The sequence below is a fragment of the Urocitellus parryii genome, chromosome 3, assembly GCF_045843805.1.
Source record: "Urocitellus parryii isolate mUroPar1 chromosome 3, mUroPar1.hap1, whole genome shotgun sequence".
In the NCBI taxonomy this organism is placed as follows: Eukaryota; Metazoa; Chordata; class Mammalia; order Rodentia; family Sciuridae; genus Urocitellus; species Urocitellus parryii.
The window spans coordinates 132,026,781-132,098,869 of NC_135533.1; the positions used below are offsets into that span (position 1 = coordinate 132,026,781).

Sequence of the window (72,089 nt, forward strand, 5' to 3'; positions counted from 1 at the left end):
GTGCTTGTAAACATAGCATAAATGCATATCTCTTCTCCATTTTTAACTTCTTTAAAAATCAATTGTATAAAGCCACATGAGTGTTCTGCACCTGAACCAGTTACATATTTAAACGCAGCAGACCTGACAAAGATGACACATTGTCAGCAGCAGGGACCCATGTGACCTCCAATGCCAAGCAGAGTGCTCAAGGGCAGTTCAGGACCCCAGGGACACTCACCTGCACATTACCCTTGCTCCAAAGTGGCACCAAACTTCTTGAAGATGTTACCTTCTTAAGTTTTTTCACCTCTACAAAGGAGAGCTGGGCCCAGAGCATGCGCATGCTGGCCAGCCCTTCTCGGTGCTGGAAGTTACTATCCTTGGCACGACGACACAGGTGTTCGGTAAATTCCTCTCTAACAGTAGAGTACTGCTCATCACGATGCTGTTGACAAGTGCTGTAGAACCTGCGAGCATCACAGTGAGCCGGGGAACATGGGCAGAGCTCATGCTCATGCCACAGCTGCCTGACATCAACCTTACCCTGCTGTGGAGGGTATTTCTAAAGCTGAATGAATTCTCACATGGTTAGTCCTCTCTACAGACTCCAGCTCAGGCAACAGACATTGGAACCAACTGCCAATTCAGGTCAGGAGTGTGGGACAGCAGGGTGCCTTCCCTGGCTACATGTGTGGACCTGGAGGCACGATGTATAGGAGTATTTTAGTTGTTCCGAGTTAAATGCAATTGGCGCCTGCGTGAGTTTTCCTGTGTCTCCAGTTTTATACATAGAACTAACAGCCCCTGTCTGGCAGGGACACATTTGAATAAAGTTTTTTCTCTCATTAAAATTCAACTTTGTAAGCTTTATGGAAATAGGGACTTTTCTTGGCCTTCTCCAAGAATTGAATTTGCCTGTCTTAGCTATAGACACTCAGGGCCACTTGGGAATGTCAGTGATGAGCAAGACTTGGACTCAACAAGTTCCTGAGACTTTCCCTGGAGCTCAAGGGCAGCCTGTTTCTCCTGGAATCTTTCTCTCAGACTTAAATAAGTCATTATTTTCTCTAACTCTTAGGGTCTCAGACAATAGATGTCCATGACAATGACAGCTATGACAATGTAGTTATGGCCACCTCTATGTACAAGTTGAGGATTTCTCAGTATCTTCCTTGGAATGTCTTTTTGAAGAGATCCTTTCCTGAAACATACCAATTAATTGTCTTACTATAAAAAGAAATCATCCAACATGTTTTATTTCTTCTTTTTAAAATGTTTGGAAGTGCCTTTACAGGTATGGTGAGGTACACTGTGGAACATACACAACAGGTTGTACTGAAAGCCATGGGCATTGAAATGGATAAATACATTACACAACTGAGAGTCAGAGAAGCACAGGGTGATAACAGCATGCTCTGTTCATAATATCTGGCATGAAGAATCCAATTTCAGAAAAGCGAAAAGTAAGGGATAACACCCTTTTCTTCCAAATGCCAGATAAAAATTATTTCTTCTATTTGCTGCCTGGAAACCACCCAGAATGTACAGTTGACTGGGCCCAGTGTGTCTGGCCACTCACTATGGTCTACAGCCAAGGGTCCACCTGTACAAGAGGCATCTGAGGCTGGGCCTGACAAGGGGGCCACAGGTTTAAATCTCTAGGTAACATCATGCTCTCTAGACATCCATCACAGAGAAGCAGCACTGTAAAAATGATTGGCCACAGAAGACATGTGGCTGCCCCCTGCGAGCATGGCCCTGCAGGGTGGTGCTCAGCATGTGGGTGTGCTGCTTCTCACTGGGTCTCACGTCTTTTCCTCTGAGCTGAAGTATTTCTTTCCTTAGTTCTCCACTCTTAGATCCTGCCTTTCAGTTTTGATGTTTGCTAAAACCAACAACGATGTGTGGAAAAGGCCTAGAATATCTCGTAATGGAGCCCTGGACAACGGGTTTGTTCTCAGAATCCACTCTGAATTCTGAATTGTCACCCTTGCTGTAAGTCCAAAGCAAGCTCCAGAGAAGGACAACTAAGGAAGGAAGCCACTGGATCTGTGCTAAGAGGAGGGACATCTGCCAGTCCTGGCATCTTCTGGTGTCTGAACTGGTGGCTGTGGAACACTTCACTGCACAGGAGAACTGGGATGGTGGAAGGTCTACTGCACATTTCCAGATGTGTCCTGTGTAGATTGGCAATATGGATGCTGAGTGCAGGAGTGATGTGCTTCCTGTCAGCCCACGATGTTCATGGAATGGAAATGCTTGTACCATTTAGGAATATACACAGGAAAAATGGAGACCCTAAGTGATTGTGATCAGGAGAAAAGACACATTCTCTAAGGAAGCATCTTGGAGTGAAGTGAATACAACATAAGCTATTTCATTCAGTGAGTCAGATTCCTACAGGAGAGGTAAGAGTAAAGTAGTAGGTCTTTCAGCTCCAACCTTAGAATGGAAAGTAGAAAACCCCATGTGCTCTTTTGGTAGAAGGAAGTGAAAAAGAAGTGCCAAGTCAAAAGTGAGTTCTGCCATCCTGAAGAAGTGCAATGGCCCTCCATATCCACAACTTCTACATCCACTTATTCAACCCAGATCAACCCATTCAGAAAAAAATACATCTGTACTAATGCCATCCATTTCCCTCCAAATTCTATGATTTTGTCATTTTTTAATGCAGAGTAATACTCCATTGTGTATAAATGCCACATTTTTTTTTATCCATTCATCTATTGAAGGGCATCTAGGCTGATTCCACAATCTTGCTATCGTGAATTGTGCTGCTATGAACATCGATGTAGCAGTGTCCCTGTAGCATGCTCTTTTTAGGTCTTTTGGTAATAGACCTAGAAGGGGAATAGCTGGGTCAAATGGTGGTTCCATTCCCAGCTTTCCATGCTAAGTGAAGCTAGTCAATCTTTAAAAAAACAAATACCAAATGACTCCTTTGATATAAGGGGAGTAAACAAGGACAGGGTAGGGACAAAGAGCTTGAGAAGAAGATTTACATTAAACAGGGATGAGAGGTGGGAGGGAAAGGGAGAAGGGAAATCGCATGGAAATGGAAGGCGATCCTCAGGGTTATACAAAATGACATATAAGAGGAAAGGAGGGGTAAGACAAGATAATACAAATGGAAGAAATGATTTACAGTAGAAGGGGTAGAGAGAGAAAAGGGGAGGGGAGGGGAGGGGAGGGGGGACAGTAGAGAATAGGACAGACAGCAGAATACATCAGACACGAGAAAGGCAATATGTCAATCAATGGAAGGGTAACTGATGTGATACAGCAATCTGTATACGGGGTAAAATTGGGAGTTCATAACCCACTTGAATCATCTGTGAAATATGATGTATTAAGAACTATGTAATGTTTTGAACGACCAACAATAAAAAAAAAAGAAAAAAAATACATCTGTACTAAACATGAATACTTATTTGTGGTAATTATTCCCTAAACAGTACAGTATAACAACTATTTACATAGCATTGACATTGTGTTAGGAATCATAAGTAATCTAGAAATCATTTCAACTCTACAGGACGGTTGTATAGGTTCTAGGCAAATCCTACTATACCTTTTTTACATAAAGAACTTGAGCATCCTCAGATTTTTGTAACTTTGCGGGGACCTGGAATCAAGTACTACAGATATGAAAAAGGGACCATAATATTTTCAAACAGGTAAAAAAATTCAGCATCACACAGACCCCAAATTCCAAAGCAGCATTCAACTCTAAAGTGTATCACTGCAGAGGGCGGTGGAGATGTATGAAAAAACCATTGTCTTCTCAGTTTCTGCAGCATCTTAATGAGATTCAATCTTTAACATACAATGACAATGTTTCATCTGAACAACTGACCAAGAGGAGCAATTAAAGCCAAAGAAATTTTGAAGACGTTTCATAGAACATGAAGATTGTTCAGCGTTGACAACATTATTGCTTCCTTAAACTGGGAAGATAATGTCCCTGAATGAACTTGAATTTCCACCTGGAAAGCATTGGTGTCCTACTTGTTTGAACCATGGAACAGTCTGTGAACACTGTAACCCAGGTTAGATGTCTCTACTTTTATACTTTTAGAAATGTCTAAAAGCAAACAACAAAAACACTCCATTACCTATCCAAATTGTATAAAGACATAATGAAATTAACAAGTATTAAGGACTTTAATATTTTAAAAAAACTGAAATACAGTTTTTGCATTTTGTGCTCATATGCACAAAAAATTAAATATAAAGTGATCCCTGTATTACATATCTCATTTCAAACTTTCTTTTTTGTTCCTTCTCTTTTTGAGATATAAACTGTGAACAGACACACTGAGATCTAGGACAAGATATCTGGGTTCTGTGGCTTAGTCTTCCCATGTTTCAAGGAGAAAGAGGCTTCGAAAGCTGTTAGTGGGTAACAATTACCCAAGTGCTGAAAAGTAATCCTGATGGGGGTGGGTTAGTACACCTAGCAAAGTTTTTTGGCTCATTTGCTGCCAATTTTATAAATAAGCAAGAAAGCCTGCTATCTCACAGCCTAGATTTCACAAGCCAGCTACCTCACAGCCTACATTTCACAAGCCTGCATTTACAGGGGTCTGAAGGGTCTGATGAGAAACCAGGTGTGGCATGAAACATTTACGACATGCCAAGTTATTGCCTGAGACACTCAAATGCACCCTGAGAACAATGGGTAGTATTTGCCAAAGTGCCAAAGATAACACCGGCAGTTTCAAGAAATGCACTTGCAGCCTTAGGTACTTGGCCAACACACCCGCCAGTCCCTCAAATGAACCAGCTACCTCATCTTTGAAGCAGAGGCCCCCACTGTCCTATGTCTCATTTGCATCTCTAGAGCTTCTGTCTGGATCCTCAGCAACCAGGCTCAAGCCCATGCAAAGCTACTGCCCAAATGCATCCACAAAACCAAGTCACTGACCAGGGAAAGCCAGAGGGTGGCCAGTTATCACACTACCAAACACCCACTGCACCTTGCACTTTAGCCCTGATTTCAAGGTGGTCTGACCTTCAACAGAGACATGAGAAATGAGTCCTCTTTGTAAGACATCTGGAAAGTTTCCCCAGCCTGTCAGGAAAACAAATGGGAAAATTTTTAAATCTCAAAATCATCTTTGACTTTTAGGGAATATTTTGTTTTGGTGTCCATTTATTATGTCATCAAGGATGTTACAATCTCTGGCTGAAAAGAAAAATATATGTATCTATAAATATAGCCAATCATATAGAAATTGAAATTAGAAAAGGAACATGTAGGTAAAATAATGAAACAATTGAAGAATGTTTAAATGTTTATTTTCATGTTAAAAACGATGAATTACCCTGTAGTTAGAATATACCATAATGCTGGAAAAGTGAAGTCACTTTATTTCTGAAATACTTCCAGGAAAAGGAAAGATCCAAAAGTAATGAAGAGCAAAATCAAAATATTCCAGCAAGTTTCACTGCCAACATGAGCCACATCCTTTCCAGGCCAGAATTCCTAACTCAATGCATTTCACAATGTCAGGTCCTAATGTTTTTCCCATCATCAGTTGAGATATTTTTGAGTTGGAGGTCTGTACATTTAAATGCTACAGTTTTTCATGCTTTTATTTTAAAATGTGTTTATTCTGATACACCTCTCAGAGTTTCAGTGTAATGTCTATATTACATACAAAAATATCTGATATCCACATTTCAGCATAGCTTTTCCACCATCCAACCTGTCCCTTTACATACAGGTGATGTACGTCACAGAACACATATGTAATTTTAATTGAGAGGAAGGTTACTAAGTTTATAAACCATCTGAGGTGTCATTTACAGAGACCAGAATGGAGAATTAAGATAGTTTTTAAGATGATTAGAGTAGAAAGCCCAATGGTGCCAGTGGCATGAAGGATTCAGATGAAGCCACCCTTAGTGGACTGAATGGATCTTTGCTGACAAAACTTTTACTATGGTCTCAATTTGCCAATATTAGAAAGATCCCTTTCTAAAAAGCTGATCAATTTACACAAAGGTGGACTTCTTAAAACTTAAAAATCAGCAAGTACATATCTCCAGATATGGCAATGGAACAGAAACACCAATCCATGTTTTCACTGCATTCATGTGCATAAATCAAAACTTTCTGTGTAGATATGGAGGATTATTGTAGGCTGGGAATTTACCCTGGCCAGTGTGTGCAACAGCTAGGAAGGTGATGTTCCTTCTCTTGGTACACAGAGTATTCTGGTGTTTGCTGGATCTTTTTCTTCCTCTTCTTGCTCTCTCAAATGCAGCACACCTATGTTTAAAAGCAGGCTTTTTGGTCTGGCAGCTGCTTCTTGGTCCCTGTACTCTGGACTTGAAAGAGGAACCCGGGACCTGGAGACAGTGGCTGCACATCTTCAACTGCTCCAAACCATGCAGTCCTCAGCTCACATCTCAAGCTCCCTGCCTGCGACCAATGTCCACAGCCTGCAGCCCTCTCCAAACACCTGCTGGCTCCTCCCTCAGGAGGAGTCTGAGCATGCCACTCTATGGGGAAAAAGGGGACCTGGCAGCCCTTGACAACCTGGGGCTAGGTTATTCCTCGAGCCCCAGGATCTGAATATCTCAACCATGAAAACCCAGAGAATGAAGACAGGTGAAACATGGTGACTGGAAACTGGAGTTCAAGGTTTAATAGTTTATGTTGTTCCCATTTGGGTTTAGGTATCTTGAGGTGTAGTGCTTAATAGCTGTGGCTGACTAACTGGAAAACAAGGTGATCTAACCCATGGTTTATACTCTGCAGTAAATAGGAGCATAAAATACTTCAGTGAAAGATGTCCACGCCACATCTGAAAACAACTGTCACTCTTGAGTCCCACTAAATGGTCTACATTTGACTCTTCAGCTTCAAGCAACACATGTGTACATATGTTTTTGTGAGTGGATATTATATGGTAAAAGGGACCCTTTCCCATGACCTTTCATTTGACTTCCTCCATGTTGAACTAACTGAACTCTAATGTGAAGGAGCACAGGTGACTATATGGGTGCTGATTCATGCTGGGGGAGTCTGTGTTGTCCACCAGAAGCTTCTTCAGGATCATGGTCAGCTTCCAGCTCCATTTAGGCTGATCTGGCACAACCCAATACTCCCTGTTTGCTCTCTGTCCCTGCCCCATGTTCCCACCTCAGGAAAGGCTCTGATTTGTATGTTCTTTAGTGATGCTCCCCACGACAATGGCAATTCCTCCCAAACTATGCCCCCACCAAAGTCTTGATGTGCCAGTGGTTGGGAGGTGACCTGCTGAGTAAATTCCTCCCCTTCAATTCACACTCCTCACTTTCAGAAAGGACCTCCATTATTTCTTTGATATTGAAGCTCCAAAAGAAGATGGAACTGAAAACGTCTCCTAGAAGGAGCCAGACTTCCTGGATAGCTTGGCTGTGCGTCCATCAGGCATGAACTCTCTTCTGTCCTCACAGTTGTTCTGTGCTACCTTCCCACTAAGCCCTCTGAAAGGCCACTGGCTTACTAGGGAGCTCTTCCTAAAAGGCGCCAGGTGTCCTGCAAACTCCTTTTGCAGTTAAGGCCTAGGTATTCTGCTTCATTCTACAATTAAGTTGAAGCTCTCTGTAGTCCCTGGCTTCAGCTCCTAAGCGCCATTTTATTTTTTTATTTTTTTTTTATTATTTTTTTATTGGTTGTTCACAACATTACAAAGCTCATGACATATCATATTTCATACATTAGATTGAAGTGGGTTATGAACTCCCAATTTTACCCCAAATGCAGATTGCTAAGCGCCATTTTAAATACTTATAAAACCAATCCAATACCAGCCTCTGAGGTCACCGCTATACCACCTGCAATTTCAGCCCTGTCTGTGGCATGCAAGAGATATTGGAGAAATTTCTGGCTGCTGCTTCATGGCTAGAAGAGGCTGAGTTGTCAAGTTCCCATCCATGAGAATCTAAAATAAGAGAGCAATTGAATGAAAACAATTCTCTTTTGAATAGCTCGGTTGTCAGCCACTGGGAGTAAGGGTGACTTGCTGCAGGTGCCTCCTAATTTGGGCCTTTCAAATTCCATTTCTTAGGAATGAAAATGGATCCATTAACTCATAATGAGACAGATTAGTCCAGTGTCTGCTTTTCCACCTATAGCATCTTAATAAAAGTGTCACATTTTGCTAATCTGAAATTCTTGCTTTGATATAATGACTCATGATGATTCTAAATATTTTTATTTAAAAATTATACAAGAATCACTTTTTTCCTCTTAGCACTTTGATTTTTCAATAGTTTGTTCATAATAGCTGCTTGTTGGGCTCTGGAATAGTCATTTATTTTTGTGAATTCTGGGGGGAACCCATTGCTTTTCCCACAAATGCACACCTGTGAAGATAGTTATTGTATGGATGATTTATATGTATTGCTAACTTGAAACATCATTTAATTTTCTTTTTTTCTGGTAAAATGGAAAGTTTAATTGGAAGCTATTTCCTGGGCAATTTCCCTTCAGTGCAGATGTAGATGGATTCCACCTTTAGATTCAGTTTGGATGGTACATTGTGTTGACTACAAAGAACCTGCATAATCACTGCTCACTGGGGGCTTTCTGCCCTCAGCAGTGTACTCCAGAAGCTCCCCAGGATTCTTAGCAAACAGAGGACAAAAATAAATGTGTGTGTTCACAACTTTCCTCCAAGTTGTTTTAAACTTCACATAGAAAAATGTAAAGAGATGACCCTCCCTCACTGGATATCAACATTTTAAGCAAAACCCCTGTCCCAGTCATACACAAGAAAGTTCAACAGCAAAAGGTAGGAAAAAGAAAGTGAGAATAAGCTTCTTAGATGCTGTCATTAAAGAAAGAAGTGCTCAAAACTTGAAAAACCTGACATCCTGTATGGAGACCCAGGAAATGACATGATGCGGCAAATCCCAGGGAATAAAACTCATTTGTAAATCACACAGATCTCAAAGGCTGAAATTTCTTTTCTTCATGTTTCAAAAAAAATTCCAGAGGTCAAAGGAACAGGTGCAGGTGGAAATGTATATAAAAATACTGAGCAGCGCTCCTAACAAATAAGGATAGCTACATTCAGTCACCTCTCATGTGTGTCCAAACCCAGGCCACGGGCTGTACCTGCCCACTGTGCTTTAAAAGGTCTAGGAACAGGAAAAATCACCATCCAAATCTCTCCTCACTACACACAGCCATTCGCCATGAGATGACTAACAATGTCTGTGGGGTCGGGTTTACTCTACCAGCACTGAGCTGGTACCAGGCTGTAGGCAAAACTGTTGTCTTAGAATTCCTCCAGTCCCTACATGTAGCTGTTTTAGAGGCATTTCCTAGTTTAAAACCCAGCTGACGTAACTCCCCAGGCCTCTGAAACATGCTTAGAAAGGGCTCCTTCCAGACCTCCAAGAACTCAGCTTTGTGAAGTCACCCTATTGCTGATCAGACTCACTGCTCCACCGTTCAGAAAACAGAAAGCATAAAGGTGAATACAACATAAGAAAGGAGTTTACATCTGGTCCTGCAGTCTTTCCATATAGTCTCTGAAGTCCTGTGAGTCCCCCAGCCCCATGTCCTGGCAGACCCACTTGATGTTGTCATCACTGTCAAACAGGATGGAGTTGGTGTACGGGCCCCTATCCTCAGGGAGGATGGTGGTGTAGAAAGTAAACTTGACCCTCTTCCTCTTCGGGCCAGAAGAGTTTACAGGTTCATTTTTCATCTCTTTCTCATAGACATAGTCAGAAGGTCTGAGCAGCTGACTGTGGAAGGGCTTCTGGGAACCTCCGTTCAGCAGGAAGTTCCTCTCCTCTAACTGCAGCCCCCTGTCTATCATGGTCGTGCACTCCTCCGAGGGGAGCGTGATGTCCACTGGGTTCTCCAAAAGCTCCACCTCGTTCCCAAGCCAGACCCAGTCGTGGGAGTGGGGGGGTGTTGCCCTGCTTGCTCACTGCAAGCCTTTTGTGTCTGTACTTCCAGGCAAACGCCACGCAGTTGATCAGGAAGACCAGGATGGCCAGGCAGAAGATGCAGACCAGGGCGTACATGCCAATCTCCAAGTCCGTCAAGCCCCTGGAGGCCACTGTAAGATCACTAGGGTTACTGGATTCTGGAAACTTCCCCTGAGTGGGGAAGCTGATGAAGGCGTCTGCACCACCACTCTTGAGCAGCTTCTTGTCCTTCCCCTCCCCAGGCAGTGGCAGGGTTGTGCTCCTGTTGGTCCTGTCCTCTGGGCCAGCAGGGCCCCCACGCTGGAGCCACTCCTGGACTGCTCTCTCCTGGCTCCCTTCCCGCTCTATGGAGTTGCTCAGGTGATCTTTGTATTCTGGTTCACGCCCTCAATGTCATTGGTGCCTCTTCGGTGCTCCTCCTCTGCCTGGTGCAAACCTGACCTTGACACTTCCTTTACCCACAGCAAGAACACTCTTCCTCTTGGTCTTCTGGCAAGGCTCGCTGATCATCATCTCCAACTTTATCAGGGGCCCTTGTCCTTCGACCTCTGCAACCACAACCGGCCACTGGGACTGCAAGTTTGGCTGGACAGACACCACCATTTCATCCAATGATGAGACAGTTATGGAAAAATCCTTGGGATCATAAATGTCTAAAGGTGTCACGGAGCCATCACTGAACAAAATCCAAGAACTGACTATGGCTTCCTGAGGGAAATGAAATCAAAGCATGATCAGCTCCCTTCAAATTTACAACATAAGCAAGATTTCTGATATAAACGCTTTTAAGTATATGTAGAAAAAAATCTTCTGTTTTATAATCTTTACCAGTTCTTGTCATGCCTTGAACTGGCATCAATAATCTGCAGGAGCTCCACTGGTAAGAGAAATAAATAATAAGCTTTCATGAATGCACTAAAGTGTAAATTAATTTACTGCATGCCATATCAAAGAATTTGACTTTGACCTTTCTAAAAACACTTTGAAAGATCAGGCAATTTATCTGAATAAATTTTAGGTGCAACTAATCAGGCTACTGCTAAAGATAATATCGCTTTGAACCTTCTTTATTAGGAAGCCAATGCTGATGAAGCAAAACGTACTCTGGTAAATTTCTTGGTAAACGATGGATTATGAAGATGGACTGCTTGAACGGCCCAGTGCCTCGGTTATCTTTATAAATGATCTGCAACAGCCAGGCACAGTGATGCACACCTGTAATACTAGCCAACCAGGAGGTTGAGGCAGGAGGATCATGAGTTCAGGGCCAGTCTCAGCAACTTAGCAAGATGCAGTATCAAAAATTACCCATTTGGTTTGGCCAAGGTAAAAAAATATGGCCCTCAGCTCACAGTCCAACAGCAGACTGTGCCTATCACAGGTTATCCTGCTGGAGAACAAATGGCAGAGGAAATGAGCCTCCATCTCTACACACTTTCCTAGACCCAATGTGCTGGGGGAGATGCAGGGAGCAGCTCCAAGAACAGCAAGGGGCTTCGAGACCCTGCTGACCCTCTGTGTAGGACAAAACGACCTGGAGAGGAGCTGACCATGGACCAGGGCACAGGCCTCCAGGCTCTCACCTGCTGTGGGGCCTGGAGGGCATCCTGGGCAGCCACTGTGGAGACGATGACCCTTCTGTCCACCCTGTGAGGCTGCAGGGAGAGGGACAAGCCAGCCACCAGCTGAACGCCCAGCTCCACGATGGTGACACAGTCATCCAGGACAATCACTGTCTTCTCAGCCAGGATGGAGTCAGAGAGAGGTGAGAGGACCTGGGGAGTAAGTGAGAAAGCGCGGTCTCTGCCCACGTGACAATTTCAAGTCCTGGAGCTGGCGGGGCCTCGGAGAGTCTGCAGTGCTCTACAGAGCGCACACAGGAAAACAGCTTACGTACGTATCCTGCCATTGTCCGATTAAACTTAGCACTTGCAGGAGTTTTATAAAGGTCACCTTAATCCACTTCCTTTCTTGGGATTCATGCCATGATAACAACAGTGTATTTTCTGAGATAAGCTTGTTTTAAGTTAGAGGCAATAACTCAAATTGCCTGCCTTGGTACTCAGCACTCAAAGAGTAGCGCTTTCCCAACAACCGACATTCAGGCTTTGAAAGCAGTGGCCTGTGGTCAACTCTTTTGAAGGAAATGGTGCTCAGCCCTCTTCTGCTCACATCCCTTCCAATGGGCAGGTTAGATGCCTATCATGGGACAATATGATCACTGTGTGGACCACTGTGGGATAACTGGATGAACAGTTAAAGTGGGGCAAAGAATAGTCATGTCCTAAGGAGCCGTTCCTACCACTTTACTATCTAATGTGCAACCATGGGAGACTGAAACCGGGACAGGAATATGTCAAAGGCACAATTTCTAGAACAGTCCCCCTAAATGTTGATCTTAACCTTCAAACACAATGAGAAAGCACTCTACAATCACACTGTTATATGGCATAGCTGGCTCTAAAACAAGGGTCTCCCGAATTATACAGGAACCCTTAACAGCAGAGTGCATTCCCCAGCTGGTAGCAGGAGAATTCAGACTCTAAGTGTGAGAAGGACTGAATCCAGCCATTACTGATGAGAGAGGGACCATGTGAGAAGGAATGGAGGGGTCCTCTTAGAGGACCATGTGAGAAGGAATGGAGGGGTCCTCTTAGGCAACACCTGGCTGACAGTAAGGAAACTGTGACCTCAGTGCTATAACTATAAGAGAGCTAAGTTCTTCCAAGAAACTGAATGAGATTAAAAGCCAATGAGTTCCCAAAACTCCAAGATTAAGGGCCAAGCCCAGCCAGCACCTGGATCTCAGCCTTAGAAATCCTGAGCATAGAACCAGCCCACCCACCAGGACTGTGTACCCACAGAATATAACTTAATAAATTACTGTTGTCTTGAAATGTTAAATTGGTGGTAATACATTACACAGAAATAGACACAAATATAGAATGTTACATATTTAATTCAACTTTGTTGAAAATTAACTTTGGCAACACCTAAAATAAGACATAATTAACTATGAGCAGTAACATTTTAAATTTGCAAAAATAAAACAAGCTGTGACTTTTTCTTTTTTAATCTTGCCAAAATCAGTTAGAAATTATTTTACTATTAGTATGATGAAAATAGAGAGCTTTGAACTATGGATTCTTTGTGATTTATAGCCAAATACATGCTTTAAAAAAATCTTTGCCTACTGTTAAAGGTATAATATAGCTAAATGGTTAAATGTTAAGGTTGAGGAGAAATTTTCTTTCAGAGATTCTACCACCTCCTAGTACAGATTAAAAAAAAACAGTGTCATATCGGGAAAAGGGTGACTTACACTATGTGTTTCATTTAGCTTTCTCTGGTAAAAACAGATGAGGCATTTTTCTCAATCCTCTCAGAAAATACAAAATGTGTTTAGGTTATTAAAATTGGTGAATACTCTATTGCTTCTCATGATTCTGTTACAGGCAGACTTGGTATCTGCACATTTGCACAATCACCCTCACACATGTGCACACCCCTCCATGGCAGCATTTGCCTGCATCATCAGCAGGTAGTGGTGTTGGAGAGGTGTCAAAACATGAACCCCCTGTACCTGAACAGTGGTGATTCCTGGCTCCCGACCAACCAGGGTCCTGCCATCCTGTAACTGGGCAACTCTGGGCTCCTCCACCTTCATGAACTCTGTCACAAGGTCAGTGATGTCAAACTGCCAGTCTGGGCCCAACATGTAGGTCAACTGACCCAAGTCAGATGACTTGGTCACAAACTGGGTGAAGACGTGCACCAGGGCATGCTGGTACTGCAGGGAGCAGCCTCGCCCCTTCTTCTCCTCATCCTCCTTGTCTTTGCTTTCCCAGGTGGGCCTGAACACAAACAGACCACAACAGAATAAGGGTCCTTGTTGGGAATCAGTGTCATGTGCCCCTGGTTTAGAGTCCAGGTGACGATGCAGAGTGAAATAAAGTGGCTTTTCTCAGACCAAATCTGTTCATCCATAGATTCACTCAACTTTCAGCAGTTAATTCATTCAATACCTTTTCAGCAGTCACCGTGAGCCACACAGGCTGCTTCACACTTAGAAGGTGGACAGCAAGTGCACCTTGGATTCCCTGGTCCACTGCCACAGGAGACTCCAGACCAGACAGGCAGAAATGGAGCCTTTGCTCTTTGGCATCTGGAAACTGGGCATCAAAATACAATTCCCCATGTGGGAATGAAGCAAAACGGTGGCTTCTGAAGCAGAAATGCGAGGTCCTGAGACAGAGGAGCTGTCTGGATTCCTGCTTGCACTCCCTGTTGGGCCTTGAGCCAGGTGCTCTGCTCTCCCATGGGCTCAGGTACCTCATGCTGGAAATGAAAATAAGAATGGATGCCTGTTCCTCCCCTTTGGGAGTATAAAGATCAAGGACCAAGGACATCAAGGTGTGAAGACACTGGGAAAGCCCCTTAGGAACTGCAAAGATAAACCAGGAGCCAGTGGGCTGGGCCTGCTCTCATATCCCACTCCTCACTGGCCTGGGCCAGTGGACTCCACAGAAGCAGCTTCCTCCTGCTTAGGCCCTTGGGGTGCCAGAGCACTCTCCCCTGGCACATCCTGCCCTCATCCACAAGTACTGCTCTGGGAGCAAAGCTGCTCGTGTTACTGGTAAAACTTGTGAGTGGATCTCTCCTTTCGCCCATCCTGGCTTCTGCTTTCCTCCCCCAAGGCTCTGGCCCTTCCTCCAATCCTGGCACATGCTCTCCATCTGTCCACAGCCCACCCTGAGAAATCCTCTGGTTCTGCAATTCCAGAACCTTCCCCTAAAGAAGAACCTCTCCTGTGGCCTCATAGGAGAGTACTTTGATTCATGGCTGTTGCCTAGTCTGCGACCACCAGTGAGGAGGAATACATCAGGGGATGAAATGACAGCAATTCCTATGTACTATTGTTACACCTACTATGGGCCTAGTCTCCCCATGATGACAGCTGACTTTACAACAGCCACACGTTTAACTCATTCATTCCTCACAAAACCTGAAGACTGAAGTTGGACTGCTATCCTGATCATGTGGATAAGAAAGGGGCCACGTAACTGATCATGTGCAGAGGCAGGGCCAAGCCCAATCTGGTTGTCCCTGTGTGCGTCCTCACTGGCTCTACAACTAACCTCATCTTTACTGTGGCTGTGACAAAAGGCTCACAGTGGTTAACATGTGTGTTACAGTTTAGATCTGAGGCATTCCCAAAAGTTCATGTACGGAACGATGAAAGAATGTTCAGAGGTGAAAAAATCAGATTATGAGACCTGTGACCTATTAATCCACTGATATGTATTAACTGGTGGTAACTGTAGGCAGTGGGGTATAGTTGTAGGAGGCAGGTCACTGGGAGTAGGCTTTAGGGGTTTATATTTTGTCCCTGCTGAGTGTGGTGCTCTCTCTGCTTCCTGGTTAGCACGTCCTGAGCTGCTTTCTTCCTCCCTGCCCTTCTGACATGATGGTCTGCCTCACTTCTGGCCCAGAGCTATGGAGTCAGCTGACCATGGACTGAACCTCTTATACCATGAGCTGAAATACACTTGTCATTCTCTATGTTGTTCTTGTCAGGTCTTCTGATCTCAGTGATGCAAACTGACTAAAACATGTGACAACTGCTAACCAGCAGGTTTGCAGCCAGTTCCATTTGATTTCTGAAATATGTGTTATTCACAATAGGTCAATCTGCCTCCTTGAACCAGCACTGTGACCAGCAATTCCAGTTTCCTGAAGCGAGAAGTAAAGATCTTTATGGGTAAGAGAGATGTCTTCAGAAGGAAAGGGACACAGTATTAAAAACATTGTGACATACTGAAAAGTCATTCCCATTCTATTTTTGAGTCCATCAGAATATATCACCAGCACTGTTTCTGTTCAGTGCTACAAAGTCTTTAAACACTGTCCTGATACTTAACAAAGACACACAGAGAGACAGCATCTACTCAGAAATTTAGAACATTGTTTTCTTTGTATTAATTTTTGATACAATTTATTTTATAATAAGTGATACCAGCTGTCTTTTTTGTGCTAGTGATGAGAAGTTCCCCTTAATTAAGTGGATAAAACTGAAAGAAGTGCATTATAAAGTATATTTTACACTTCGTTAAAAGGTGGCGGTATGATAAAAGTTGTCAGTAAATACGTGAACTTTTAGAAGTTCTGAATTATTGAAACAAAACAGTTCTGTTAGGTTAAGATAAACTGTATTCTATTAATTCTTTTAACTTTTAAATAATATTTTTAAATAATCACAAATTCACTGAAAGAAAAAAAAGTATGGAGAGATCCCATACACTCATTACCCAGTACTGCAAAATGACTATCTTTGTATGAGAAGACAATATCAAAACCAAGCAATTGGCCTTGGCACACACAGAGCTCATTCAGATATCACCAACTTTAGAGTCACTTGTGACTGTATGCATGCATGGGTGAGTAATAACCTCCATGCATAACTTATTTTGGCCTGGTAACAAAGTTTGACCACTTGGAAGGCAGGCACCTTAATTCCATTTAGGTTCCTTGGCCTCCCTGCTTTCACAAACAATTGTTTTAAAGACTTCCTCTATGTGCTTTAAGCACCACACTTATGAGGTCCTAAGTTTTTGTTTCAACCAAATATGATTGTCAAATATAACTTAAGAAATTCATGAATTCAGGAAGACTTCTATCCTATTAACTTTTACTGATTCTGTCATTCTTTTTTCATTTTCAAAGTTCCAAATCTTTTTCAGTTATCATTTTCTTTTTCTTTGGAGAAGCTCCGCCAGCCATTCTTTGAGGGTAGGTCTCCTGGAAATAAATTCTGTCTCTCTTCATGTAAGAGTGTCTTTATTTCCCCTTCATTCTTGAAGAATACTTTTTTCAGATATAGATTCAGGACTGACAGTTCTTTTCTTTCACCATTGGAAAAATGTGCCACGTCTTTCTGGCCTCCTTGGTCTCAGGTGAGAAATTCATCCTCATTCAAATTAGTGTAATATCAGGATGTTTTTAAGATTCTTCCTTTGTCTTCTAAGTTTCACAAGCTTAATTATGATTTGCCTTGGCATGGATTTCTTTAGATTTGTCACTTTTGTGATTTCCCAACTTTTCAAATCCATAAGCTGTGTCTTTTGTCAAATTTGGGAAGTTTTCAGTCACTATTTCTCAAATACTGTTTCATCCCTATACCCTTTCCTGTCTCCTAAGATTCTAATTACAGAACTTAAGATCTTTTGTCATTGTTCACAAGTCCCTGAAGCTCTGTTCACTTGTTCCCAACCTACTTCTCTCTTACTCATATTGAGTAAATTCTTTTGTCTGTCTTCCACTGACTTGATCCTCTAACAGCCCCACTGAGAGTTACTCTCTTTTTTAGTCCTATGATTTACATCTTCTTCTTTATGGTGAGTACATGTGCTTGCTGAGATTTTCTAATTTTTTTGTTTTGTTTTGTTTTGGGGCTATTTGTAATTCCTCACTGAGAGCTTTGTTTTTTTCTCCCTGCTTGGTATAACAAGTGATTTTCAATTGTCTTCTGCACATTCTGAATATTATGACAGAAAACTCTGGATCCCACTAACACCTGTTTTAGTAACTTTGTTCTGTTTTAGTGCACAAGTGCTGATGGGCTTTTCTGAGCTTTGGCTCTAATGACAACTTGGGCTTGGAGCTCAGGTGATCTGTTTCGGATACCATGGGGTGCCCACTCCTTCCTTGCTAGTTTTGCCCAAAAGGCAGAATGCAAAGCTCTAGAAGAGGTGGAGGGTGGGCCAAAATCAAGAAGCCACACAGGCAGTCAGCTCTGGGCCTGTCCTTCGGGTTTCAGGGAAGAGTCTTGAGTCCCATCCTCGGCCTCTGCTGAAGGGCCCACTTTTCCAACAGGGAGTCTCGTGTTTTTCCCATAGCTGGCCATCTAGTGATGCTAAAAACTTCAACATCCTCAGGTCCTGTTCCATTCGTAGCAAGAAGACCCCAAGGTGCACACCCATCACCTCCTCAGCCACGGCCAGCCTCACTTGCTTTCCATATACCAGCAGTACCCAGCTCTGCTGAGCACTCTGCGGCCTCCTAGCAAGGATCAGCCTTCCTCAATTCCCTCCAGGTCCTCAGTGGCAGCATTCTGAAATCTAGATTTCTACCAGCCCTGCAGTTGTCTGTGCAGTAAGTGATTTCCCCAGGATGCTCCTCTCACATTCTGAGCACCATCACCACCTTCCCTGTTGCCACTCAGGCCAACCTTGGCCTCTCCTTTCCTGTTTCTGGCCTTGACTCTGATGAGCAGATGTGAGGGAAGAGCCCACCTCTAGGATCTATCTGGTTGTTGCAGGTTATTTGGATCCTTTTGTTGAAGGACTGGGGTCCCCATTTTCTGACTGGTGCACATCCTCAGGCTACTCCCAGCTCCTGAATACTGTCATCCTCTCTCCTTGAAATGTGGCTCAGTCCATCTTCAAAGCCAGCAACACCCTGTCCAAATGTTCACACCTTCAAATCCCTCCCACTTCCCCTATGCATTGGCTATGGAGAATGTTCTGCTCTCAAATGGCTTATCTGATGGGTCTGGCCCACCAGGGTACTCTCCATTGATCAGTTATTTGTAGCTATTTCTGTGAAGTCCCCTCACCACCCTATCAGATCAGTGTTTGATGATGGGAATCTTGGAGAGCGAAGCAGTTCATCTTTAGAATTCTGTCTACTGAAGTACGCATCACATCACTGAATTCTTGGGACAACTTTTCAGTAATATTATTCACAATTCAGATAAAGAAACTGAGGAATGGACAAGGGAAGCCACAAGTTCACAGACCTTTAAGTGGGAAAACCAGGGTTTAAAACTCAGACAGCCTCACTCCAGAGCTCACAGTCTTAATCCCTGCATTGTGTCCATAAGAAATGACCAACATCCACAAGCAGGGAGACTAAGGAAGAGGAACACAAGAATGAACAGGAGTGAGATGGGGATGGAAAACAGCTGAGCCAATGCCAGGCCCCATGCTAGGCACACCTATCATCTCACTGAATCCTCACAACTACTCTAGAAGGTGTTAATACTAAAATGTGAGTGAGTCCCAAGTCAGACTCATCTGAACCCCAAGCACAGACCACTGTAACCCACTGTGGTATGGTCCTCACCTTCTGAGGGAGGCCACTGGGATCCTCCAACCCTTGATCTGGCTTAGCTCTGTGTCTGAGATCTCAATCTGCAAGGGGAGTCGGGGCGCCCAGACTGTGACTTCCACCTGAGAGGTGAAGTGCTGGTGGGTGAAGTTTACTATCGTGTCCACTTTACTCTTCATTTCCTTCCCATTCACGAAAATGGAGTCACAGTTGTTGGAAACCTTTAGGGAAGAGAGAGAACCATGAGATGCACCAGAAAGAAAAACACAAGCAAAACCTAACAACAGCAAAGCACGTGAGCAGCAACAGCTCTGATTTATTAAGACACCACAATGACCTCAAGAACATGACTCCCATAAAAGGGTAATTTGTAGGCACTAATTAGTGACAAATACTGATAAACAGACTCCAGAAAAACCATTTTGTTACAAAACTCTGACAAGTAAACCCGTAAACGTAATTTAATGGAGTTACACAGCCTCTGTTGCTTTTGCGATGTGCCTTTTCTTTATCTTACCTTTCTTCATGAACTCAAACCACCACCAATAAAACACCAGGTGCAATTTGTTTCACTCTGGCACCATATTAGAAGATGCACAAAAGGTTTTTGTTACATAAAAACATACTTAACTCAAGCCATAAAGAGGATCCTCTGAAAAACCAAGAGAGCTTTGTACTAGATTTAAAATCCTGGTAAATCCATGAGGCAAAGCACTCATGAAATGTGCTAGAAACATAGATGCAATTATTTTTGCCCCATTAAACTATAATTTTGCAGAATAGTGGTAAGGATGTAGCATTTTAGCATGGTCTTTTGACTCAGCGTTTGGAGGCTCCCCCTTTAATTGATCCACTCACAGATTCAGAATTAGACAATTTAAGGCTCCATTTCAATTCACATCTTCAGGATAAGCAAATAAAATGTTGCTGCCTTGTTCTCCTGGCCCATCAGGAAAACGTATAGATGAGGGAAGAGGAAGGAGTAGGCATCATGTCATGAAGAGGAGACAGAAAATAAACCATCAATTCACAACAGAATCACAAAACTGCAAAGGGGCCAGAATCTCATTTTACAGATGAAGAAACTGAGGCTACAACATAACTGGCTAGAGGTCTGACAACTTTTTTTAACTTAACAAAATAAGCTTATTATCTTGAAGTTCCAGAAGTCAAAAGTCCAAAAATCAATCTTGGTTAAAATTAGCAGAGCTGGGTCTGGGGATGTGGCTCAATGGTAGCGCACTTGCCTAGCATACATGAGCCACTGGTTTTGATTCTCAGTACCACATAAAAAAATAAATAAATATATTGTGTCCACCTAAAAAAAAAAAAAAAAATTAGCAGAGCTGTTTTCTTAAAAGTCTTTATCCGACTGGGCACTGGCAAGGCTCACAACTCAACCAGTGATGGCACCACACAGCCAGTCTGACAAGCCACCAACTAGAACCTGACACTTCCCTTCCTCCTCTCTTCACCTCGATCTGGAGCTGCAGCTCAGACCTCTGCTCCAGGCCTCAGAACCAGGAGCCCAACTGCCTGCTAAGCATCATCAGGTGATTGGCTCAAGAGTGACATCAGAAATACCAACTTCCACACCCAGGGAAAACCTCCAAGTTATTTGAGACAAATTACCACCCTCCCCTGCAAAATGGTACTAATATAAATGTGCTCCCTGAGGAGAAAGAGGAGGCCTCCAACCACCCACCAATCACGTTTCTGGATGTGGTAGTTCACCATAAATTCAAACCAAATTCTCACCCTTCATCCCAGTCACAGAGAAAGAACCTTGTCATTTCCACTTCACAACATCAGCATCATCTTAGGGAATATATAAGTGTTTTTCACTTAGGCCACTAACTAGAAGATCAGCTGAAATCACAGTGACCCTGAGTAACACTGGTCCACAAAGCAATGCAGAGGTAGCCAGAGAGCAATGGGTCATTTTGGAGTCCCCTTCTGCCCTGTCAGAATGGAGTAGTCCAAAGTCCCCTTCTCTCCAGAATCTGCTCTTCTGAGCAACAAATCTGCCCTGGCATCACAGTGAGTTATTTGTGGAGTACTTTGTGTTGATGTTGTTGTTGCTCATGTGGCTATTCTTATTGAGTATTTTAAGTACCTGTATATTTCACATAGTAACTTTCTGTCACATTAATCGTTTGCAAAACTTTTCCCCCATTCTGCAGGCTGTCTCTTCCCTCTATGGCAAGTTTGTTGCATAGAAGCTTCTCAGTTTGACTAATCCTATTTGTCTATTTTTACTTTTATTCCCTGTATTTTGGGGTCTTATGAAAAATGTCATTGCCTATACCAATGTCACAAGATGTTTACTCTGGTTCCTTCTTGTGGTTTCACAGTTTCAGATCTTACATTTGAGTTTCTTACCCATTCTGTTCTCATTGTCATTTTTTGTGGTTGTTTGTGTTATGGGGGATGAAACCAGGGCCTCCCACATGCCAGGCAAGTGCTTTACCACTGAGCTACAACCCCAGTCCTCAAGTTTATTTTCATACCAAGAAATAGAGGTCAAATTTAAATCTCTTCCTAGTGAATATCCAGTTTTTCCAGCACTATTTATTGAAGACATTCTCCTTTCTCCAACATATGTTTTTGGCACCTTTGTTGAGAATCATTTGCCTGTAAGTACATAGGGTTATTTCTGAATCTATTCTGTTCCACTGATCTGCATGTCTATTTTCAAAGGGATAAATTCAAATGGCCAACAAATTCATGGGAAAAAATCCCTCAACTTAATTAGCCATCAGGTCCATAAGACTCAAAAAATACTATCTCACCAAAGTTAGAGTGGTCATCACCAAAAATAAAACAAAAAACAAATGATGGCAAGGATGTGAATGAGAAGAAATTCTCATACATTATTGATGGGAACACAAACTAATACAGTCATATGGAGAACAGATGGAGGCACTAAAAGTAGATCTACTACATAATCCACTTCTGGGTATATCTCCAAAGGAAATGCTATCAGCATATAAAAGAGATACCTGCCACCCACATTCATGGATGTACTGTTCACAGCAGCTGATATGGAATCAACCCAGATGCCATTAGTGGATGAAAGGATAAAGAAGCTGTGCTATATACACACAGTTGTATATAATGGAATATTATTCAGCCACAAAAGAAAGATATTTCATCATTTACAGCAAAGAAGGTGGAATTAGAGGGTATTACATTAAGAGAAATAAGTCAAACTCCATGTTTTTATGCATGTATGTTTTTAAAAGTTAATCTAAATGTTTAACATTGATTACTAGAGGCTGAGAAGTGTTGAGGGGTTGGTAGTGGGAGATGGGATAATATGTACCAAAAGAGTTAGATAGCAGTAATAAGTTCTGGCGCTCTACAAAAGAGTTGGGGGACAAGTCTTTGCAATGACCTATTATGTTTTATGTCTAACCAGAGAGAAAAGCTCAAAGGCCCCAATTATAAGGTAGTGAGAAGAAAATGGAAATATTATTTGTCCTGATTTGATCAATACCCACTGTATACATGTATTGAAATATCACACTGTGGCCCATAAACATGTACAATTATTGTGTTCATTTAAAGTTTGAAATATTTGAGATGAAAATGTTAACTACCCTGATTTGAACATTATGTTCTCTATGTAAGAATAAATTATCACACAGTACCCATGAATTGATAGAATTAAAATAATACTGTTTTTAAAAGATGATTCAGGCGATAACCAAAAATACAAGCAACAATAAATGTTGGCAAGAATGTGGGGAAAAAGGCACACTCATACATTCCTGATGGGTCTGCAAATTGGTGCAACCACTACAGAAAGCAGTATGGAGATTCCTCAGAAAACTTAGAATGGAACCACCATTTGACCCAGCTATGCCACTCTTTGGTTTATACCCAAAGGACTTAAAATCAGCATACTACAGTGATGCAGTCGCATCAATGTTTATGACAGCACAATTCATAATAGCTAAACTATGGAACCAACCTAGGTACCCTTCAACAGATTAACAGATAAAGAAAGTAGGGCATGGAAACATAATGGAATATTACTAAGCTTAAAGAATAATAAAAGTATGGCCTTTGCTGGTAAATGGATGGAACTGGAGAATATCATGCTAAGAAAAATAAGCCAATCCCAAAAAACCAAAGGTTGAATGTTTTCTCTGATATTCGGATGCTAATTCACAATAAGGGGATGGGGGGGGCTAGGGAAGAATGGAGGTACTTGGATTAGTACAGAGGGGAGTGAAGAGGGTGGAGGGTGTAGGGGCAAGAAGGATAGTAGAATGAATCAAACATTATAACCCTATGTGCATATATGATTACATGACTATATAACTCTACAACATGTTCAACCAGAAGAATGAGAAGATATAAACCATTTATGTATGATGTGTTCTACTATCATGTATAACTAATTAGAACAAATTTTAAAGATTTCTTTAAAAGATGATAGTAGACAGTGGAGCTAACAAGTCTCTTGGCCCCATAATTACAGTTTTAGCTGAAAAGGGCAATTCTTGGATTCTTCAAATTTTAGGAAAAAAGAATACTTTCCCATTTTCTCTGCTTTACTTTTTTAAAGGGGAGAAAATGAAGAGCAAAAAAAAAAAATCAGCTATTTTGGGGGGCATGAATGAAGAACTTAAATCTGCATTATTGTGCCCAGGAAAGGGAACAATCAGAATATGATTTCTGTTTAGAGCAGAAAAATGGAATGGAGAGTCATGCTCTTACTTTAAAAATCCCACAATGCTGACTCAAAGTTAAACCTGGCTGCCATCCATTTAGATACTTAGGAATGGTAACAGAAGTCCTATTACAAAGCAAACCCTCTTCCCATGGGAGCACTACACTGGGGCAAGTGGAGGTTCAGGAAGAACAGTTCCTCTGGAGCAAAAGAATGTAGTCTGCCCATGACTTGCAGACCAATCCATTGGTTCCCTGCCAATCAGAAGGCTGCAGTGCACATATTAGGAGGTTCCCTTCTGCCCTCACCTTCTCCCTGATGCAAGCAGTTGTCACCGATTGCTGGGACTTTCCCAATCCTCCCTTTCAGAGTACAGACCTCAACTCTCCTACATTTATGAAAAATTCTGGTTCTTCTTTGTCAACTGCTTCCCACCCACAACTAATTCCACTTTGGATCACTCTGAACCACATCTCACTGCCAGGAATACTTCATCTTTGGAAACCATGAGAGTTTTTTTCTGTCATTAGAATTGAAATCATAATGCAGTGATTCTGCACCCTTTCAGAGCATGTGCAGATTTAACCCTGCCTTGTATTTCAGGAATCGATGTACAACTGAAATGGACAAAATAATTAATTTTGTAAAAACGTAAAAGAGTAAAAGAATTTAGCAGTTCTGTATGTTATTATCATTTTTCTCTCCAAGGATATAAATACCCTTTAAAAATGTATGTTCTCCATCCTTGTGTGATTCAACTAAAACAGCTCAATTAATATGGCTTATCATATTGGATGCTAACATCTGAATACGTGAAAACATACAGGGGCCATATCAGATATACAAAAAACAGAGTTCCCCACTCCACGGATTCAGCAATTTACAGCTGGCCCTGTTACTTATGGGTTCTGTATCTGTAAATTCACGCTTTCTAAAAATTATTTGTAACCCCCAAAGCAACATTCAGAGGACTTTTGTGGTGACTGGTGGAAACACAGACTGCACTGAAAACTCTTGAGTCACCTGTCCCACGCACACACCCCCAGCTGAATGCTCCCTGTCACTTTACCACAACTTCCAACAGGACCACGGCCTGCGGGGCAACTCGCCTTTGCCCAGGGCATCACTGCTGGCCCTTCCTGCCGCTCCACACAACAAGCCTCACCATTACTCCTTGAGGGGTCCTGATGCTCACTTCATCTGTCCAGAATCCAGGCACGAAAAGGCTGCCATATGCTCAGATTCGTGAGGGGGTTGGGGAGGACCACGCCCAGCGCTGCCCAGGGGCTGAGGCCGCACAGAGGCAGCTGATCCCCTGAGGCGTAGGGCCGCTTCCCCACTCACAGGCAGCGATCTCGCCGGCGTCCTTCCACCGCTTTTCCCCATGTGGACTGTGTCCTCAGAACTGGGGGTCACACAGGCAGGACCCCACTGGCCACTAACCACACAGCAGCCCTCGGCCCGTACCTCCTGGGTTCTAACACCACTGTGGCTTCCTTTCTCTTCAGGAGACCACGGCGCTCCGCCCACCTCAGCCTCGCTGCCCCTCCACTGATTGGCTAGGAAGAGGCACGTGGTACGACCCTGGCCAATGCCGTGTGAGAAGCCCACTAGGGATTCTGGGAAAGGGCTCCTTTACAGAGACACTCAGGAAGTGACGCATCCTTCCACAGGATGTTGTCTCATGGAAATATAGGAGGATTGCCCCAGGCTCCAAGAACCTCCTGGGAGCTGGCCAGGGCCTGGGGCTATGAGCTGGGAAGGATGGAAGGAACCCAGGTGCTGCCTGGGCCCTGACCCGGAGAGGCTGCTGGACCGGCTCTGCTGGAAGGGCAGACTTGGAGACCTTCACCATTGTGAAGACCATGTTCATGGTCACCACTAAGATCATGCCAAAGACCCCAGCTCAAGGGCCACTGCTCAGAGGGCCTCTCTTTAGGCTTGTCCACTCCAAACTTCCTGTACCCTTCTGGTGTCCCTCTCCATCTATGTTACTCCACATTCCTCTAATTTGCTGTGTGTGCCCCTGAGTACACACTATACAATTTCCTTAAGCTTGGTATTGTTGCATGATTTACATTATGTAGATTGCTCTGTTATGCTACATCATTTCCTTCTCAGTAGCTATTCTTGGAATGCTCCTGGTTGATTCTTATCCCTGGACTCCACCTGAAGGTAATCTGCCTGTGGACCTGTCTCCTCTTCACTCCTCTGGCACAGTGCAGGGCGCTTAGAAAGCATTCAATAAGTAGATGCTGAATGTGTGACCAGGTCACAACCGGTTTTTCTGGGACCTGTTCCTCCCAGACATCACAAAAAGCAGTGAGTGTCTTGGTGAAAGGGAAACAGGGGCACTTAAATGAGGTCTCATGCTGATGGCATAAAGAAAAATGAAAGTAATTTCAAAAGTCATTAGAGAAAACACAGTGGGAAGATACAAAGTAGGTAAGAAAACACAAAGCTGTTACGTGTATGACCTTGGAGTCCCAGGGGTCAATTTGGCCTTTTTACTAGGAACTGAGAACCCTATAAATGAAATTACACAGAGTACATGTGTATTGGGGCAGACGAATTTTAGGAGATAAATGATGAGATATTTATGATGAGATAAAAATCAAGAGTCAGATTTCCATCATTTTTCTAAATGATACCTTCAAGGCTGTCTGAGCCCCAAGAGGAACATTGAAAACCAAATGCTATCAATCCTAATATAAGAAGAACTGAGGACAGGATTGGAAACAGACAACTTGTGTCACATTAATCTATAAGCATGTGTAAAATGGCTTGTAAATGTCATCTTAGGAAACTTGCCTTTAGAGGTTAATATTTTTACTGTCAAATTACACTTTTGAAACTACATTAGTCATGAATAAAAGAGACCAAAGGGGACTCTCCAGATGTAAAGATATCTCCTTGGGGATCTTATAAGACATAATTTCCTTCATTTTCTGTTTAGGAAAGCAGCAGGAATTTCATCTGCATTACCAGTCCTCTGTGTTTGCCAAATTGTAGACCCATTGGTTAGAGATGGGAGACTGTGCATTAAACCTCTTCCTTAGGACACCTCTCCCAACCCAAGAACTGTGCCGCTAAGTTAGAAGGAAAGAATACTATAGAATCAGGTAGTATGTTGCTCACAAAATTCACAGAATATATTGAAATTTTACACCAAAACAGACAAAAAGAAAAACCTAGTCAATTGAAATCTGAACCAAACACTTTGTATATACTACTGTTTAGCAAAGTATACTCTAAGGTACAATAGATCCCAAACTATTTAATTTACCTTGAATTTTTGCCAAAAAAATAAAAAGGAATAATAGTAGCTATCATGTATTTTTTATTACATAACAATTATTTTCAAAGATTTACTTAGAATCATACCAATTAGACTTTCCAAATATTTGGTATATGAGGTGTTTTGTCCCTATGTTACAGATGGGAAAACTGAGGCCCAGGTTAGGCTGCTTCTCCAGTGATCACAACGGGCAGATGCAGAGTGTGGGTTCACACTGGAGTCTGTGTCAGAAGCCTCCTAGGTACAGTGTGTTGCTGCCTTGCTGCACCCCACACAAGGAAAATGTGGCCTTGCCTCCAGAGGACCATAGGCTGATGGGAAAAGGCAAGACCTAAATGCACACATGGGGACCTTTAACCAACCTTGTTGAGATATAATTTATAATTAATATGGTGCATGTGTTTAAAGGGTACAGTCCTATGAATTTGATGCTGTATATACCTATGAACCCACCCTCCACTCAGAATATTCCTGTCACCCTGAATGCCTCTTTTCCATCCATCACTCCCTGAGTTCCTGGCTCTGTGTAACTGCTGATGAGCTTTCTGCACTGTAGAATCACATGTGCACTCTGTGCTCTCGAGATGCCCAGGTCTTGCTGGCTGCATTCGGGCCATCCAAACAACAAGAAGGGGCTGCTGCTCACCTTAATTTAAGGTGCCCATGACATCTCCTGCCCAAAGAGACTCTCTGTCCCTCATCCCCCACCACTGGACCACCTCTATAGAGGAAAAAAAAGGAAGAAACAAAAAAGCTACCCAAATTGCATTCAGCAAAGCTTAATTCTACCTTTTTAAACAAGCATGCCAAAATGGTGCCCCTTATCAAGACTATGCCAACAACCAAGGCCCAAGGTTAGGATTTGGTGCAAAGCTTAGCATGTACTTGTCTATGGGATGTCTTCATTTAAGCACATTATCCCTTCACAGGGAATATTTAAAATGCACTGCCAATATAGGTTTATATGAGAGCCCCCTACTTCATATGCATCCCACCGTGCCTGGAAAGACAGTGTCCACCTACAGAGCTCAGCAGCACATGGTGCTGCTAGCATCCTGCACAATTGTGACCAGGGCCCTGGGCTTCTGGGGAGCATCTCTGCAGCATAAATGCCACGTGCCACATGCACAGATGCAGGGGCCACAAGCTTAAGTCTTCAGGGTGGGTATATAGATCAGCCACATAAAAGACAAATACTTTGCAGGATTCTGAATCATAGTCTCAGAAAGAGAGGAATATTGAAGGATAGAATTATTTGTGTTTTTCAAACTTGTTTTGAAACTACTTTTGTGGGGGAGGGATTGAAGATTTAACCCAGGAGTGCTCAACCACTGAGCCACCTCCCTAGCTCGTTTTTTTGTTTTGTTTTGTTTTGTTTTTTGAGATGGGTCTTGCCAAGTTGCCAAGGCTACCCTTGAACTTGTGGTCCTCCTGCTTCTGCCTCCCAAGCCACTGGGATTACAGGTGTGTGCCACAACAACTAACTGAAAGTTGTTTTGTGTTTTTTTTTTTTTTTTTAAGAAAAGAAACGTTTGCAAAAAGAATAGTGTGAACTGTTAACTTGTAAAAATCAGAAGCTAAGAATTTTTATCTCTCAGATTTTAAGAAAAGGGGAAAAGTAGCCTCATACCCCCTACTCCAGGTCATAGGAAGGCCCATGCTAGACACCTGGAAGGGCCAAGAGAAGTCTGGACACCCACGTTCACACTCACATTGAAGATTTCCGGGGAGGTCCAGGAAAACAGACCCCAACCAGGGTCAGAGAGGAAAGCCTGGTGCTCGGACAGGCCGGATGGCCCAGTCAGTCATCAGAATCCACCCCTTAATTGACTCTGAGCCCTTTCTGGCATGGGAAGTGCTGGTTGAATCCTGGCTATAATCCTGGTCTGGCTTGTCTGAGAAGGAGGCCCTGGGTGAAACTACAAGGATTCTTACTGTAAATGACTTGCACGCCTCCTACAAATCCCTGGAGACACAGCTCCAACACCACCTGCTCCCAGAAGTCACTATGGCCTGTCAGCCCTCACTCTCCTGTCCCCATTTCACTTTGCACACACGTTTAAAGGAACATTTCTAAATCGTGACCATTGAGGCTAAGGGTCAGGCCCAAATCATCTATGCAGCTGTAGCACCTGGCAGCACAGTGTGTGTTTGTAAAGTAACAAGATTAAGGGAGACTTAAGTTCCTGTGAGGTTTGAGCCAATGACTTCTCAGGCCAAGTCTCCCAAAGTTCGGTTGTCTGTGTGGTGTGGTCACCCACTCGGCCACGTCTCCACATCATAAACAACTTGATTTCCCACTGGGAAAGACAGCCAGCGAGGCTTTGAAGTGAGAGCAGGAGGAAGTCTGCTGGTGACCCATACCCTCAACCTCCCCATCCCTCCAAGGATCCCAGAAGGAAGTCACTTGCTGTAGGTTCATAACTTTCACAGACACAGCTTGCTCCTGTCTCCCCAGCTCACTCAGTTTGGGAACGACCAGTAATAGTTCAGTTCTGCCCACCCAGTTTGGCCCCCAGCAGGCAGGTGTCTGTGAGGGGTGGGCTCCTTGCACTAAATGCATCATTTCCTGAGGTATTTTAGAAACAATCCGATAGCTATTTGTTTTACGTCCTACCAAGTCTCATGTTCCATACCAGAAGTGGCACATGTGCCAGGCTTGAAGAAACGCTGAAGCAACATCTATAGATGGATTTGCAAGGCCACAATTAGAATTTCAGACAGCTTAGCAGAGACTTCAAGTACTAGACAGCGGAAGAGCACACTGAGCCCACTGTCCTACCAGAAGGCTCTGAGCATGAACAGGGCTGTGCCCTCTGAGGAGCAGCAGGAGCCCCACAAGGGAGGGAAGAGAGGCCCTAATTACAGGTCCTAAATAAACAAGCAAACAACAACAAAGCCTGAATTAGGGCTCCATCAAGTGTATCACCCCAAATAGAAGGTTTTCAGTAACAACAAGAAAAACCACAAGACATGAAAAGAAGCATGTCTTAGCTGAGACTGCCACAAGGAAATATGACCCACTGGAAAACTTCAGCCTCATTGTTTTCTAACTATTCTGGGGGGTGAGAAGCTTGAGACCACAGTGCTGGCACACGTGGGGACTGCAGGGGTGGAAAGAGTATTCCCAGCCTGCCCAGCCCTGCCTCCCACTGTGCTCACACCTTCCTCCCAAGGCTGGGCCTTGGGGCATGCAGAGAGGAGAGGAGGGTCTGTCCTCTTCCTCTGCTGGAGGGAATGAGCCCCATCATGAAGGTACCACCTGTATGACTTCATCTAAACCTAATTATGCCCCAGAGCGCACCTCCAAATATCATCACATTGGAGGTTAGGGCGTCACCAGGTGGATTTGATGGAAGGACTCAAACATACAGTCCACAGTAAACAGAAAACCGTTACCCACCCACAGGGGGGAAGGCAGGTGCCAGAAACTTCCTATGAGAGCTCAGATGTCGATCTTAACTAAGATTTAAAAATACGGAAAATATATATCATATAATATATAAACATATATATTGCATATTATAAATAATACATATAAAATATCATATATTTTTTAAATAATAAAAGGATAGTAATATGACAATGTCATAACAAGTAGAAAATATCAGAAAGCAAAATTATTTTTTGGAAAAAAAAATTCCAGAGATTTAAAAAAAGCACAAAAATTGAAACAAAAAATCTTTTAGAGAAGATCAAAATTAGGATGAGGTGGACAGAAAGAAGGGAACAAGCTGAGAGATTGATAGAGATTATACCCCAAAGAACAAAGGAAAAGACGATGAGGAAAGTGAACACAGCATAAGAGAAACACTGAGCTCACCCACAGACGTGGACCTGGATGCTAGACGAGGGGAAGGAGAGGAGCAGGAAGTGTTGAGGAAATGGTTAAAACCATCCAAACCTGATGAAAACACCACACATCCAAGAACTCGACAACAAGCAGGGTAAACACTGAGACAGTCACATTCAGACACATCTCAGTAAAAATTTTGAAAGACAAAGAGAAAATAATACAAACATCAAAAGAAAAGTTATTCATTATGCACAAAGGAAACTCAAATTAACACCTGACTTATCAGACATAATGGAACCAGAGGCTGAGGAACACCATCCAAAAGGTTCAAAAGGGACTGCCAATCAAGAATCCTATAGGCAGCAAGATTATTTCAAAATGAATGCAAAATAAATACATTCCTGAAAGTTCTTCAAGCTGAGAGCAAGTTAGCTATATGGTACTTTGAATCCACATTAAAAATACTATTGAAAGTAATTGCCTAATTATAAAAGACAGTAAAAATGCGTATTTGTTTTCCTACTTTAAACTGATTTTAAAAGCAGTTATCTCAAGCAGTATGTATATAATTGTACTGTAGGGCCCAAACCATGTAGAAATGTAATATGGTGAACAATAACAGGAAAAAGGAGGTAGGCAGGAGCCAAGCTGCACGGAGTGGGAGTCTGACACCAAAAGCTGGAGCCACAGAAACAAACCAAAGGAGCAAGCCAAGATGGTAAATAAGGGGGTTAATTTTAAAATTATCTAATTATGGACCTGCTCTCCTGCTCTAAGCTTCTATATGAGTCATAAATTGCATGGTAGTAACAATGCACTGGTATGCTTATGACATATTTAATATGCACAATAATAATATCACAAAGAGGGATAAGAGTTATACGGAAGTAATCCTTCTGTATCTCAAAGGAATTATTACTACAAAAATCTCAAGTTGATCTGGTAAGATGTGTACGGAAATCCTGTAGCAACTACTAAGAAATTAACCCTAAAGTAGTTTAAAAAATCATTAAAAGAATTAAAATATCACACTAGAAAGTGTTCAGCTAGTGCAAAAGAAATTGGTGAAAGTGGAAGAGAGAAAAACAATAGGAAAATAATACGCAAAAAGTGTACAGAAGAGGTGATCAAATATATCAATAGAATGTTCCTGTGAGTTGGTTTGAAAGCCCAACAGAGAGATCATCAGACATGATGGAAACAGGAGGTCCCACTATGTGATGGCTGCAGCAGAGGCTCCTATGTCCAGAGATGAACCAGGTGGAGGGGAAAAGGGCAAAGGAAGGAGCTCTGTACACACCACTCTACGAAGCCTACAGCAGCTATCAACGGGAGACAAGTGGATTCTGACAAGAAAGGACATTGTTATTAGTAAAACTATCAAGATATTAGGAAGAAATAGCAATTATAAACATTAGATCTGAATTAGTGAAACTGATCATAGAAAACCATAGAGAAAATACACACAGAAAAGAGTTGGTACATTAAAAATAACAAAATAGACATTAGGTGGGCTGGGGTGGTGGCTCAGTGGTAGAATGCTTGCCTAGCATGCGTGAGGCCCTGGGTTCAATTCTCAGCACCACATATAAATAAATAAAAATAAAGGTCCATTGACAACTAAAAATAAAAAATAGACATTTAGTTAGACTGACAAAGGAAAACGGAAAGAAGACCTAAATAACTAAAACCAGGAGTGAAAGAGAGAACATTATTACGACATTTTAAGAAAGATAAAGGGCTACAGATGGACACTATGAATGGTTGTGTGCTAACAAATCAGAAAACCTAGAGAAAACGGACAAGTTCCTCCAGCTGACTCAGGAGGAACCTAAAACCCGAACAGTCCTGCAACAAGCACAGGTGGTACTGGTGATCACAGGAAGAAAAGCCCACGCCCAGGTGGCATCCCAGCGAATTCACCAAATGTTTACACAACCGACACCAACCTTTGACAAACTCTTTCAAACAAGTGCAAGGAGAAGTGAGGGAAGCAATTACCAGAAAGAAAGGGGGAAAGATAATATTACCCTGGGCAGATGCCCACAGGTGTCTCCTGTGTTGGTCTAATTAAGTGAACGTGGTTGGCACACTGGCCACTTCCTCATCACCGGTGATTGACACCATGTTCACGGGAACCAAGGACCACCCAAGCAGCGTTTCCCACTGTGTGGTCTGTAGGCCAAACTGTGCTCTCCCTCACGTGGCTGACCACCTCTCCTTGCCCCTTAAACAGATCTGCACACGTGCCTTTGTTTTTTTGATCCAAGGGGGTCAGAAGGCATGACAGGCTCAGGAGCATCTGTCACAGAGCCTCTCTCCTGTGACCTGGTTATGAGCTCATGAGACCACAGTCATGATTCAGGGAGCAAAGCTTGCCCCCCAAGGGCCAGGCATGACATTCCACAGTGCTCTTCCCTGTTCACGGCACCCACTTCAGGGAGGGGACCTTGCCTCCTCTGGGGGAGGGTGCTCCTGGGAGATGTCCCCTCACATCACCAGTTCCTGGCAAGATGAAAACCCTGCCCCATAAGCACCTGATCAGATGTTTGATACTTTGTCTTTTCACAGAATGATGTGGGATATGGGACAGCAAATACCCAAACACCAACAATAAATAAGTCAGCACATAAACATCACAATGTCAACCAGAGCTAAAGGTATGGGTGACAATAAGGAGATGGCAGAGAGGGACTGGGCAGGACTGGGCAGGGGTGAAGGGAAGTGTGGACCACGAGGATGGCAAGGTCCTCTTCACCCTGAATCCGCTCAGCCCCATTGCCCCGTCTCTCGCTGGTCTGAATCATCCCAGCGTTCTTATTGGAGAAATGAAGGAGATTCTTCAAGGACCCTTCCTCCCTTTCACTCATCCCTCTCTCTGTTGCCAAAATCACCTCATTTTCAGTTAATTTCTAAAATTCTCACTTAATAAAATAAAGTCCTCCAGTGAAGACAGGATAGAGCCCCCAGCTCCTTGCTGTGGCTGGAGTGGCCACCCCGATCCAGCCCCCACCTGCCTCCCAGGCTCATGGCCATCTGGTCTCCGACTCCCCTGCATCTCTGCCTTTGCTGCCTTCTCCTGCCAAGAGGACCTGGCTGTTCTCAGTCTACCTGGTAAAGCCCTCCGTCACCATCGAGAACAAAGGTAAGCTTCCCCCTGCTCACAAGGAGGCTCAAGCCCCTGTCTGAGGTTGCTTGTCCCCCACACGTGAGTGCTGAGGGCAGCCATTGGTAACAGAATATTGCCTGTATTTCCAGATTTTCCAGACCCAACAGATAGGTCTGGAAACACATTTGAATTTCTAATTTCTAAAACAAAAATGTTTGCAGAGGGGCTCTTGTCTTGTTGATGTACCCAGCAACCCTAGCCCCTTCCTTTGTCCTAAGATCCTGCCTGCAAGATGAGCAGGTGACCCAGGCACGCCCATCCGGCTCCCTGAGGATGCCCGTACCACTTGGCCCCCAATCCCACCCCAGCCCGGTTCCCACCACTGGCCCCAGCACAAAGCTGAGGAGTTGGACCATTCTCAACTGGCCAGGACACTGCCTCAAAAGTTTTGAACAAGGAGGGTGAAAGATTCTTCTCCTCCCTCCTTACAAGGCTATACAGATGTGACCTGAGGCTATAACAGCTGTGGACAAGTTGCTCTGGGAGGAGAAAGTCTGTGCATGGTAACAGGGACAGAAAGCATAGTGAGCAGCTCCGTTCTCTGGCTACTGCCATCACCAAGACCCAGGTCTCCCACTGTCTGCTGGGACACCAACACACCCCTCTACTGGGGGAACTAAGTTGGACCTAGCCACTCGGAGCCACAGTCCTGATCAACACAACTTTGCCTCCACATCCCGAGACGCAGAGCTCAGCTCCTTCTCAGGGGACAGTGGACCAGGCCGCCCCAGGGCATGCCTACCAAGGCAGAGCGCGCATCTCAAAGGAAGCTTCTCATGGACGCTTCTCCTGCACTGTTTTGTTTCTATTCTTATAGATGTGACTCTTGGCGAGCTCCGCGCCCATATGCCCTGACTCATGGAGAAGATTCCGTACAGAATCCCGCTCAGGCAGGCTGCGGGTGGCTGCCTGTTGGCAGCCTCAGAAGGGCCTCCTCCTGCCAGGACACCACAGCTGTGCTCTGCTGTCGATGGGCCTGGGCCCTGAACTGTCATGGGTTGGGGACGGTCATCGATTTATTAATGATCCATGTTCTGGATTTCAATGACCAGGTGTCACCTCCGAGTCCAGCCTCAGGGAATTCCACCTCAATAGCAGTGGCCCTCCCGATGCCGCCCAGCTGTACAGCCGCACGCTCTCTCCACCTTCAGCAGACCAGTGGTGTGGGCTCCATGCAGGACTGCAGTCTGCTCACTCGATGCTGCCGACATCTCTCCCTAGGGCTCTGACTCACTCAGTACCCTTCACCACCCTTCACCACGACGTCCTCCAGCCTCACCTGTGCCCTCCCACGCCCTGCACCCCAGACACCCCCCCTCCCATTTCAGCATCCTCCGGATTCACTAAATCTTCCCTAAATTCTACAGATCACGTCTATGATAGCAGCACACAGGTGAAGTGCGGATTCTGGAGTGACTGAACCGGGGCTCCAGCTTCCCGTGCCTTCCTTCAACCTGCAGGGCCTGGACACTTGACCTCTGTGAGCACTGGTCTCCTCATCTCTGCAGTGGAGGTAGAAACAGAGAGTCCCACGGTCCATTATCAGAATGCAGGATTTAGCCTTCAACGCCAAATTACTGAGGATATAAGAAAACTAGCCAAAGAGGAAACAGAGCAAATGATTAAACCGGGAGTTGACACCTGAGTGAGGAGACAAGACACATCGACTCACAGGAGGTGCGGGGAGGCCCGGCTGACCAACAGGGATAAACCCCACATGAGACAGATCAATCCCGGAAAGGCCTTCCTGCCCAGGAAAGCAAAGGGAGGTGTGGAAACTCCAGGTACATCCCTTAAAATAACCAATAGGGGACAGTAAAACTAGGTGACATTCAGGAAGACTGTGCACCCCACAGTTCTCAGACACTGAGGAGCCGGGGAGGGCTCTTGCACCTCGAGGAGACAAAATGCTGGTTGGAACAGTCGGGGGTGTGCCTGTGCCCCCAGACACCCAGGCTTGCAGGACTGTCAGTAAAGCCTCACTGTTCGTGACACTTTGTGTCTCTTGGTCCGTTCTTTGCGTTTGGACAGGAGAGCATGTTTCTCATAGAGGCACATTTCCTGTTATCCAAAGGGGTTACTGTGACCTCTACTTGAAATAGCAAGTTTTCTATGTGTGCTTTTTGTCTCTGGCCACATGACCTCAGAACTCTGCTGAAAAGAAGATCATCACCAAATACAGCCCCTTGACCTTGGACCTCCAGAACCATGAGACAAAATTAAACTTCTTCTCTTTATAAAGTTACCTGGCCTCAGGTCTTTCATTATTGTAACTAGAAGACAAACCAAGAGCAGGGGAGAGACAATATAATCAGAGAAGGGTGAGAAGGTTGTGTGTGTGAGAAGTGGTCTCTTACTACTGAGAAACCATTCCTCTCAACAACGGGATGTAAGCAAGAAGCCTGGGTCTGTGAACAGGAGATCACATAATCCACTCCACCTGCTCCTGGAGGAAGCACATACCCTTGATTCCCACTGAGATAGAAGTCATATTTCACCAGCTGAATGGGCAGCAATCACTTCCAAGAGTCTGTAACAGTCTAGTGATAAATATCAATAAAGCACTAATAAATTGCTCGAGCTAAACTTCATAAGTATTTGGGGAAAGCATGTGAGAGTCTCAGAATCTCTCATCTATGTTCCTCGCATCTCCTTGGTGACAGGACCTTGGCTGCAAAAGGTGTTCCAGTCTTTCATTCTTTTTAGGTTTGTTAGTTCCTCACATGAGTGAATTTCTCTGTAGACCTTTGAGATATTTAAGAGAAAAAGAGGACACATCTTTATCTGCAGAAGGTAAGAATCATACAATCTCATTGGTATGTTTAAAATGGGCAATGTGCAGTCTAAGAGGGGGGAGAGAAGAGCCCACCCCAGAGATCATCAGGGCGCACTCAGGGTGAAGTCAAGGAGCACCAAAGAAAGCAGCCGGAGAGCCCTACTCAGAGGCAAGATGGCGCCCTGTGCTCGCTTCAGGTGGGGTGACTGACTGTGGGGTTCAGGTACTGTGAGCACAGTAAGGCATGAACTCATGCACAAGAAATGTGTGGGTGCCCAGTACCTACGAGGCTTTGCAGAGTCAGGCTCCGAAGCTCACTTAAAATGTTCAACATCTCTAGCAAGTAGAGAAACACAAATTAAAGCCACACTGAGATTTCATCTCACTCCAGTCAGAATGGAGATTATCAAGAACACAAGCAATAAATTTTGGCAAGGATGTGGGGGAAAAGGTACTCTCATACACAGCTGGTGGGACTGCAACCTGGTGCAACAACTCTGGAAAGCAGTATGGAGATTCCTTAGAAAACTTGGAAAGGAACCACCATTTGACCCACTCCTCGGTCTATACCCAAAGGACCTAAAATCAGCATACTACAGTGATGCAGTCACATCAATGTTTAGAGCGGCTCAATTCACAATAGCTAAGCTATGGAACCAACCTAGGTGTCCATCAATGGATGAATGGATAAACAAAGTGTGGTACATATACACAATGGAGTATTACTTAGCCATAAAGAAGAATGAAATGATGGCATTTGCTGGTAAATAGATGGAGCTGGAGAATATCATGCTAAGTGAAATAAGCCAATCCCAAAAAAACAGGTTGAAAGTTTTTTTTTCTGATATGTGGAAGGTAAACCACAATAAAGGGCAGGGAAAATAGAAGTCTGTAGATTAGACAAAGGGGAGTGGAGGTAAGGGAAGGGAGCCGGAAAAGGAAAGGCAGTGGGATGGGTGTGACATGATTCTCCTGTGTTCGTGTATGAAATCACCACTGTGGACCCCACTGTCACACACATCCACAAGAAGGGGGTCCTAACTAGAATAAGATACATTCCGTGCTTGTATAATTATGCAGAATGGATTCTGCTGTTGTGTTTAACTAAAAAGAACCAATTATTTTTAAAAGAGCAGCCTTCCCACGATCCCCTGAGAGTGAAGGCTGAGTAGGTCTAGACCCGCATCGCTGACCGCACAGCACTCCCTCTTCCACAGCAGTGCTGTCCTCTTCGGGCCCCAGGGAGTGGCCAGAGGCTGTACTCAGCATCTGTTTGTGGAGCAGCTGCTCGGTGCCAGGCTCAGTGGCAGGTGACCAGGATGCACTGAGGAGCCAGACAGATAGTGTCCTGCCCCATTGGAGGGCTGAGGGGAGAAGGGCACAGCCAGTCCACCAGCAGCAGGGCCACTGGATGCTGACCATGGGAGAGAGCCGAGCAGGGAGCCCTGCATCTCAGGAGAGGGCCACACCAAGCTCCTGCTGCACCTTCCCTCTGGCACATCCATGGTGCCATCCATGCACTCCCCCAGCCTCGCTTGCTCCCCAGGTGACAGGGAGGAGCTGGAGATGGGGTTGACCGCTGGACAAGTCTGCTGCCCTGGGAACTCAGAGCTCATCAGCTCACCAAAGAACCGGCTCCCAGAGCATTTCCTTCCCAGCATTGTTAAATAACCAAAGACAGTACTGGTGCAACACCCCCACCCTCCTATGGAATTAGGGAACAAACAAGCAAGAATTTAACTTAGATATAAAAATTAAAACACAACCCAAAAAGAGCTGGCCCACGGTGCTGTCATCTCCCACTTTATCAAGAAAAAAGAATTTTGAAATACTTCAAAGCTCTTTTTCTCTAAGAAATAGCCTTATACCCCCATATAGAACAAGGGACAAAACCCATGCAGTCATCTCAACAGACACAGAAACAAACAAACAAGATTGGAAGGAAAATTCCTCCACTCGATGAAAGTCGTGTGCAGAGCAACAGAAACAGCTAGAGTTAAACTTACTGGAGCCAGGAGAGCGTCCTCTCCCTAGGATCAGGGCTGAGGGAGGACACCCACTCATGCACTTGGTCAAGGCTTTGTGCGGGATTCTTTATAGGCAAGCCTAGCAGGTGATTAAGCAAGACAATAAGCCACCCAGACAAGAAAGGCAGAAATAAAACTCTCTTTACAGAGAACAAGGACTCCAGGATAATTCAACACTGAAAGAATGTCTTCAATGACAGAGAACAAATGGTGCTGAGACAACCGGAAAATCCATGCTAAACAGAAGAATTCAGACACTTACCTCACATTCACGAAAATTAACTCAAAAAATGGATCACAGACCTAAATGTACCAGCTGAACTATTTAGAAAATTTAGAAAAATATGTGAGAAAAATCTTGTGAACGTGGATGAGGCAATTATTTCTTAGGTTTTACAGCAAAAGCTTAATTCATAAAAGAAAAAAATTATACATTGGATCTCACCAAGTGAAAATTTTATGCTCTTCAAAAGATGAAAGATCATGAAAGACAGGTCAAAGTCTGGGATGAAGTCTCTCAAACCATACCTGATAACGTCAATCACAAGCATTTTAAAAAATTTGTAATGGGCAAAAAATTTGAGCAGCACTCTACCAAATATCTGTAGGTGTCAAATAGCATGTGGGAAGACATTCCATAGCACTAATCATTCCAGAAATGCAAACTAAAACCAATATGGCCCACCTCTCTGAACCCATCAGAATAGCAAAAATTAACAGGAGGATGACACCAAGTGCTGGCACAACTGTGGAGGTAACAGGACTCTCAGACACCCAGGGCAGGAAAGCAAATGCCACGCCCACTTCAGGAAACAATTTGGCAGCTTCCTAAGGAGTTCAACAAGTGCTTCTGTGTATTGTGCGACTCTTCTATTCCTAGAGAAATGACAGCTTGAAGTGACAGAAATGACAGACAAAAGCTTGCATGAATGCTCCCAGCAGCATTAGCCCAACCAGGAGCAACCCAAATGTTCATCCACGGGGACAAACTGTGATATATTCTCACAGTGGAATACAGCTCAGCAGTTAAAGAAGAATTATGGAGACACATACCAGCAAGTATACATCTCAAGTAAATACACTGAGGGAAAGAAGAGAGAGAGAGAGAGAGAGATAAGAGGGGCAATAAAGACGGAGATAACAAACATACTTTACTATTTCATTTATATGAAACTCCAGAAAATAAAAATTAACTGTCAGGGAATGATTACACGGGACAAATGGAGAGGGGTGAGAGAGAAGGGATTATAAAGAAGCAAGAAGAAAGATCAAAGGCTAAAGATATCACTGCCCCAATTTGGGTGGTGATTTTGCACCCACAAAACCATCAAAATGTACCAAACTCTCTATTTAAACATGGGCAGCTCATTGAGTGTCAGCTGTGTGGTCATGAAGCTGTTAGACAGGAAAATGGCAGAGGGAGGCCGCAACCTCAACACTTGGCCTCTGTGCCTGGACCCATGCCTACCTGTGCCTGGGTCTCACGGCTGTGTGATCCAGTTAATTTACGAACTTTGTTTAGCTCCTCTGAGTTTCTTCTGGAAGCTCAGTGAAGCCGACACACCCTCCCTACCACCAAAGCTGCATGATGGGGATTTAAATTGTGAATCAAGAACCAAAGCACAATGGAGGGCTCCCTTCCCTCCTACTGAACACAGAATAAATATGTCCTCAAGAGACACCGGACACTAGGGATTGTACCTGACCAGGCCTGAAATCTGTAGCACAGTCACAGCCCCACGTCTCCAGCAAACCCCAACCCTGTAGTAAGCAGGCCTGGCCAGGGAAGAGCAGATGAGGGTCCCCAGGAAAGGAGGGGGCACGGGCATGCATCCTGGCAAGTGAAGGCAGAGGTGTGCAGGTTCATGCGGGATTGTCCAAGATCTCCTTGAATTATGCAGAAACAATTCCAGGATGTTAGTTCTTAATTAGAGATGCCAAAGACAGAGAAGAACAAATGATCTAATTAATATTGAAATCATAATGAAGCTGACAGGAACAAAAGGTTGAGAAGGCAGCAGTGCCCATCCCTGGCCAACAGGAAATATATGACACATTTCCAATTAGAATGGAACAATGAAAGTCCAAAATACCAGCATAAAGAAGGACAAAATTAGGCAATAACATCCAAACCACCTGACAACTTCTTCTGAGTGCATGGCTCCTGGCAGAGTGTGAAGGAGGGAAATTCATTCCAGAAATAGAGTAAATGTGGATCTGGGAGGAATTTTTGTGAAGCATTGCTAAAGGAGAAAGGATGGCCTGCAATCTCTTTTGGAATTTTTCTCTGTGTTCTTCCAAGTAGAATTAGCATTAGCCGGGGACCATTGGATTGGGCTTTCTTTTATCTGCAACAGTAACAGAAACAATCCACACCAACCCAGGCGTACAGCTTAGCTCTTCCTGAGCCCAAGACCTGCCTCCTGACCAGCACCCCTCACACCTGAACCCGAAGGGTGAGGTGCCTGTCAGTGATGTCATCTCTGTAAGGGCCACCATGAGAACACACCATCATCCAGCCCGTCCTGTCTGAAAGTCCAGCCTCTTGGAGAAACTCCTCGCAGCCCTCATAGGGATACAGTGATCCCAAGAGTGAGGCTGCTCTCCAAGGTGCTGACCGGCCCTCCAGGCTGTCTGGTGACCAGCAGCCCACAGGCTGCTCAGCAGCAGACTTTGTTTCTTCTGACACCCGCTGCCTGACCTGACCCCTCCCAGGTCACCTGTGGAGACGAGACCCTTCCTGGGCAGGTAAGGCTCTCACGTGTTAGTGCTCTGTTATTGGCCTTTTAATATCTCCTTATTATGAGTCCAGCTGATACCTGAAGGCCAGACACTTACTCATAGCAGCCACAGACTGGAGGCACAATTTCGAGATCCGCATGAATTTATATTTATTTCTCTGGGAGCATGCACAAGTTCATCTCCTGCTGAGAAACTCAACTGGCCTCGGTAGCTCTGGAAGCCACAATCCACTGACACAAGACAATCGCAAGTGCAGAAAAACACAACCTTGTTTGGAACAAGGGGTTGACAGAGATAAACTTTAAGGATCTCAATAAGAAATCATCCTGAATTAAGGTAACCCCAAATTCAATGACAAGCACCAGTATGAGAAAGGAAGGTCATTGAGAGACACAGGTAAGAGGTGACAAAGAAGCAGAGATTAAAGTGAGGAGGCCATAATCCCAGGAATGCCCAGAGGCCCCAGAAGCTGTGCAAAGCAAGGGAGGACCCTCTCCAGAGTCGCTGGGGGGAGTGGGGCTGTCAATGCCCTCATTTTAGACTTCCAGCCTCCAAGAGAACAATTTCCATGTGTTAAGTCACCGCATTTGTATAACCTGTGACACCAGCTCTAGGAACACAACATGTGTAGCAAAGGAATGTCACAGATGCCTTTAAGGACCTAGACTGGGGTGGTTGTTGGGCAGGTCTTCATGAGGGGCAGAGGAGGGCTATAGTCAGAGAAGAGGATGTGATGATGGGATCAGGGGCCACGGGAAGAGGTGAAGGTGTCACACTGCTGACTTTGAGATGGAGGAGGGACACGAGCTGGGAAGGCAGCCTGCCTCTGAAGCTGGAGGAGGAGGTGGCTCTACCAGACTCTTGCAGCCTTCCCATCTCCAGAACCATGGGCAGCCACCAAGTTCATGGTGACCTGCTACAGCAACCACAGGGACTAACACACACACACCTTCCAGGTGCTGTGGGCAGAAACAGGTCCTTTGTAGATCCAGAGTAAGCCATCATCAAGTGACTCCCTGACTGACCCTGCCACCTCACCCACACAGTGTGGTACATGACATTAGAGTGACACTCAGGATGCACGGGTCTCAGGGTCCTGGAAGGGATCTACCCCCATATCCACTAGAGCACAAGAAGTGGCATTGCCCTTCTACTTGCTGTTTCCTCGTGTGCAAACTCCAGGCCCCGATAGTTCCTAGCTTAAAGGTCCGTGTGACAATGAAGTGAGTCAACAGTACTGATGTCCTTATTGTGGTAGTACTTGGCACTTAATAAATGCTCAACCAGTGGTGCCCCTTTAATACTCATGTGCTGTTAAAAACTGCTAAGGGAACACGTCACATGCACTCCACCTTGGTAGCTCCTGGGGCTCTATACGCACTGTCCTCCACAAGCAGATGATCAAGACGTGTTACAAAATGAAATATCCTCGAGGGGGCAGAAGAAGGTGGACCACAGGCCAGGCCCACATGTCCACTATCACCAAGTCCTATGGCTTTAGAGCTCTCTCCACCTCTCTTTGAAGATTTCCAGTAACAGGAAATTCAGTGGAGATGTCCCACAAACACAAGAAAGCCACTCATGACTGGTATCTCCTCCCACCTCCAGGAATCCCTAGCATTCATTTGTTTGAATATTCAACCAACATTTACTTGTTCCAGACACTGTGCTCAGGGCTGGGAACAGCATAGACGCAGCCATAGATACTGTGGCCCTACAACCAAGTAGAGGTTAAGATTTGTAGACGTGATCATGGACATGTGTATGTGCGTGGATCTAAATTTGTACATCTATCAGTGCAACATTGACATATGATGGCTCAAACACTTTGTGACTTCCTTTAGACGTACATTCTCATTCAATTATTCCCCAAATTCACGCTGGGACTTCATCACACAGATCTAACAAACAGAAATCCAATTACACATGCTCAGAATAGCGGAGCTGCCACCGAATGAAACCTCCACCAGAAGACACAGAGAGTAAAAGGCGGCTGCCCAAGGCCAGCTTACCTGGGCACACCCCCACACACACCATTTCCTTTAAGCTAACCCTTATCCTATGCCTGTGGCTTAAAGCAAGGAAAACATTTTTTTAATCATCTGTCTTTTGAACTTCCAAAAGCCCAGGTCTCCTCTAACAGGCTTTCCAGGATTATTTTGATTGTGGTTCATTCTACTTTACACAATGACATTAGAACAAATCTCTATAGAAGGTAACTTTCCACCATATCGTTATCATCCCCATTTGTAGATAAAGATCTGAGTTCACAGGAGTTAAGTGATTTGCCCAAGGTCCGGTGGTAAGGAAGGTGGAGTTAAGATCTGAACCTCATCATCTGTCTGAATGCTTAATCAAAGAACTCACCACCTCTGCAGTCCTTCCTTTACTTTGAACTGAAAATGGTCCTTTTTAACTGCCACTTTAGGAATACAAAAAGCACAAATCTCCCTCTTCCACATGATGGCTCTTGAAAGACATAAAAGCACTGTCACCACCTCACCCTGGGGCCTCTTCTTCTCATCACCAGGCTGAACACTCGCCCTTGCTGTAGTCTTTCCTCCTGTGATTTGATTTCAAGAACCCTTGGCCACCCAGACATTCTTTGGCAGATCACAATCCAATTTTCCCGTGCCCTCTTAGGGCCTGAAGGATGACAGAATGAAGTAGATCATTTGTTGTTCCTTTTTCTTTTTTGAGACCACAGTATGAGAAAAAACTCACTTTCATCTAAAATCTAAGATCGGAAAGCCAGCCTCCTAAGTATGACTTTAGGTGGCAAATGTCCCTCCACCTCCTTGGGGGAGACAAGAGGGAGTAGTGGGGACTGTGGTGAGCTGGCGGGGTGCAAGCCTTACACAAAGGGTCTCCTCTACTCAACTCCAGGTGCAGCCCATGTGGGCCCAAGGCCCAGGACCACATTATCTCGTGATTTTTCATCAGAAACTGGAAATCCAAATTTCTGTGCCAATTTGTCCACTTTTACATGACCACAACAATTAAAGAATAAAAGCCAGCCAGCCACGTGTACGTATACAATGTACATACACACAGGTGTGCACGCACACACACAATCTCAAGCCGCATCCCCTACTTTTTTTTTTTTTTTAACTTCAGAGTAATTGTTGACTTAAAACTTGACATTTATCCCCTCCAATCTTGCCCAATTAGGGTCAGGTTCCAAATTTTTAAAATATTTATGCCTTTAGATTCTGTCCTTCGAAAGTCTTTCCATCCCAGGTTGAAGAAGCTAATTTATGCACTGCCATAATTTGCATCTTCCTGGATTCCCACTTCCTTGCCATCTCAATCCCAGACTCAGGCCACTGAACCCCCAGTGCATGAAGATCTTTAGGGACCCAGTAAACTCATCCTTAGGGCCCCATGGTGTTCCCTGTGCTGTGAAGGAGCGGCTGAGCAGCAGCCCCACAGATGGAGGGGCTCTCCTGAGGGTACTAACAACTGTGCCAACGTCCAGGGCTGTCCCTGGTTTGAGGCTGAGGCCAGCACAGGGCTCTGTGGACACCTCCATCCATCTTGGAGTCACGGCAAAATTGACTACAAACATTAAGAGTGAAGCCACAGCCTGTGCATCCCAGCTGTCTAATTAAGTCTGGCCCACTGACACGGGCAGCAGGGACGGCCAGAGGACCTGTCCTACTGCAGGGCTGAGCTTGGTGATCTGTGGGCTCCATTTCACACCTAGAAGAGCAAACAATCATTTGCTAAAGAACTTGATTTTTCATGAGGCTGCAATAGGCAAAACCTGTCCTCTTCCAAAACTGTATCTATCAGGAAGGACAGAGGATATTTTTGGTGAGATCCATGAACTTGAACTTGAACTGGCCTCCCTCGAGGGGAGCTCTCCAGGCAGGAGCACAAGGATCCTGGGTGGGGCTCCACAGGAGGCTCTCAGGAGGGGACTGAGGGCTTAAGGAACCCACTGAGGGGAGTCACTTGTCTGGGTCCATGATGGCATAAGCACACCGAGCCATCTCCATTTGCCAGCATCTGCTCCTGCTTTCTGGAAGGCAGGGGAGGGGGAGGAGTGTGTGTGGCCAAAGGCACAAAGACCATGTTTTCATCCATGCACATGATCTCCTGCGAGCACTTGGTCCCCTGAGCTGAGAAGGTAAGGCCTGGGCTTGTTCCATCTCCAGGCACCAGGCAGGGCCGTGTGTCCAGGTCTTAAGCTGGTCCAGCCTTCTTCTCGTGGAGAATTAACGTTCCAAGCCCAGGAAACCACCGGCACCAAGCTTGAGTTTCCTACAGACTCCTTGTTTTTCACTAGATCTCACAAATACACCATTTCTTATTTACTAAACTGTCACTAGACCAAGACACAGCCTCCCGCAGGTCGCACTGAGGAGAGATAAACCCCTCCGCGACCCTTTCTCCCTGGGGAACCCCGGAAGGCCTTCCTGTTGGCCATGAACAGTTTTGCTGAACGTCAGAACCAGAGCTGGGAGGAGGCGAGGAAGGGAGGGCTGGGCATTGACGTCTTCTCCTAAAACATGGGGACAGAGTGGGCCCCAGGCCCGGAGGAGGAAGGATCGTCCTCAAGACTGAAGTCCCTTCTCCCCAGGTCTTTGCTACAAAAAGAAGCAGCAACCAATGTACTCAGAAAAAATGGGCAGAAACACCCAATTTAGCAGTTCAAGGAGAACCCTGTGAAGACAGTGGAAAACTGAAATCATGGGCTGCTTCCCGGCAGAATTTGGAGTCAGAAGTGTAGCTAATTAGAATGAGGCACACAATAAAAATGTCCCTTGGACAGACTCACCAACTGAGCTATATGCCTCAGGTTATATTCAAATTAAGGCAGGTAGCACAGGATGAGCTATTAAAAATTTAATACTCACTTATTTTAATGTTACTAACAAAAATTTAGTACATCAGGCTCATGAGTTTTATTATCCTGTAATGAGACCAAATCTGTTTTTAAGTTTGAAACAGGGAGGCATTTATTAACACCACATGCCAACCAGCGGGGCCAACCAGCCACTCCAAAACAGCGAGGCAGTTAAAGAATATACATTTAGTAAATAAAAAGATTGGGCACAGAGAGTTGGTACCAATTGAGATGGTATGGGGACTGTTGATGCTAAGAGAACAGCACCCTAGGAAGAAAGAGAGGGAGGAGGGGGAGGGAGATAGAACTGAGCGTGGGCACAGATTTGCCCTTGAGATTCAGCTTGGCAGAGGGGAGCAGCTCGGCCACCCACAGCTGCTGTCTGACCCAGGTGTCTCTGATTCAGCCGTTTGCTGCTTAGTGAGGTCACTCTGGCCCACAACCCTAGGAGCACAGGGTGCTCACCAGATATCCAAACTAGTACACAGTGAGCCATGAAAGCCACGTGCACTTGGGAGACAGGCAGAAGAAGCCATCACGTACCTTCACCATGTCCTCATCGGCTGACCTACACTCCACAGCCTCTGACACATCCACCACGGAACCGTCCTCTTGAATCCCTACGACTTTGACAGGGACCGAGACGGGCTTTCCGGTGAGAATGGCGGTGTTCAAAACCTCCGTGTCCTGAAGGAGAGAAGAGGTGCCGGTGAGTGAGCTTGGATCCCAGGGAGTGGGGTGAGGCCGGCCAGCACCGCCTCTGCCCTAAGAGCCTGCAAGGATGCAGCCATGTGAGGGTGGGGTCCAGCCAGACTGATGGCCACACCAGCAGCCAGACCCTCTCCGGGCACCCAGCCTCTCGGGGAGCACCGAGCTGCTCCCTCCTCCACCTCCTCCCCCACCCCGCACCTCCTGCATCTGTCGGGCTCACACCAGCACAGGATTTCTCCCCAGCATTCTCCAGGGCTCCGTCTGAGGGTCCTTTGGGTACAGATTGCCTGTTCTGGGCTTAGTAACACAGGAGCACACGCTTCATTTTTGTTTCAAATGAACAAAGACAACAACACAAAGAGCAAAGGAGAACTCGTCACATCATAAACCTCTGCACACCTGGGCTGGGCACCGTGGCCCCTCCCTCACCTCTCGGGACCCCAGAGATTCCCCTGCAAACCCTGATGACCCTGGGGGCTCGTGGGTTCTGTCTTCCTAATTCATCTCCATCTGTCAACTTCCTGCTGTCACCTCTCCCAGCTCCCCTGCCCTCCCAGCGCCTCTGGCCTGGACAGCTACACTGGCCCCGGGGTTCTCCCTGGGTCTCTCTTCACAGGGCTCAAGTTCTCCAACCCAGACTATCTCTCTGCCAGATCAAAACTCCTGGAAAGTGCCCTACCGTTCTTAAGGTAGGGTCCTGCTCACTGAGGAGGGTCACCTGGGCCTTGCCCACCTCCCTGTCCTTCTCCTGTCCCCTTCTCTCTGTCCCCTGCACAGTCCAGCCTTCTCACAGTCTGGGCAGCTTCTGTCCCATGTTAGCTCCCATGCAGAGGTTCCCTAGTCTTCAAACAGGGACAAACAAGCCCCTACTCCACAGGGAGCTTATGGACATTGAACAGGCCATCTGTGCCCACCTCAGGGCAGAAGGTGCCGTGAGCACAGCCCTCCATGCAGCTGCTACAGTGGATCTCAGAATGTTCACTCAATGAATGAGCTAAAGAGCCACCTCAAGGCTCACGCAGGGACCACGGTGGAGAAGCTGCTTCCACACCAGGCTGGAGAAGAAGGCCAAGCAGACAGCCGGCCATGGCTGCACAACTCAGCTCAGCAGTGGAAGTCCACAGCATCGGCTCAGCTCCCCAGGAGGGTCCAACAGGCCGTCGCCCATCACTCCTCTCCTCAGTCCCTGCCTCAGCCCATGAACTAGGCAGGTCCCATATTCCGTGTCCTCAGTTGGCCCCCCACTCTCCATTCCAAACCAGGAGAGGGGCAAGAGAGGGGGTGGGCCTTGAATGACAGCCACAGCGGCCACTGAGACTGAGCTACTAGGAGACAGGCGGTGTTCTAAATGACTGGCATGCAAATAATCATCCTCTGTGCTTCCCCAACAACCCTCCCAAGATAGTATGAGTTTTAGTACCATTTTATACATGATTTGCTTTGCAGTGATATCAAACCTGCAAATAATAGCTAATTTTCAAGAGAAAATATTAAATTTATAAGGAACACGTGGGAAAGGTGGCGGCTCAATCCAACAGGGTGGTAAGTCAACCTTCTTGTTTTGACATGTGTTCTTTACTCGATGTGGGTTTTTTTTGTTTTTTTTTTTTTTTGGTGCAAGGGATTCCACTCAGAGGTGCTTAACCACTGAGTCACATCCCCAACTCTTTCTTTTTATTTTTTATTTTGAGACAGAGAGTTTCACTAGGCTGCCTCCAGTCTCATTAAATTGCTGAGGCTGGCTTTGAACTTGTGATCCTCCTGCCTCAGCCTCCTGAGCCACAGGGATTGCAGGTGTGCACCACCACACCCAGCTTGGGATGGGGTCTTGAAAAGATGATTTCAAAATAATGTAAATAAGTTAAGCCTCTCTAAAATCCTAAAGCAGGTCCCTATGTACCCTTGGCACACCAAGAGAGCAATTTCCACATCCAATATTACATCTAAACAATGATCTGGTCACGGAAACTGCTAAATATCCACCATCAAAAACAGAACAAGTTTTTTCTGCTCAAGTCTGTGGAAGCCCCAGGTCCGATGCCTATAGATCATCTCTACACTCCTCTGTGAAAGGCCCTTCCATCCCATGAAGGCAACACCAAGGGCAAAGTCACAATGAGGCCATTGGAAAACTCTCTTATCCATAAAAGTCACAAGGAAACTTGCAAACACTGTCAAAATAACCTGGGCTCTGGAGATGCTCCAAACAATTTTACAACTGGGAGAGCATTTATATAAGTAATAGAGGGCCAGGTCCTGGTCAAACACAGAGACCTTGGTGGCATTTTAACTTGAGGCCACTCCCCCACTCTCCAGCTCTGTGATGGCTTTGAAGCATGACGCCACCTTCCCAGTAAAAACCAGCAGTGTGGGCACCACAGAGAGGAGAACCCCACTGGAGACCTTTCCCACCCGCATTCCCAAACCACCCACGGTACACACCTTGTCTGTGGGTTCCCTGGAGCACCCACTGGCAAGGCTGTATGTGGCCTGGCTCTGGGCTCATCTTCTCCCTGGAGATGTTTGTCAAAAGCAAATACAGGCAACTGTTCACCTGCACAGCTCTCTGAGGCCTGGAGAGCACCTCATCAAATAGCTTAAAGGGGAGAGATGGGCAAGGAGATGACCACAGGGCTTTGGAAGACTGCGGCATGTTCCTGGGAATGCATAAGTATGGCCATGCTCATCCAAGAGCTGTGCATGTGCCCAGAGTGAGGGCAAGTGCCAGGTGCCTAAGGAGATCCCATCACGGGCTGCCCACAAGCTGGTCTGTCCAATGGAACCCCACTGAGTCATAAGAAGGATGAACTGACAGACCACAATAGGGACGGGCCTTAAAACATTATGTTTAGAGAAAGAAGCCCGGATACGTATCTGCCGATTCCATGTGTGTGAAATGTCCAGAACAGGCGGGACGTGGATCAGTGGCTGTGAAGGGAGCAGAGGATGAAGGGCATGGCAGTCACTGGGCAGTATGGTCTGTGTGGTGGGAGTGACATGAACATTCGAGAATTAGCACTGATGGTTGCAGAACCTTGTACACACACTGGAACCCACTGCATGTTCTGAACACTGAGGCAATACTGTTCTGGGAAGAGGCTCGTGCTTTGCCCAGGGTTAGGAGGAGTGCAGGGCTATGTACCAAGTGGACGTGGCCACTGTGATAGTCGTGCCAGTGGGAAAGGACCTGGCAGGATCGGGAATGTGGTCAGTAGAGTGAGCCCAGGAGGCCTCAGCGCCTTGTGAGCAGCGCGGGCTCTCTCAGGGTGAGGTGGTTCCACATGTCTTGGCCACAGAGGAATCCTCAGGCCTAGGCCCCAGCGGCCCTGAGTGCTCCAGATGGTCCTCCTTCCCCCTTCTTGTCACTCAGATGGCCAGGGTCTCTCAACGGCAGCTCTGATAGCTCCAGTCTCAAGGGTCCAGTGAACCCTGGAGAGGACTCAGAGGTAGGGAGGGGGCGAGGACGCACTGGCCCCAGGCACCTCCTTTCAGAAGGGAAGGTGGCAGCCACGGCTCCCATGCTGGGAACCCAAAGCCCCATTGGATCAGGAGAAGGGCCCACAGAGTGCACAAAGGAACACAGAGAGCCAGAGCCCACACTCCAGCCCTGGTGCCATGGACCAGTAACAGCTCCACTGCATCCCAGCTCCACTGCATCCCAGCTCCACTAACGACAATAATAACACTAACAGTAGCCGCTACATTGGAAAGCTTGGCTATGTTCCCGGCATTGGGAGAAGGGCTTCTGGTGGTACCGGATACAATTCCTGTAGTAAATTAATGAGGTTAGTTCTATATTTACTTTATTAAGAAGAAAAAAGGCAATAAGGAGTCTCTGACTGAGGCCCGGTGCTCAACAATTCCACCCAGGCCACTGCTCAAGGGTACTCATTGGAGCACTGTGTCCCATAGAGAAGGTGGAAACCTTCTGAACGTCCACATGCAGGGCACAGCTCAGTGGGCACAGTACATACCCACAGTGTGAAATAGTACGCAGCAGAGAACGTGATGAACTGCCTCCATGTGTTAGTTAAGACTAGCCCAAGTGCTTCAGATTCCACCTCTGTAAAACAGATTTTTTCTCCAGGGATTTATAAGGAAGACACTGATAACTGACTTGTCCACCAGCTGTAGAGAATGGTTGGCCTTCTCTGCCCACTTTGTAGGTGTGGCCAGGTGAGGGGACCTAGCCACAGAAGGTGAGTGGGCGGATGCATTCACTTTGAACCAGAGGATCCAAGAATGCAAGTCCCTGTGCCCTCTGTTCTCTGCCGTGCTGGTGATAGTCACCCTGTCACCCTGGGTCCCAAAGTAAGGACAATGCAGAGCAAAGCCCCAGGCTGATCTGTGTTGGACATGGGCAAAATCAACCTCCATCGTTTTGAACCATAAGAATCTAGTGGTTGCAAGTAACTTTGGGGCAGGTTATTTTGACTCTCAGAGCAAAGACAAAAATAACTGTAAACACGTCTTGAATTCTGGCTGGGTCATTCTCCACTGCAGTGAGGGTCAGCAGCTCTGAAACTCCCTTAGTATCCAGGATTGAGCAAATGAAGTGCTGGATACTGAGCGCCAGGGTTCTCGCTGCTGGAAGAAGGGGTTTCAAGGTGGAGAGGAGACAGAGTCAGGGTGAGCTCTGCAAACAGGACCTGGCACAGGTGGCCAGCGAGAGCTTGGGGTGGGATGCCCGTGTGTGCACTTGTGGAGTGTGGCCATGGGTGTGTGCACGCATGGGGCTTTTCCTCAGTTCTGTCCAGGGTGGGGGCACAGACCCAAAGGACAATACCCCTTTAGCAGCCAGGACACCAGAGCCCAGACTGCAGTTCTGAACAACATGCCCCAGGAAAGAGAAACGGCCAATTCAGAGATTGAGACGAGGACTATCAAGGTCATGAGCCAAAACACCCAGAAGCTAACAGTGTGCTCAGAAAATGTCAAATGGACACAGGAGACAGGTGAAGATGCTGATGCAAAACCAGGACGGTTCAGCATCACCGCAAGTGGTCCCAGAAGGTGACAATGAACTTAGGATGACTCCACACCAACACCACTGGGAAGCAGAAGCTGCGTCCTTACGGTCGAACTCCAACCAGTAAATGAGGAAGAACGGCAGAAGGAGACCACCACCTCCGAGGCCACCATTTGTTACCACAGCTGTCCAGGCAGAATCATGCGTGGATTCGAGTAGTGATCGAAAGTACAAGGAATGGGATATCTGCACAGTGCCAAGAACCTCTGCGCTCACTTCAAAGAGGAGAAATGGCAGCTGTGTGGTGCAGACGCTGCACACACCAGCCACTCCAGGCCATCAGTGACATCACTAATGACATGTGAACAGACCCCGTGTCTTGCAAAGGAGGAGAGGTGAGGCTAGTAAGGAACAAGGGCCAGGCCAGCCTGGACTGCACAGTGATTGCTTGGTACCCTCCAGTGCATCCTGGTCTAAGGACAGAGACCAGGGAACCCTTCCAGATCAAGGGGTGCAGACACAACACACGATTCCGGAGTTGGTTGGTTGGTTGGTTGGTACAATGGACACTAGTGGGCCAAGAATAAGAATAAAGCCCAGGGATGGGAAAATTCTTTGTGTTGACATTCATTTCCAGATTTTAAGATTTCACTCTTCCTTTTTAAGGATTCTGGGGAAATTCACACCAAAGTATTTACAAAGTACCTCATATGTGTAACTTACTCTTGAACACTTCATTAAAATGATATTAGGTGTTTATGTTGAGAGAGAGAATATTGATATTGGGGGGATTTTAACAAAGGTATTTGGGAAATCCATTTTCGGGCCCACAGATACAATCAAAAGAACCAAAAGAAAATACAACAAAGATGAACTGATGGGGCTGGGCTGTGGCTCAGGTGGTAGAGAGCTGGCCTTGCATGCACAGGGCCCCAGGTTCGATCCCAGCACCACCAAAACAAAACAAAAAATTAATTAAAGATGAACTGATGAACAAATGCATAACAATACAGAATATAAATCACCTAACAAACATGACTAATGACAATTAATTTCTCTTAAACCCTTACATAAGTGTTAGGCACGGGCCGAATGATTTATATGCACTTGCTATTCATAATAATGTGTGTTTAAAGCACCAAAAACTGCCTGGGACCTTGTAAGTGCCTGATACATTTTAACAGTTGTTATTAACATCTTACTTCATCCTCAAACATCGCTATTGCAACATGGCTATTGAAACACCGCTATTGAAGGGTTACTAGTTGTATCCCCATTTTACCAGAATCACACTGCTGCTAAGTAATGAGCTAGGATGGGAGCACATGTGATCTGCTATAGAAGCCACCATCTGGCTGGCCACACTGTGAGCCTGCTCAGCTCCTCGCCTGTGCAACGGACCTTGCCATCCACTCCTTTGCCTAACTCAAAAGAAATCTTGAAGGATCAAAGGTAGATTTATAGAGATTTTAAATTTTAAAACCTCTACAAAGATGGTTCACATGCATGTGAACCTTAATTTTCAGTTGCAGTCAAGTGTCCCCAGAGACCCCTACCATGGCCTTGTGTGGTTTTCATGTGCTTCCCCCAGTTCCTCCCCCAGCCTGTGGTTCTGGACCACAGCCCTGAGATCTGGCCACCTGCACACCCAGGTCCCTGGCCCAAGAACACTGGCCTTTAGGCAGGAATCTAATCTGACCACACTCAGGTGGCAGACACCCAGACTTATTCTGACAGCTGCAAGGCGATGTGAACTTCACCCAGAGAGGAGCAAAGACACTGGCTTCAATTTGAATAAAGGATTTCAGTCCCACTGTTGTGCATTATGTAACTCTGAAACAGCCCTTCTCCCTTCCCCAACACAACCAAGGGATATTTTTAGATTTGGATAATTTATTATACACAATGCAGTAAGAGACTACAAAATTCAGCTCTTTATGAGTTCTTGAATAACACAAAGAAAGGTATTCCTAATAGGCTGGCGCACAGAGGGTCAGGAGGGGCTCTTATGTGCTGTCCTAGGCCCCAGCCAGCAGCTGTGGAGGGAAGGCCCAGCCCTGAAAGGAGCTCCCAGCTGCTCACCAGAGTCCAAGGTGGGCATTTCCACCCCAGTAGCTACAGGTGAGTCTCCCTAGCTGGTGTGAGAAGAGGTCACCAGCAGGGCGGCTGCTAGTCCATCATAAATAGCCCAGTCCCTGCAGCCCCTGCACTGGCAGGGGGTGGGCAGGGGGCAGGCCCTGGACCCTTAAAGCCACAGCTCTGAACTACGGCAGCAGGGACCACACTTCTTTCTTCCCACTGCCCCGCCCCCACACTGCCCGAGGTAGAACGAGAGGCCAAATACTGAACCCTGGTAAAACTGCCCAATGTGACCCAGGGACCATCCATTGGAAACCTCCCTCCTCCTCACTCCCATCACTTTGGGAATGGTGATGAGGTGCCAAGTCACCATTTTATACAAAATGGACTTGTCCCCCACCAGTCGCTATTGATTGGTCCAGATAAAGCATGTGGAATGGGGATGAAGAGATCTCAGCCTCTCTGACTCCTTTCCAGAAAGAAAGACATTAACTAAAGGGCAGTTGCTGGGCATTTCCTCCCAGCAGAGTGGCCAAGGCGGGTGGTGGAGAGGTGGGTGAAACACTGGCAGGGAGCAGGCTTCCTGCAGAGCTCAGGCAGGTGGCCCTTCACAGCCTTTGGATTCCAGGACACGTCATGTCCTTGTCAAGAATTCACCTGCAGAGCAGCTTCCACAGGTCCTACCTGGTTTCTGCTCTCACCAGAGTCATCCTTCCCCAAGGGCTCAACCACGCCAGTGTCCTTTGCTCCCTGAGTCCTGGTGGGGAAGCAGAGGAGCTGCACCCCAAGGCTCCAACTTTCCAAAATGACACCAAAGTTGCGATGTCCTCAGTTTCTCAAATGCTTCACTTGACCAGCTGGAGATGAACACGGGATCCTGCACCCTTCCTTGGAGGCCCCACACCCGTGGCAGGAGAGCAGGCCGGGTCGACATGGATGGCCCTCGATTTAAAGCCAGGAGATCTGTCTGCCCCACAGACTTCCTAGTGGCCCCAGGCCAGCAATCCTCTCTTCTGTAAAGTGGGCAGTAACATCCAACCTGGGCCAGAGCAGAAGAGCAGAGGCTCCCACTGGCACCGTTAGCCAAGCTGGACAGAGACAGAGAGGGTGAGAGAGAACAGTGAGCCCCAGAGACCAAGACCGCCACAGAGAAGGGGCACAGGAGCCAGAGAGGCGCAGGACCAAGGAGGCTGGCTCTGCCCTGCTCCCAGCCTGCTTCCTCCTCCACTCCACCTCCGTGGGTTTTGTGCGGCCCACACCAGCTCCAACACTGACAGCAGTCACCTGTGCCTTCTCTCCTTCCCCTCGATGGGCAGGCCACTAACAACAGCGTAACCTGTCGACTATTTCTCTCTTGTCTGAAAAAAACGCTCATCCAGTTTGAGCTGAATTCAAATTTAAAACAACTCCCAGTTGCCACCAGGCTAACAAGCAAATGGCATCTGCTCCATTGAAACCTAAAACGTGGGCTGAAGGCACCAGTGAGGAGACACTTAGTGCTTCTGAGACCTGGGTTTGCAGGGATAGCTTTACTTGAATATGAATGAACTCCCTGATAGTGCTGTGAACTGGCCGGGGCTTGGTGACTGCAGGGAGCAGGGGGAGCCCTGGAAGGAGGCACCACTGATTGTCCATCCTTCAGTCAGGCCACTGGATGGGTGGGTGGGTGGGTGGACGGATCCATGGTTTGGAAAGGAAGAGAGGGGAGGTGAGAGAGGTGCAAGAGTAGATCAAGAAGGAATGAGGAAGGAGGGAGGGAAGATGGAGGGAGAGGGAGATGATGGGCAAGCAAGTATGGTCCTAAAGAGAGAGAGGAAAAGACAGAGAGAGAGATGGAGTGAGACAAAATGGGAAAGGACAAAGGGACCTGGACAAACTGGAGGGGACAAATCCAGAGAGCTAGCAGAGCCACCAGGGGAGGCAGACCAACCGGGCTTGCAGGCAGAAAGACAGAAAGAGGCCCCGAGGAGGAGCCAACCAGGAGACTGGGACCTTGTATGCCAGAGGCCTTCTGCTCTAGAGAAGCCGAGAGGCGGGTGTGTGGAGCAGCTGTCCAGGTCAGCCCACTGATCGCTGTGTCCTTCGGAGGTTAGGCTGACATGGCTGAGTGGGGCCCAGCATGGAGCAGCACCTGACAGCATGGGGACACCGGGCAGAGTGCCCCTCAGCTGGGGAGGTCCAGTAAGGACCCAACACTCTGTGTCCTGAGGTCTCCTGGTGGGAAGCAGCTGATCTAAAAAGACAGCTGTTGAGTAAACACTCGGGGGCTACCGGGTGCGCGAATGGAAAGGATCAGGACAGAGCACTCGGACGCATATGGAGGATCCTGGGCGCTGCTTATGTCTCCCAGGCTTTATGCACATAATCCACAAACAAGTATGTGGGGAGGAGCCAGAGCTCTGATTTTACAGATGAGAACGCAGAGGCTCAAGGATCTCAGCCAAGGTAGGAAGACTGAGTGCTGCACCTGCTACCAGCACCCAGAGCCCCGGGCTGCCTCACCCCTGGGCAGTTCTGCTCCTTAAGAAAACCCACACCAGCACCTGGAGCAACCAGAGACGAGGAGCCAGGTGTGAGGCGAGTCTCTGCATCTCGTTAGTCTTCAGAGAGGGTCTTTCTCAGCCCACCTGGCTCTCCTTTAGTTCTCCATGTCACCTGCTTTAGTCATCAGACTTGCCACAGTCTGGAAGTTATCTGACCTGTTTGCCTGTCTCTTTAATCTGCCCGTCTCACTGAAAGTGATTCACAACTTCCACTTCCATCGATGGACCGATACCAGAATTGGTCCAATGGCCATAAGGCACAGGGAACCAGAGAAGTGACGGATCTTACTGTGTGATGAAAAACTCCACTTCGATGCCTGCTGGTTCCTCACTGGACCCCAGCATCTGCTCCCAGCGAACACTTGTTCTGAAGGCAGGAAAGAACCAGAAGCAAGGGAAACACAAGAGGGAGGGGAGGGAAGAGGACCCACCCACCGGGTTCACTGGCCAGTGGCAGGTCCACCTCTCACCCCACCTGGAGGGGCCACTGCGGTCCTGGGGCCAGCTCTTCTCTCGTGGCAGAGCGCCAATGTCCTATACTGACCCTGGGAGGATCAACCCTGGCTGGCCTCTCCTGAGCACGCCTGGGCCTCGAGCTCTCCTTCCCCACAGTGCTCCTCCTCCTGCAGGAGCCAGCAGGTGGCACAGTGGCTCAGGGTGGCCCTGGTCCATGTCCTGCTCTGCCACTTAGGACAGTCACCCAGACTTACTCTGACTCAGTTTCCTTATCCATAAGAGGTGGTCGGTCACCGGGCCTCTAAAGTGGACTGAGTGTTGATGTGGGTGATGCAGGTAGGACCCAGGACCTGCCAGGCCCTGGGCAGCTGCTCTGAAGGGTCGCTGGCTTCATGACTCCCATCACAACTTTTCTCCACCCATCCTTCCAGACTCTCAAAGGCCCGGCCTCCACGTGTGGCCTTCCTGACTGACAATTTCTCCCAGGCAGACAAGCTGCTTCCTTCACCGACTATGACCCCAAAGTGCCTTATAAATGCCTCCTCCTGAGACACCCATCACCTGGCTGTCTTGGGTGTGGTTTTGTGTATACTTTTGGTTTCCTGGTGCTAGCACAAACCTGGAAATCTTAGCGTGTTTGAACAAATTAATGAACACCAAAATGTGTGAGTGCAAAGTCTGAGTGGGAGAGGTAGGGGAAGGCAGGCCACAGAAAACTTCCCAGCCCTCCCTCCTGGGCCTCGCCAACTCCCTTCAAAACCAAGCACCACCTCAGCAGAGCCCAGCTAATTAAGAATTGTCATGAACAATCTGTCAACAGAGAAGGCTGCAGATCCTAACGGGCGAACCTGACAGAAGACTGTCCCACTTTTTCCACTCACAGCATTTTAGAATTTCTATCTTGGTAGGAGCTGAGAAAAGGTAGCAAGAAGGAGAACTCCATGAAAATTACATGCTCATCTCCATGTTTTTTTTCCACATTGAACCTGGCAAGACTATATGTGCAGTGTCAGTATTGAAGCCATCCTTCCAATCTGTTTGATAAATCATGCAGCACCTTTTCCTTACTAGACCTAAGTATTAATATCTAAAATAAGCAGTTTGCCACATTATTATAATTCAAACTAAGTCGTCTACCATGTGCCCCGGCATTGAGAAAAGGTCAGGACTCAAGTTCATGAAACACAGGCAGCAGACCTACTTTTGTCTCCACAGCTGAATTATATCAAATCCAACCGTATCCTTTCTTCATCAGAGTCTTGGAGCACATGAGTGGGCTTATATTATCAGTGTCCCTGGGAGGCATAGCAAGTGGCCACAATCTTGGTGACTTAAAATGACAGAAACTATCTTGAAAGGCTGGGGTACCAGCTGGGCCACAATCACCCAGAAAGAAGGCTCAGTCTCTCCGTGTTGGTAGTTCCCGGAGCGCCCTGGCCTGGGGGGGCACATGGCCAATCCCCACCTCATCTCCACGTGGCCTTTGGCCTGGGCTTCTCCTCTGACTATCCCAGCTGTCCCTTTGCTCTTAACGACAGTGGCTGATGGAGAAGTCCAGGATGGGATCTTCTCAGATTCCCTGACTGAGAGCCTCCGTTTCCAAGTATGTTCCCATTCGCAGGTACCAGGGGGACATACCTTTGGACATACCTTTTTGGGGGATCCATTGTGGGGGCTTGGTTTTCTGGAGTATTTAAAGCAAGGCACAAAATGACAAACCTTGACCTTCACCTTGTTAGGAAGACAAAAATAGTGACAATCACGTGGCTCTTCCTGAATTGAAAGTCCAATCTTTCTCTTTTTGTCCCGACCGCCGCCCTGGTTTCTTCCCCTCCACACCACTCATAGGAAGTTCTGAGGTTACTTATTTAGCAATTCACTCACTGTCTGCAGCATCCTCAGTTTCAGTCATGTAGTAAGCGCTCAGCTAACACTCACGGAATGAATGAATGAATTCAAGCTGAACCTCAAACAAAATGCTGCATTCTCAGCTAAATGCATCCTGCCCAAAGAAAGCGTGGCTGCTCTGGCCTCTGATTTAAGGTAGGTAGGTAGACTGAGCACATGCAACGGATCCTCGTGTTGCCTCCCAATATCTATCTCCCCCTTTTCATGCTAGCAAGACCCATTTTGTTCAGATGTTAGAAAGACCTTGATCTCTGGGAGGGTTTTCCCTCCACCAACCCCAGGAGATAAGTTGGATTGGTCTAAATTGGTCTTAGAGACTTAAGTCTCCTGGATAAACCACTCATCCAGGGGCAGGCGGGGCTTCAACCCCAAGTACGTGTGCAAAGAGGACCACTAAGAAGGCCTTCTAAGGTACACGAATGGAAATACAGGACTGAAAATCAAGATGACATATGTCTTTGCATATGTATGCATGGGGAGATGAACAACGGTGACACTGGTGGGAATAAAACCCACGGGGAGCTTAGATCAGGTTGCTGGGTCGGCAGCCTCTTGGTTCCTGGCTGAAACAGGTTCTTGGGTGAGCTGGAGATGTGTTAGACCTCACCTCCAAAATACAGGGGACACTTGTCAGCAGACGTCCAGGATGGCAGGTGGGCAGTGGCTGTTTTCAGGTATCCTGACTTTCCCAGTTTGTGGATGACTTGTCTCTTCTCCAGGGGCCTCATCAATTTATGGCCCCCTGCTCCACACCCATGTTGTCACCGGCATTTCTTATTTTAAGGACACATCAGAGGAGAATCTGCCCCCTTCTGTCTCCACACGCTACAGGGGAAGACTGAGTTCCCACCCTCCCCGCCACCAAAGCCACGTTAGCCCCTGCTTTGATTTTGCCTTCCTCTGCCTAACATTGAAGTTCGCCTTTCAGTGGAGACAGAGCACTCTGTTTCAGCACGATTCTCAAGAATCTTACTAGTGCAGGTAGCCTGGGGCACATTTTAACATCCACTTGCCTTCAACCAAAATGTCACATCGTTTATTTTTCTACCAGCTTTGGGGGAGTATAGTTTGAGCACAATGAAATGTACCTGTTTTAAGATTACATCCACTTAATGCTTTTTGACAAGTACACAGACACACGTAACTACCATGACAACTCAGTAGAGAACACGGTTGGCCCTTTGTGCCTGAGTGTTCCCAGCCCTGGGGCCAATCAATCCCGGGTCAAAAAAAAAATCCCACAAACACTGTGTCTGCACTGAACATGACAGACCTTCCTCTTGTCATTAGTCCATAAATAGCACAGCCTAACAGGTGTTCAAATGGCATTTAGGTTGCGATGGGCATTATAAGTGACCTAGGGATGAGTGAAAGCGGGAGGGTCACAGAGGGTGGGGGCACACTCAGTGCCACTTCACATGAGGAACTGAGCATCTGGGGGTCCTGGTATCTGCAGGGGCTGGGAACCAGGGACCCATGGACACTGTGGGAAAGCTGGACTTGCATCCCACAAGGCTCCTCCTGCCCCTGCCTAGCCAAATGGCCCTCACCCCTGCTCCAGGCAAAAACGGTTTGCTTTCAGTCCATGAATTAGATGTGTGGGTCCTAGAATGTCCTCTCAATGTCTCAGAGTTGGGGCACGTATTGGCTCTGGGTCTCGTCATTGCTGGGGAGTGGCCCACTGCAGGGACCTGCTTCACCTCATTCATGCACCATCAGCTGACCACAGCTGGACTCTCAAACTCCTGACACTGATGATCACGGAGCATTTGTGTGGAGCCACCAGGTCACATAGGCAGGCTGTGTTTAGCATCAGAAGCAATTGCAACACTGTGTCCCACGCCTGTGATGCAGTGACCAGGAAGGACCCCAGGTCTGGTCATGCGCAGGCGCCCCAGAGCTGGCTGTGGTCCACCTACTGCCCCTAGTGGCAGGCAGTGGGACTGCAGCTGTCTTAAGGTGCTTCGCTCTGATGATGAGCACCAGGCTGATGTCCAACCTCATGTCTGTTGGTCTCCAGCTCATCTTGAATTTTGTGAAGCTTTTATTTGACTCTTTACCCCCCTTCGACTGATGGTTTATCTCCCTTTTAATTAACCTGATAGCATCTTGGAACAGACAGCTCCCTTGTTAGACACATCTGGTTAGCATTTCTTCTGGTCCACATCTTACGTGTTTTTTCCTTAACTGTAGGTAGATTCGGGGGAGTAAACATCGTTAGTGCTGATCCATGTTCCAATGCTACTTAAAGTCAGATTTTTATTTAAGGTTTGTGTTTGGTTTTGGTTTTTCTGTTTGCGATTTTTAAAAATTGTTTGTTTCTGTACAACAAATAAAAACCTTTGGCCACTCCAAGGTCAGAAAGATTTTCTATTGTTTTCTCTCACATTATTTAGGATATTAGGTTTTATACCTGAGCCTCTGAGCCATTTTGAATTAGTTTAATGTCTACGGTGAGAAATAAGAATCAGGGCTCATTTTGTTCATACAAACGTCAATCTGGAATGATTTGTTAGAGACAATATCCTTTCTCCATTAATTAATCTTGGTGCTTTCAGAGTCAAACAAGTGACCATGGAGGAGAGGGGCTCTATTTCTCATCACTGGTTTGATCCAGTGAGCTATGCCTATCGTATGCCAATACCATGTAATCTTGATCACTGAAGCAAACTAGACATCCTCTATATTTGTTCTCATTTTTTAAAACTTTTTCATACCTTCCAGGTTGGTAGGCCTTGTACAAATTGCCAAATTATCTTGTCAGTTTCTACAAAAATCCCTACTGAGATTTTTATCTGGTGTAATGATCCAGTAGGTCAATTCAAGAGGAAAAAAGTGTCTATGAACATGGTATATTTCTTTTTTATGATGTCTCTAAAATCTCAACTATATTTTGAAATTTTATTATATATTTTAGAAGTATAAGTGCTGATAATTTTGACATGCTGCAGTTTTGATTTCCTTCAGAAAAAAAGTATTTTGACTTTTTAATTTCTTCCTAATTCATGGGTAAATTAGAAATATGCTGGTTGATCACCAAATGTTGGGGGATTTTACAGCTATCTTTCTGGGTTTCAATTCTGTGTAGGTCAAAAAACAGACTCTGAATAGTTTTTAACCTATTTAAAGTTATTAAGGCCTATTTTGTGGCCCAGTGTGCTGTCTTTGGTGAGATCCCAAGCACTCCTGACAGGAGAAGCTAGCCTGCTATCACTTTGTACACTGGTGTGTAGATATGGATTCATCTCAGTTTCCTGGAGTGAGTTGGTTCTGTGGGTCCTTACTGAGTGGCTGGCTGTTTATTCTATCAGTGGAGGAGGAAGGAGTGCTTATACCTCCAGCTACAATTGTAGATGTCTTTACTGCTATTTCAATTATTTTTCTTTGTGTGTTTTGAAGATTGTTATTGAGTGCATACAGATAAAGGATCATTATGCTTTCTTGATGAACTCAACCCCTTTGTCGTGATGAACTTTCCTTTATAATCTCTGGCAATATCCCAAGGTCTGACACTAACTTATCACTTCATTACATATGATTCATGTTAGAAGTAGTTCTTCTTCCATTCTTTAGTTTTGACCCATCTATGTCTTACTATGCTTAACATATTTTATGGTATCTTGTTAATAACGAAGTTGGGTGTTCCCTTGTTTTCCATCCTGAAGATCCTTGATTTTTAATTTTATTCAACCACTTAATTGTATTTAACTATTAACAGAGCTTAAGTGTATTGAACTTTGCAGGTTGGATACAATTACATTTAATGTAATTATTGATACATCTGGATGAAAATTGCCATTTTCCACTTCTCTTTCCATTTCCCACCCGTGTCCTATTCTGTCACTCTTTTACATGATCTATTTAGTATCCACGCCTCTTTCCTGTGGCTTCTTGGCCACCCTCCTCTGTTCCACAATGATCCTCTGGGGCCTATTTTAACCCCTACACGGACTCTCTGAAACTCATCTTCAAGTAGCCTAGCGCCACATGGCCTATGATGAGTAGGCATGTCCCCACCGCCTTCCCACTGCCCCTGTGGTCATGGGACTCTGTTTCCTCCACACAAGCTGCAGGTCCCTTCCCAAGGCCTGGGGTTTTTGCCATGTATTTCACTTCCACTTGTTATAAACTCCAGGAAACTCTCCTGGGTCTTTGCTTTCAGTGATTTGAAGACTCTTTTCACTGGACACAGATTCTTGGTTGGCAGAGATTTTTTGTGGCCATTGTCTGTGGTTTCAGTACTTTGAATAAGTCACCTACGGTGTTCTGACCTGCATTGTTTCTGGAGTGAAGAGAACTGACATTATTGTCTTTGTCACCACAACCAATCGTGACAAATTCCAGACGTCTCGCAAAATGGCACTATAAAGCGTATTTTATGGGTAAGAGCTCATTCACAGCCAGGAGACAGGCATATAAAAATATCCAGATGGTGACAGGAAAACGATAATGGGATCAGTGGACTATTGTCTCGGAGGGTGGAGACGCCCGACTTCAGCAGGATGCCTTGGGAAGTGCTGGGAGGGCGCTGCAGAATGACGGTTCCCTCAGACCCGCTCTGTGCTCTCAGGGATCAGCCCATTGCTCCTTCCACCCCCTCACCTGCTTCTGCACAGACACCAGGTGTGCAGAGGACGCGTGGGCGAGTGTTTGAGAGCATCAGACAGTGACATCATAAGGAATCAAGGTCAGCTCCTTCTACACACCTTTTGGTGGCAGTGACCAGCCAACCCTATTTGTGGCAGATCTGAGGTCCAGCTCCTCACTCAATCAAGCTTCAAAAACTGGTGAGGATGAAGGATGGACACTGTCACCTGCCTCCAGGCCATGCCCTGTCCCCCAGCGGCCTCTGCTGGAGGATCCCAGACCACCCCAAATCCCTGCAGAGCACCTGCCCAGGGCACCTGGAGTCCAGGAAGCTGTGCCCAGACCTGCCCGTCACAGCTCAGGAGGCTTCCCGGTGCCCTTCATGGTGCTCGTTTTCTCTCTTGCTGGTGTCCTGACTCCGTGAGTGACGAGCAACTAGCGTTTTTGAAAGGATTTGCTGAATGGTCACAAGGTTTACTTTTAGCAGAATGTGAATTTTCATAGGACAAAATGAAAATGTGACATAGGACAAAATGAAATGTGCTTAACCCCACACGGTCAGCTAGTGACTAATCAAAACATAAGATCCCCCCACCCCAACAAAGTGGCCTCCATCAGACCCGCATTTCTCGTGGGTCCTTCAGACCAAGGCAACTAGGGGAGGGTGGAGATTCCTGGAGGGCCCAGAGAGGCTTTGCCTGTTCCTGTAGAGCAGAGGCAGCAGAGGCTCTCCTGGGGAGGTGGCCCTGCTCTCCCCTGCTCTCGTCCTTCGGGCACAACTGCCTCCTAGTCACGAGGCCCTGGCGTAACAGCTTCTCAGGGAGCCGCTGGATCACAGGCAGGACCTGAGGAGGCTGGATCCCGGACGGCAGAGAGCAGAAAGCCGCTCCCTGAGAACCCTGAGCGTCCTCAACAGCAGAGCTGGGCTGACGGCCACCCGTGGCTGTCCCCACACTCTGCCTGTTAGCACACAAGCATGATCCATCTCCACGGTGAGAGACAACACATCACGACAGCCACAGAGTCAGCTCTGCAAAATGACACGTCCCAAAACTTTGGCTGAGGTCAAGTGATTGACGCTCAGAAACCTGCCTGGGGCCAAGCATTCCCTAGTCCTGAGGCCACTTTCCAGGGGCCTCTGATGGCAATAAACGCAGCTGAGTATCCAGACTTCTAATCCACAGTGCAGCCCAGAAACTGCAGGCCGTGGCCTCTCAGTGATCAGAAAATAACCTGAGCCATCTCCTGAGCATCGTTTCAACATAGTGGATTTCTGGTGTCATCACGGGTGACTTGCCTGTCGAGGGCTTCACTTCACAGTAGCAAAGACAAAAGCTGACGCACCATCTAGACTTCCAGCACATTCCGCAACCTGGTCACCACCACGCATCTGGCTCCAGGTGCTGCTCAGGACGGCATGGGCACCAAGACACCTCCTGTCGATGTCTCAGGACAGGTGCTTCCCAAGGACAGCCAGGCCAAGGAAGAGAATCCCTGCTGAGCAGGCCACGCCCAAGGAGGGCCACCCTGGTGTGTTCCTGGTGGCAAGCTGGCCCTCCAGACTCGCTGCCCTCTTCAAGCCCTGTTCACTGCAGGAGGCATCAGAGAGTCTGCATCGCAAACCAAGGAGCTTCCCTGGAGCGCGTCCTGACTGACCTAGGCAGTGAGCTGCCTGACAGGCTCCCATCACTCTATGGGCACTGCCCTCACCCAGGGTGGGGACTCTAGGAGGGGAGCATGGAAAGAAAGTGGGGCCAGCTGCTGGTAATACTGATGAAGACCTCAAAATGAAGCCAGCACAGAGGACAGAGAAGCTGAGAGAGGACAGGAACATCATCTAGTGACATTGCATGATTCCTGGATCTAACTATGCCTGAAGCCCACATGGATGTCTCAGTTACGCCATGCTAAAACATTTTGTTTTTCATTTTGGCTTTGATATGGTTTGCTTAAGGTAGGTTCTTTTGGCATTTTCAACTAAAGGACTCAGGACTAAAAGACTAAATTTGGTGCACCTTCCAAGAACATTTCTATCAGGCAAGGAGGGGGAAAGCTGTTCCCAGTGCCTCAAACACAACCTCACCGTTTCCAATAGAAACAAATCCCCATTGGCAGTGCTGATCCCAGTTTACAGGGTGTGAGACTTCTGGGTTTTGTTTCTTTGTTACACTGTGAGGATTTTTGTTTTTGCTATTTTGTTTGTTTGTTCTTGAAATCATCCCTAAGCAGCAACTTCATGATGAAACCAGAAACTGTTAGCTTTGTGTATGGGCATGTGTTCACTTCGCATGTCTTGAAGCGGGTAAAGTGTCCTTAAAGTCCTTTTATTTTGAGAATGCAAGAATCCCTGGCATCTCAAACATTTGCTAGTGATTCTCCATGTGCCCAAGTGGGTGGGGTAGCATCCACATTTCTACAGCGTCTGGGACAGTGAGAGAACAGCAGGAAACAAACCACAGTGAAGCCACAGCGACCAGCTGAGCAAGAAAGATGCAAGAAAGATGCAGAACTGGACAAAGAGAGCTACCCCCAGAGATTCAGAGCTGCCCTGTGTTGGGGTGGCTCTGGGAGCCCAGGGGAGGGGTGTTGGGGACAGTGTCCAGAGCACTGCCCCGAGGCCAGGCCCAGCAGTGCCTGCTGCTGCAGCAGAAGAGACATCCAAGCCCTGCGTGGGCCGACCCAGCGTCCCGCTGTTCTGGCCTCGCCCAGCGCGCTGTTCAGTTAGTTGGTGATGTTGGTTAGCTGTAAACATCTGCGGCCTCACTGTGCTGATGGTGTGCTCTTCTTCCCCTGCCGAATCCTACTGTGTGCACTTGTTGGAAGGCTCCCTGGCACATCCTCTCTGAACTTGTGGACGCATCTTACTGAGACAGCAGGTCCTGGCAGTTGTTATTAAGTTTGAGATCTCAGAAGGACCATCTGGAGGAGAGGGGGCCTCACATCCAATGACAGGTGTCCTTATAAGACAGAGGGGAGGGACATGTGGAGAAGACCAGCTGGGGAGATGCAGCCAGACGCCAAAGACCTCTGGAGCCCCGGAGCTGGAGGAGGCAGTGCAGATCCCCCTGGGAGACACACGGCCTGCCGAGTCTGGAGCCTGGGCCTCGCTGTTACATGAAGCTGCCCTGTTGTGGTCCCTGCCAGGCGCCACAGCCCTGGAAGACCCACACACCACACCAGGATTGCGAGCCCACCCGCTCGCTGTTCTCAAGGAGCTGCCTCACTTGACTGAAGGGCACCTGGGGTTCAGCAGAGCTGCCCCCCACCACGGTCCCCACTGTCCAGCAGGCCCGGGGCAGTGGGAAGGGCGTCCTTGGCTTTGCCTTCAGCAACCACCCGGCCTCTTAGGTAAAAGCACTTCTCCTCTTTCCTTGGATAGGAAATGGGGGGGACTGTCCATCAAGCTGTCTCTTCTAGACAGAGAAGAACCTATGTGACCTGGTCACACCTCTGACTGTACCTTAGAAGCACTAGCATCTTTAAATGGATCAAAAGTGATCCACCCTCCCCTGGCCTACTCCCTGCTCTGCTACCAAGATCCCCACTCAACCACATTGGGGCAGGTCTAAGGATTGGTGTTTTTTATTTTTATTTTTTTAATTCTCCAGATGCTTCTAAGGTTCAGCAAGGTTGTGAGCTTCCTTCTCTCTGGAATCTACAAACTGAGCATAAAAGTGAATAAAGTGACTGGAGCCCCATATCCAGTCAGGGTGCCCTGCAGAAGGCAGGCATCGGCGACCCCCGGCAGGCAGGCTCTCCTCTCAGGAAACCTGGCCCTCCAGCCTGCAGTGTGATGGTGAGCTCCCCATCCCTGAGGACTTCCTTCCTAGGTGGCCCTCCAACGTTTTGGCTGCTGACAACCAAAGACTTCTGACCAACTCACTCAGGAACCGGCAGAACAGAGGCTCAAAATGAAGTCTCTGCTTCTCAGACACAGACTGTGGTCCCCCCACCCCATTCGTTCATGAGCAAACCCTCACCCCACTGCTGAGCGCACAAAGTTTGCTGAGAAAGAAAGAAGTGTTTTACAGAGAGAAGAGAGGATCTTCTACACAGAACCTTGGGGCAGCTCTAGGGAGCCAGCCATCTGCAAGTGTGACGGTCCGAGCACACCTATACGAAGATCATTAATCAAAGAACGTGTGCGTACTGCAGAAGAGGAGAAATCACCCCATCAGAGAGTAGCTGGAACTCATTGTCTCAGAGATTTTGCTAACTCCCCTGACAGCTGGGGTGGACATCACCTGTCTTCTCTCCTTGAAAGCAGCAACTTTTCAATCCTTAGGGTACATAAACGAGAGAACTCACTATGCAGGTAGGAGAGAGAATAAAATCCTGCAGGGAAAATGATTCCAAGGATATCAGAAGTGCCCACTCAGAAACAAGTGCAAGCCAAGTAAGTGTGATTTTCATTTTTTATAATTATGCACAAATAATCTCTAATTGACAATTCTTGTAGCCGCACCTATGGTGTAAGAAGGTTTGTGCTTGAAAAAGAATCACATGAACAGGAAAAAGCCCTGGGAATATATACTTTCAAGGTTCCTGTATATAACATAACTCAAATATAAGCTTTGATTAATTAAAGATGCACTTTGTAAACCTTAGGGCAATGACTAAAACTTAAAAAGAACTCTAAGTAATGAGCCAATCATGGAGATAAAATGGAATCACAAAAACACCTAGTCCAAAATCAGGCAGAAGAAGGAGGGGCAAAGAATACAGAACAGATGGGACATGAAGAAACCCATGAGCAAAATGTTGGCTCTTAATGTAAATCTATGGATAATCACATTAAATATAAATGGTCTAAACACAATGATTAAAAGACAAAGACCATCAGACTGAAGGAAAAAGTGAATGGGTTTCCGTTGGGACTGTGTGCTTTCTGCAAAGGTTGATGCTAAACACTAAAACAAAAAAAAAAAAAATGGAACATAAATGCTACTTGAAATAAAGCTGAGGCAGCCACCCTTAATATCTGAAATGGACTTCAGAGCAAGGAATATGTCCAAGAATAAAGAGAGGCATTATGTTAAACTAATTGATGTGATTCAACCAAAGGACATAATAATGCAGAGGGTACAGTGCTTCGAAATAATCAAAGCAAAATTGGCAGAATAAAATTTAAATAGACAAAGCCAAACTCAGAGATATAAGCATTCTCAGTAGCTAAGAGAACAAACATACCAATTGGAATATATAGAATCCTTTTGACCTTGAGTTAGGCAAAGACTGCTTAGATGGGACACCAAAAACACAATCATTAAGAGAAAAGATAAATCAACTAGATTCATTAAAATTTAAAATCTCTGCTCCTCCAAAGATGCAATGGGAGAAAATGTCTGTAAAACAAAATCTGATAAAGAGCTTGCAGCCATAATATACAAAATACCCTCAAAGGTCAATAATAAGAAAATAAACAACCAGTAAAATATGGGCACAATGTTTGAAAAACACATTTTGCCAATAATAAGAATGGCAATTAAACACAAGTAAGAATATTCACCACTGTCAGGAGTGAAGTTAAAAATCTCAACAAAATACCCACTGCCCATCTACCAAAATCAAACAAACAAAATGATAATACCAAGTGCTGATGAAGATACAAAACAGCTGTGACATTTATCCACAGCCTAGAAAGAATGAAAAACATTCAGTGCAATCACCAAACTGCCTAGAAATTCCAAGAGAAATGAAAACACATTAATGTTAAAAACCTGTTTGTGAATGTTCACAGCATGTTTACTACACCGCCCCTTTTTTTGGCTTGAAGGAAAAGGCCAAAGTCCAGGGGCAAAAAGAGAAGGGGGTTTGCTGGGGGCTGGGGTGGAGGAGGGAGGTGACCACCCAGGAGCAGAGGAGCTTCTGAGGCTGATGGAAATGCGTTATACCTCCATTGAGCCACATTTACACTCTGTACAATGCACAAGGATGGTACATTTGTCAAAACTCACTTGAAAGGGTGAATTTCACCCTATGCAGTCACACCTTAATAAACCCAGCTTTTAAACAAAATAGATGGTTGTAAAAATGTCTGTCAATCAGCCATTCCTTTATTCCATTAATTCAATAATATTCCCCTTTACTCCAATTAATACAGCAAGGACTCATTTTTATTAACCTTGCTCTTCAGACCTGCAAACTAATATCCAGAGGCTTTCTTTTCCACTTACGCTGTTGCCAGTGCTAACTAGAGAGTTTAGGCTCCTCCCTGCCTGACTCTTGCCACTCCCGTCATCAAGTGTACAGTGGGTCATGAGGACCAGGCAGGTGAGTGGGGGAAGAGAAGTGTGCATAAGCACCTTCAGAGAGGGACATACCTGCTCATACGGGTGCAAAGGAGCCACATGGGAACATTGCTGGGGATAGCAGTGTACGTGCACTTTCAAGGGAAGCTGAAATTGCTGATTATTTTTTCAGGATCAAGAAGATCATTTGTGGGACCACCTTGGCAGAAGCCAAAAGAGTATCTGATAGCATCTTTGCACGCAACTTCTAGTGAACTAAGAATGCAATCTTTTCTATTGATACATAAAATTGCAAGTAGTTACGGAGCGCAACAAGATGCCTTGATAGATGCATATATCGTGGAAATCCTGATTTGTATATGTGACTTCCCCTGTTTTCAAATGTCGGGAGCCTATTTTGGTGTTTGCAAATATTATGTGGGCAAATTGGAATTTGTCTGCAGGCTGTGGGACCTGGGAGCACTAGTCAAGGGATGTGGATTAGAGGAGAGATCTGGCCCCCCAGAGCAGGACAGTTAATCAGAATGGCTTCCAAGAAGACAAAATAAGCTCCAGGAAGCTGGAACGCCACAGGAGTTCCATGAGGGATGGGAAGGGATTGAAGATACTTTGCCTCAACTTGCTCGTCTTAATCTTAAGAAGAGATTCCCTTCTTTCAAAACTGTCCTAATTATGGAAACTTCTAAGAACCACTATGTATTTTCTGAGCCCTGACAAATTGCAAAGCTTCTCAATCCATAGTTGAAAATAAACATATAGTTGGTATTAAACATTGACCAGTGGGTCTCAAGGATTCCAGAAATCAGCAAGTGGATCCTCACAAAGAAAGACTTAGAGTATGGTTAATATTGTTGTTGTTGTTGTTATTGATAGCACAAATTTAAAGAAGGCTCATTTGCTCTTTTGGAGCAAGTGTGGAGGAATCAGAAGTGAGGATGGATTGAACGGCTGCTTTTGATCATGAGAAATGAGCTGCAAAAACATTTTGCAGAAGATGAACTGCATACCCTTGCAGACCTCAAACCATGCACACACACACTGTGAAACTGCAGCAAGGACAGAGAAGCCCACCAACCACATCAAGGCAGAAGCAGGTGGCTTTGCTATAGGGTGGACTTCCCTGGCTTGTGATGTTCATCACCCCACCCCCATCCACTGCTGGTCTGGCTCTGTATGCCCACTAAATAGCTGCTCCTAATCCCTCTAATCCCTCTATGTGCATGTTGGTAGCAATAGCTACTCCAAAACAACAGTGAAATCCTGTAGAAGACACAGATACACACACACACACACACACACACACACACACCAGGAATGCAGGCTTTGAATAGGAAAAGCCCACAACTTGTTTTAAAAACACAACTGAAGTCCTCACCTGATTCAGACCTCTCAAGGACATAGGGAAGAAAAGGGAAAGAGGGCTCTGCTCTGGCTCAACCCAGCCATAAAGAGCCCTCCAGGAAGCACCTTCTGTACATTAGGTCCTTTGATCCCAAAGACCCCTGTGAGAAATGCAGAGAAGGGCATTTCCAATGACCACTTTACATTTGGGGAAACTGAGTCCTAGAAACACAGGGACCTCGAGCTAATAGCAGAATTCAGGGCAGGCTTCTGGGTGTTGGTGCTTGCAAATAAAACAAAAAAGTCCCGCCCCAACACACACACACACACACACACACACACACACACACCCTCCAAGTGCACCACTGCGTTCACCTGGGGCAGTCTAGAGAAAGGAACCACATGTAAAACACAAACACACCCAGTTGGTGGTCTGGGAAATTGTCCACTCCAGGAAAGCAGCTTCCTCTGGAATTTCAGACAGTGTGGTGAGTAATGACTTTTGAAAAGCAAACTCTGCTTTTTAACATCGATTGGCAAGTTGTCTCTACCAATGCGTTTCCAGCCTGGCCCAAGAGCTGGGCGGGAGAGTTCTGTTCTGCTATGGGGTAGATTTGAGGTTGCACTTCTTCCCAGCCCCAGAGCCAGTGCCTGGGGCCAGCCCCGCCCCACTGCGCAAAGCCTCAGGACACACTTGTGCATGCACACTGCAGCTACCCAAATGGACCGGAGACCCTCACCAGAGTGCGGGCGGCAGGAAGTCCACCGAATGCTCTCCCCACTCCCAGACCACACCTCGGGACCCCTCGGCTGCTCTGGCCACAGTCGCTGTCCCCGCGGGGCAGCTGCTCCTGCAGCTGGGCTTGGGACC

At 46.1% G+C, this 72,089-nt stretch overlaps 1 pseudogene; it reads right to left on the reverse strand.

Annotated features, from left to right (window-relative positions):
• Window positions 1-9,482: 9,482 nt before the first annotated feature.
• LOC144254023 (transmembrane protein 132B-like) lies at window positions 9,483-47,054 on the reverse strand (annotated as a pseudogene).
• Between the last annotated feature and the right edge of the window lie 25,035 nt (window positions 47,055-72,089).